Source organism: Accipiter gentilis, chromosome 12 (genome assembly GCF_929443795.1).
Source record: "Accipiter gentilis chromosome 12, bAccGen1.1, whole genome shotgun sequence".
Classification (NCBI taxonomy): Eukaryota; Metazoa; Chordata; class Aves; order Accipitriformes; family Accipitridae; genus Astur; species Astur gentilis.
The window spans coordinates 84,017-152,314 of NC_064891.1; positions in this window are offsets into that span (position 1 = coordinate 84,017).

Genomic DNA, 68,298 nt, shown 5'->3' on the forward strand with positions numbered 1-68,298 from the left:
AGCAATTTCTTTCAGGGCTGGCACCTTCCTTGTGGGAGAAGGAGCCGTAAGTTTGCCTTTTCAGAAAAAAGCTTCTGCCGAGAAAGAGCACCGTGACAAGCTGAGTCTCTGGGAAAGCAGAGATCCCCAGTGCTGTTGTGCCTGTGGATAGGCTGCAGGGGGACGGTGAAGAGGAGCAATTTCTTTCAGAGCTGGCACCTTCCTTGTGGGAGAAGGAGCCCTAACTTTGCCTTTTCAGAAAAAAGCTTCTGCCGAGAAAGAGCACCGTGACATGCTGAGTCTCTGGGAAAGCAGAGATCCCCAGTGCTGTTGTGCCTGTGGATAGGCTGCAGAGGGATAGTGAAGACCTGCATTTGCTTTCAGGGCTGGCACCTTCCTTGTGGGAGAAGGAGCCGTAAGTTTGCCTTTTCAGAAAAAAGCTTCTGCCGAGAAAGAACACCGTGACATGCTGAGTCTCTGGGAAAGCAGAGATCCCCAGTGCTGTTGTGCCTGTGGATAGGCTGCAGGGGGACGGTGAAGAGTAGCAATTTCTTTCAGGGCTAGCACCTTCCTTGTGGGAGAAGGAGACTTAAGTTTGCCTTTTCAGAAAAAAGCTTCTGCCGAGAAAGAACACCGTGACATGCTGAGTCTCTGGGAAAGCAGAGATCCCCAGTGCTGTTGTGCCTGTGGATAGGCTGCAGAGGGATACTGAAGATCAGCAATTTCTTTCAGGGCTGGCACCTTCCTTGTGGGAGAAGGAGCCGTAAGTTTGCCTTTTCAGAAAAAAGCTTCTGCCGACAACGAGCACCGTGACATGCTGAGTCTCTGGGAAAGCAGAGATCCCCAGTGCTGTTGTGCCTGTGGATAGGCTGCAGAGGGATAGTGAAGACCTGCATTTTCTTTCAGGGCTGGCACCTTCCTTGTGGGAGAAGGAGCCGTAAGTTTGCCTTTTCAGAAAAAAGCTTCTGCCGAGAAAGAGCACCGTGACAAGCTGAGTCTCTGGGAAAGCAGAGATCCCCAGTGCTGTTGTGCCTGTGGATAGGCTGCAGGGGGACGGTGAAAACCAGCAATTTCTTTCAGGGCTGGCACCTTCCTTGTGGGAGAAGGAGCCGTAAGTTTGCCTTTTCAGAAAAAAGCTTCTGCCGAGAATGAGCACCGTGACAAGCTGAGCCTCTGGGAAAGCAGAGATCCCCAGTGCTGTTGTGCCTGTGGATAGGCTGCAGGGGGACGGTGAAAACCAGCAATTTCTTTCAGGGCTGGCAACTTCCTTGTGGGAGAAGGAGCCGTAAGTTTGCCTTTTCAGAAAAAGCTTCTGCCGAGAAAGAACACCGTGACATGCTGAGTCTCTGGGAAAGCAGAGATCCCCAGTGCTGTTGTGCCTGTGGATAGGCTGCAGGGGGACGGTGAAAACCAGCAAATTCTTTCAGGGCTGGCACCTTCCTTGTGGGAGAAGGAGCCCTAACTTTGCCTTTTCAGAAAAAAGCTTCTGCCGAGAACGAGCACCGTGACATGCTGAGTCTCTGGGAAAGCAGAGATCCCCAGTGCTGTTGTGCCTGTGGATAGGCTGCAGAGGGATACTGAAGACCTGCATTTTCTTTCAGGGCTGGCACCTTCCTTGTGGGAGAAGGAGCCGTAAGTTTGCCTTTTCAGAAAAAAGCTTCTGCCGAGAACGAGCACCGTGACATGCTGAGTCTCTGGGAAAGCAGAGATCCCCAGTGCTGTTGTGCCTGTGGATAGGCTGCAGAGGGATAGTGAAGATGTGCATTTGCTTTCAGGGCTGGCACCTTCCTTGTGGGAGAAGGAGCCAGGCGTTTCCCTTTTCAGAAAAAAGCTTCTGCTGAGAAAGAGCACCGTGACATGCTGAGTCTCTGGGAAAGCAGAGATCCCCAGTGCTGTTGTGCCTGTGGATAGGCTGCAGAGGGATACTGAAGATCAGCAATTTCTTTCAGGGCTGGCACCTTCCTTGTGGGAGAAGGAGCCGTAAGTTTGCCTTTTCAGAAAAAAGCTTCTGCCGAGAAAGAACACCGTGACATGCTGAGTCTCTGGGAAAGCAGAGATCCCCAGTGCTGTTGTGCCTGTGGATAGGCTGCAGAGGGATTCTGAAGATCAGCAATTTCTTTCAGGGCTGGCACCTTCCTTGTGGGAGAAGGAGCCGTAAGTTTGCCTTTTCAGAAAAAAGCTTCTGCCGAGAAAGAACACCGTGACATGCTGAGTCTCTGGGAAAGCAGAGATCCCCAGTGCTGTTGTGCCTGTGGATAGGCTGCAGAGGGATAGTGAAGACCTGCATTTGCTTTCAGGGCTGGCAGCTTCCTTGTGGGAGAAGGAGCCGTAAGTTTGCCTTTTCAGAAAAAAGCTTCTGCCGAGAAAGAGCACCGTGACATGCTGAGTCTCTGGGAAAGCAGAGATCCCCAGTGCTGTTGTGCCTGTGGATAGGCTGCAGGGGGATGGTGAAGAGTAGCAATTTCTTTCAGGGCTGGCACCTTCCTTGTGGGAGAAGGAGCCCTAACTTTGCCTTTTCAGAAAAAAGCTTCTGCCGAGAACGAGCACCGTGACATGCTGAGTCTCTGGGAAAGCAGAGATCCCCAGTGCTGTTGTGCCTGTGGATAGGCTGCAGGGGGACGGTGAAGAGTAGCAATTTCTTTCAGGGCTGGCACCTTCCTTGTGGGAGAAGGAGCCGTAAGTTTGCCTTTTCAGAAAAAAGCTTCTGCCGAGAAAGAGCACCGTGACATGCTGAGTCTCTGGGAAAGCAGAGATCCCCAGTGCTGTTGTGCCTGTGGATAGGCTGCAGAGGGATACTGAAGATCAGCAATTTCTTTCAGGGCTGGCACCTTCCTTGTGGGAGAAGGAGCCAGGTGTTTCCCTTTTCAGAAAAAAGCTTCTGCCGAGAACGAGCACCGTGACATGCTGAGTCTCTGGGAAAGCAGAGATCCCCAGTGCTGTTGTGCCTGTGGATAGGCTGCAGGGGGACGGTGAAGATGTGCATTTGCTTTCAGGGCTGGCACCTTCCTTGTGGGAGAAGGAGCCAGGCGTTTCCCTTTTCAGAAAAAAGCTTCTGCCGAGAAAGAGCACCGTGACATGCTGAGTCTCTGGGAAAGCAGAGATCCCCAGTGCTGTTGTGCCTGTGGATAGGCTGCAGAGGGATACTGAAGATCAGCAATTTCTTTCAGGGCTGGCACCTTCCTTGTGGGAGAAGGAGCCAGGCTTTTCCCTTTTGAGAAAAAAGCTTCTGCCGAGAAAGAGCACCGTGACATGCTGAGTCTCTGGGAAAGCAGAGATCCCCAGTGCTGTTGTGCCTGTGGATAGGCTGCAGAGGGATAGTGAATACCATCAATTTCTTTCAGGGCTGGCACCTTCCTTGTGGGAGAAGGAGCCGTAAGTTTGCCTTTTCAGAAAAAAGCTTCTGCCGAGAACGAGCACCGTGACATGCTGAGTCTCTGGGAAAGCAGAGATCCCCAGTGCTGTTGTGCCTGTGGATAGGCTGCAGAGGGATAGTGAAGACCTGCATTTGCTTTCAGGGCTGGCAGCTTCCTTGTGGGAGAAGGAGCCGTAAGTTTGCCTTTTCAGAAAAAAGCTTCTGCCGAGAAAGAACACCGTGACATGCTGAGTCTCTGGGAAAGCAGAGATCCCCAGTGCTGTTGTGCCTGTGGATAGGCTGCAGAGGGATTCTGAAGATCAGCAATTTCTTTCAGGGCTGGCACCTTCCTTGTGGGAGAAGGAGCCGTAAGTTTGCCTTTTCAGAAAAAAGCTTCTGCCGAGAAAGAGCACCGTGACATGCTGAGTCTCTGGGAAAGCAGAGATCCCCAGTGCTGTTGTGCCTGTGGATAGGCTGCAGGGGGATGGTGAAGAGTAGCAATTTCTTTCAGGGCTGGCACCTTCCTTGTGGGAGAAGGAGCCCTAACTTTGCCTTTTCAGAAAAAAGCTTCTGCCGAGAACGAGCACCGTGACATGCTGAGTCTCTGGGAAAGCAGAGATCCCCAGTGCTGTTGTGCCTGTGGATAGGCTGCAGGGGGACGGTGAAGAGTAGCAATTTCTTTCAGGGCTGGCACCTTCCTTGTGGGAGAAGGAGCCGTAAGTTTGCCTTTTCAGAAAAAAGCTTCTGCCGAGAAATAGCACCGTGACATGCTGAGTCTCTGGGAAAGCAGAGATCCCCAGTGCTGTTGTGCCTGTGGATAGGCTGCAGAGGGATACTGAAGACCTGCATTTGCTTTCAGGGCTGGCACCTTCCTTGTGGGAGAAGGAGCCAGGCGTTTCCCTTTTCAGAAAAAAGCTTCTGCCGAGAAAGAGCACCGTGACAAGCTGAGTCTCTGGGAAAGCAGAGATCCCCAGTGCTGTTGTGCCTGTGGATAGGCTGCAGAGGGATAGTGAAGACCTGCATTTGCTTTCAGGGCTGGCACCTTCCTTCTGGGAGAAGGAGCCGTAAGTTTGCCTTTTCAGAAAAAAGCTTCTGCCGAGAAAGAACACCGTGACATGCTGAGTCTCTGGGAAAGCAGAGATCCCCAGTGCTGTTGTGCCTGTGGATAGGCTGCAGAGGGATAGTGAAGACCTGCATTTGCTTTCAGGGCTGGCAGCTTCCTTGTGGGAGAAGGAGCCGTAAGTTTGCCTTTTCAGAAAAAAGCTTCTGCCGAGAAAGAGCACCGTGACATGCTGAGTCTCTGGGAAAGCAGAGATCCCCAGTGCTGTTGTGCCTGTGGATAGGCTGCAGGGGGACGGTGAAGAGTAGCAATTTCTTTCAGGGCTGGCACCTTCCTTGTGGGAGAAGGAGCCGTAAGTTTGCCTTTTCAGAAAAAAGCTTCTGCCGAGAATGAGCACCGTGACAAGCTGAGTCTCTGGGAAAGCAGAGATCCCCAGTGCTGTTGTGCCTGTGGATAGGCTGCATAGGGATAGTGAAGACCTGCATTTTCTTTCAGGGCTGGCACCTTCCTTGTGGGAGAAGGAGCCGTAAGTTTGCCTTTTCAGAAAAAAGCTTCTGCCGAGAAAGAGCACCGTGACAAGCTGAGTCTCTGGGAAAGCAGAGATCCCCAGTGCTGTTGTGCCTGTGGATAGGCTGCAGGGGGACGGTGAAAACCAGCAATTTCTTTCAGGGCTGGCACCTTCCTTGTGGGAGAAGGAGCCGTAAGTTTGCCTTTTCAGAAAAAAGCTTCTGCCGAGAATGAGCACCGTGACAAGCTGAGCCTCTGGGAAAGCAGAGATCCCCAGTGCTGTTGTGCCTGTGGATAGGCTGCAGGGGGACGGTGAAAACCAGCAATTTCTTTCAGGGCTGGCACCTTCCTTGTGGGAGAAGGAGCCGTAAGTTTGCCTTTTCAGAAAAAGCTTCTGCCGAGAAAGAACACCGTGACATGCTGAGTCTCTGGGAAAGCAGAGATCCCCAGTGCTGTTGTGCCTGTGGATAGGCTGCAGGGGGACGGTGAAGAGTAGCAATTTCTTTCAGGGCTGGCACCTTCCTTGTGGGAGAAGGAGCCGTAAGTTTTCCTTTTCAGAAAAAAGCTTCTGCCGAGAAAGAACACCGTGACATGCTGAGTCTCTGGGAAAGCAGAGATCCCCAGTGCTGTTGTGCTTGTGGATAGGCTGCAGAGGGATACTGAAGATCAGCAATTTCTTTCAGGGCTGGCACCTTCCTTGTGGGAGAAGGAGCCAGGCGTTTCCCTTTTCAGAAAAAAACTTCTGCCGAGAAAGAGCACCGTGACATGCTGAGTCTCTGGGAAAGCAGAGATCCCCAGTGCTGTTGTGCCTGTGGATAGGCTGCAGAGGGATACTGAAGATCAGCAATTTCTTTCAGGGCTGGCACCTTCCTTGTGGGAGAAGGAGCCGTAAGTTTGCCTTTTCAGAAAAAAGCTTCTGCCGACAACGAGCACCGTGACATGCTGAGTCTCTGGGAAAGCAGAGATCCCCAGTGCTGTTGTGCCTGTGGATAGGCTGCATAGGGATAGTGAAGACCTGCATTTTCTTTCAGGGCTGGCACCTTCCTTGTGGGAGAAGGAGCCGTAAGTTTGCCTTTTCAGAAAAAAGCTTCTGCCGAGAAAGAGCACCGTGACAAGCTGAGTCTCTGGGAAAGCAGAGATCCCCAGTGCTGTTGTGCCTGTGGATAGGCTGCAGGGGGACGGTTAAAACCAGCAATTTCTTTCAGGGCTGGCACCTTCCTTGTGGGAGAAGGAGCCGTAAGTTTGCCTTTTCAGAAAAAAGCTTCTGCCGAGAATGAGCACCGTGACAAGCTGAGCCTCTGGGAAAGCAGAGATCCCCAGTGCTGTTGTGCCTGTGGATAGGCTGCAGGGGGACGGTGAAAACCAGCAATTTCTTTCAGGGCTGGCACCTTCCTTGTGGGAGAAGGAGCCATAAGTTTGCCTTTTCAGAAAAAGCTTCTGCCGAGAAAGAACACCGTGACATGCTGAGTCTCTGGGAAAGCAGAGATCCCCAGTGCTGTTGTGCCTGTGGATAGGCTGCAGGGGGACGGTGAAGAGTAGCAATTTCTTTCAGGGCTGGCACCTTCCTTGTGGGAGAAGGAGCCGTAAGTTTTCCTTTTCAGAAAAAAGCTTCTGCCGAGAAAGAACACCGTGACATGCTGAGTCTCTGGGAAAGCAGAGATCCCCAGTGCTGTTGTGCTTGTGGATAGGCTGCAGAGGGATACTGAAGATCAGCAATTTCTTTCAGGGCTGGCACCTTCCTTGTGGGAGAAGGAGCCAGGCGTTTCCCTTTTCAGAAAAAAACTTCTGCCGAGAAAGAGCACCGTGACATGCTGAGTCTCTGGGAAAGCAGAGATCCCCAGTGCTGTTGTGCCTGTGGATAGGCTGCAGAGGGATACTGAAGATCAGCAATTTCTTTCAGGGCTGGCACCTTCCTTGTGGGAGAAGGAGCCGTAAGTTTGCCTTTTCAGAAAAAAGCTTCTGCCGAGAACGAGCACCGTGACATGCTGAGTCTCTGGGAAAGCAGAGATCCCCAGTGCTGTTGTGCCTGTGGATAGGCTGCAGAGGGATAGTGAATATCAGCAAGATCTTTCAGGGCTGGCACCTTCCTTGTGGGAGAAGGAGCCGTAAGTTTGCCTTTTCAGAAAAAAGCTTCTGCCGAGAAAGAACACCGTGACATGCTGAGTCTCTGGGAAAGCAGAGATCCCCAGTGCTGTTGTGCCTGTGGATAGGCTGCAGAGGGATACTGAAGATCAGCAATTTCTTTCAGGGCTGGCAGCTTCCTTGTGGGAGAAGGAGCCCTAACTTTGCCTTTTCAGAAAAAAGCTTCTGCCGAGAACGAGCACCGTGACATGCTGAGTCTCTGGGAAAGCAGAGATCCCCAGTGCTGCTGTGCCTGTGGATAGGCTGCAGAGGGATAGTGAATACCAGCAAGATCTTTCAGGGCTGGCCCCTTCCTTGTGGGAGAAGGAGCCGTAAGTTTGCCTTTTCAGAAAAAGCTTCTGCCGAGAGTGAGCACCGTGACATGCTGAGTCTCTGGGAAAGCAGAGATCCCCAGTGCTGTTGTGCCTGTGGATAGGCTGCAGAGGGATAGTGAATACCAGCAAGATCTTTCAGGGCTGGCTCCTTCCTTGTGGGAGAAGGAGCCGTAAGTTTTCCTTTTCAGATAAAGCTTCTGCCGAGAGTGAGCACCGTGACATGCTGAGTCTCTGGGAAAGCAGAGATCCCCAGTGCTGTTGTGCCTGTGGATAGGCTGCAGAGGGATAGTGAAGACCTGCAAAAGCTTTCAGGGCTGGCAGCTTCCTTGTGGGAGAAGGAGCCAGAGGATTGCCTTTTCAGAAAAAGCTTCTGCCGAGAGTGAGCACCGTGACATGCTGAGTCTCTGGGAAAGCAGAGATCCCCAGTGCTGTTGTGCCTGTGGATAGGCTGCAGAGGGATACTGAAGATCAGCAATTTCTTTCAGGGCTGGCACCTTCCTTGTGGGAGAAGGAGCCATAAGTTTGCCTTTTCAGAAAAAGCTTCTGCCGAGAGTGAGCACCGTGACATGCTGAGTCTCTGGGAAAGCAGAGATCCCCAGTGCTGTTGTGCCTGTGGATAGGCTGCAGAGGGATAGTGAATACCATCAATTTCTTTCAGGGCTGGAACCTTCCTTGTGGGAGAAGGAGCCATAAGTTTGCCTTTTCTGAAAAAGCTTCTGCCGAGAAAGAGCACCGTGACATGCTGTATCTCTGGGAAAGCAGAGATCCCCAGTGCTGTTGTGCCTGTGGATAGACTGCAGAGGGATAGTGAATACCAGCAAGATATTTCAGGGCTGGCTCCTTCCTTGTGGGAGAAGGAGCCATAAGTTTGCCTTTTCAGAAAAAGCTTCTGCCGAGAGTGAGCACCGTGACATGCTGAGTCTGTGGGAAAGCAGAGATCCCCAGGGCTGTTGTGCCTGTGCATAGGCTGGAGGGGGCGGTGAAGACCACAAAATCCTCAGGGCTGGCACTTTCCTTTCGGGAGAAGGAGCCAGACGTTTGCCTTTTCAGAAATAGTTTCTGCCTAGAAAGAGCACCGTGACATGCTGAGTCTCTGGGAAAGCAGAGATCCCCAGTGCTGTTGTGCCTGTGGATAGGCTGCCGAGGGATACTGAAGATCAGCAATTTCTTTCAGGGCTGGCACCTTCCTTGTGGGAGAAGGAGCCATAAGTTTGCCAATTCAGAAAAGGCTTCTGCCGAGAGTGAGCACCGTGAGATGCTGAGTCTCTGGGAAAGCAGAGATCCCCAGTGCTGTTGTGCCTGTGGATAGGCTGCAGAGGGATAGTGAAGACCTGCAAAAGCTTTCAGGGCTGGCACCTTCCTTGTGGGAGAAGGAGCCATAAGTTTGCCTTTTCAGAAAAAGATTCTGCCGAGAGTGAGCACCGTGACATGCTGAGTCTCTGGGAAAGCAGAGATCCCCAGTGCTGTTGTGCCTGTGGATAGGCTGCAGAGGGATAGTGAATACCAGCAATTTCTTTCAGGGCTGGCACATTCCTTGTGGGAGAAGGAGCCATAAGTTTGCCTTTTCTGAAAAAGCTTCTGCCGAGAACGAGCACCGTGACATGCTGAGTCTCTGGGAAAGCAGAGATCCCCAGTGCTGTTGTGCCTGTGGATAGGCTGCAGAGGGATAGTGAATACCAGCAAGATCTTTCAGGGCTGGCCCCTTCCTTGTGGGAGAAGGAGCCGTAAGTTTTCCTTTTCAGAAAAAGCTTCTGCCGAGAACGAGCACCGTGACAAGCTGAGTCTCTGGGAAAGCAGAGATCCCCAGTGCTCTTGTGCCTGTGGATAGGCTGCAGGGGGACGGTGAAAACCAGCAATTTCTTTCAGGGCTGGCACCTTCCTTGTGGGAGAAGGAGCCGTAAGTTTGCCTTTTCAGAAAAAAGCTTCTGCCGAGAAAGAGCACCGTGACAAGCTGAGTCTCTGGGAAAGCAGAGATCCCCAGTGCTGTTGTGCCTGTGGATAGGCTGCAGGGGGACGGTGAAGAGGAGCAATTTCTTTCAGAGCTGGCACCTTCCTTGTGGGAGAAGGAGACTTAAGTTTGCCTTTTCTGAAAAAGCTTCTGCCGAGAAAGAGCACCGTGACATGCTGAGTCTCTGGGAAAGCAGAGATCCCCAGTGCTCTTGTGCCTGTGGATAGGCTGCAGAGGGATAGTGAAGACCTGCATTTGCTTTCAGGGCTGGCACCTTCCTTGTGGGAGAAGGAGCCGTAAGTTTGCCTTTTCAGAAAAAAGCTTCTGCCGAGAAAGAACACCGTGACATGCTGAGTCTCTGGGAAAGCAGAGATCCCCAGTGCTGTTGTGCCTGTGGATAGGCTGCAGGGGGACGGTGAAGAGTAGCAATTTCTTTCAGGGCTGGCACCTTCCTTGTGGGAGAAGGAGACTTAAGTTTGCCTTTTCAGAAAAAAGCTTCTGCCGAGAAAGAACACCGTGACATGCTGAGTCTCTGGGAAAGCAGAGATCCCCAGTGCTGTTGTGCCTGTGGATAGGCTGCAGAGGGATAGTGAAGACCTGCATTTGCTTTCAGGGCTGGCAGCTTCCTTGTGGGAGAAGGAGCCGTAAGTTTGCCTTTTCAGAAAAAAGCTTCTGCCGAGAAAGAACACCGTGACATGCTGAGTCTCTGGGAAAGCAGAGATCCCCAGTGCTGTTGTGCCTGTGGATAGGCTGCAGAGGGATACTGAAGATCAGCAATTTCTTTCAGGGCTGGCACCTTCCTTGTGGGAGAAGGAGCCGTAAGTTTGCCTTTTCAGAAAAAAGCTTCTGCCGACAACGAGCACCGTGACATGCTGAGTCTCTGGGAAAGCAGAGATCCCCAGTGCTGTTGTGCCTGTGGATAGGCTGCAGAGGGATAGTGAAGACCTGCATTTTCTTTCAGGGCTGGCACCTTCCTTGTGGGAGAAGGAGCCGTAAGTTTGCCTTTTCAGAAAAAAGCTTCTGCCGAGAAAGAGCACCGTGACAAGCTGAGTCTCTGGGAAAGCAGAGATCCCCAGTGCTGTTGTGCCTGTGGATAGGCTGCAGGGGGACGGTGAAAACCAGCAATTTCTTTCAGGGCTGGCACCTTCCTTGTGGGAGAAGGAGCCGTAAGTTTGCCTTTTCAGAAAAAAGCTTCTGCCGAGAATGAGCACCGTGACAAGCTGAGCCTCTGGGAAAGCAGAGATCCCCAGTGCTGTTGTGCCTGTGGATAGGCTGCAGGGGGACGGTGAAAACCAGCAATTTCTTTCAGGGCTGGCAACTTCCTTGTGGGAGAAGGAGCCCTAAGTTTGCCTTTTCAGAAAAAGCTTCTGCCGAGAAAGAACACCGTGACATGCTGAGTCTCTGGGAAAGCAGAGATCCCCAGTGCTGTTGTGCCTGTGGATAGGCTGCAGGGGGACGGTGAAAACCAGCAAATTCTTTCAGGGCTGGCACCTTCCTTGTGGGAGAAGGAGCCGTAAGTTTGCCTTTTCAGAAAAAAGCTTCTGCCGAGAACGAGCACCGTGACATGCTGAGTCTCTGGGAAAGCAGAGATCCCCAGTGCTGTTGTGCCTGTGGATAGGCTGCAGAGGGATACTGAAGACCTGCATTTTCTTTCAGGGCTGGCACCTTCCTTGTGGGAGAAGGAGCCGTAAGTTTGCCTTTTCAGAAAAAAGCTTCTGCCGAGAACGAGCACCGTGACATGCTGAGTCTCTGGGAAAGCAGAGATCCCCACTGCTGTTGTGCCTGTGGATAGGCTGCAGAGGGATAGTGAAGATGTGCATTTGCTTTCAGGGCTGGCACCTTCCTTGTGGGAGAAGGAGCCAGGCGTTTCCCTTTTCAGAAAAAAGCTTCTGCCGAGAAAGAGCACCGTGACATGCTGAGTCTCTGGGAAAGCAGAGATCCCCAGTGCTGTTGTGCCTGTGGATAGGCTGCAGAGGGATACTGAAGATCAGCAATTTCTTTCAGGGCTGGCACCTTCCTTGTGGGAGAAGGAGCCGTAAGTTTGCCTTTTCAGAAAAAAGCTTCTGCCGAGAAAGAACACCGTGACATGCTGAGTCTCTGGGAAAGCAGAGATCCCCAGTGCTGTTGTGCCTGTGGACAGGCTGCAGAGGGATTCTGAAGATCAGCAATTTCTTTCAGGGCTGGCCCCTTCCTTGTGGGAGAAGGAGCCGTAAGTTTGCCTTTTCAGAAAAAAGCTTCTGCCGAGAAAGAACACCGTGACATGCTGAGTCTCTGGGAAAGCAGAGATCCCCAGTGCTGTTGTGCCTGTGGATAGGCTGCAGAGGGATAGTGAAGACCTGCATTTGCTTTCAGGGCTGGCAGCTTCCTTGTGGGAGAAGGAGCCGTAAGTTTGCCTTTTCAGAAAAAAGCTTCTGCCGAGAAAGAGCACCGTGACATGCTGAGTCTCTGGGAAAGCAGAGATCCCCAGTGCTGTTGTGCCTGTGGATAGGCTGCAGGGGGATGGTGAAGAGTAGCAATTTCTTTCAGGGCTGGCACCTTCCTTGTGGGAGAAGGAGCCCTAACTTTGCCTTTTCAGAAAAAAGCTTCTGCCGAGAACGAGCACCGTGACATGCTGAGTCTCTGGGAAAGCAGAGATCCCCAGTGCTGTTGTGCCTGTGGATAGGCTGCAGGGGGACGGTGAAGAGTAGCAATTTCTTTCAGGGCTGGCACCTTCCTTGTGGGAGAAGGAGCCGTAAGTTTGCCTTTTCAGAAAAAAGCTTCTGCCGAGAAAGAGCACCGTGACATGCTGAGTCTCTGGGAAAGCAGAGATCCCCAGTGCTGTTGTGCCTGTGGATAGGCTGCAGAGGGATACTGAAGATCAGCAATTTCTTTCAGGGCTGGCACCTTCCTTGTGGGAGAAGGAGCCAGGTGTTTCCCTTTTCAGAAAAAAGCTTCTGCCGAGAAAGAGCACCGTGACATGCTGAGTCTCTGGGAAAGCAGAGATCCCCAGTGCTGTTGTGCCTGTGGATAGGCTGCAGGGGGACGGTGAAGATGTGCATTTGCTTTCAGGGCTGGCACCTTCCTTGTGGGAGAAGGAGCCGTAAGTTTGCCTTTTCAGAAAAAAGCTTCTGCCGAGAAAGAGCACCGTGACATGCTGAGTCTCTGGGAAAGCAGAGATCCCCAGTGCTGTTGTGCCTGTGGATAGGCTGCAGAGGGATACTGAAGATCAGCAATTTCTTTCAGGGCTGGCACCTTCCTTGTGGGAGAAGGAGCCGTAAGTTTGCCTTTTCAGAAAAAAGCTTCTGCCGAGAAAGAACACCGTGACATGCTGAGTCTCTGGGAAAGCAGAGATCCCCAGTGCTGTTGTGCCTGTGGATAGGCTGCAGAGGGATACTGAAGATCAGCAATTTCTTTCAGGGCTGGCACCTTCCTTGTGGGAGAAGGAGCCAGGCTTTTCCCTTTTGAGAAAAAAGCTTCTGCCGAGAAAGAGCACCGTGACATGCTGAGTCTCTGGGAAAGCAGAGATCCCCAGTGCTGTTGTGCCTGTGGATAGGCTGCAGAGGGATACTGAAGATCAGCAATTTCTTTCAGGGCTGGCACCTTCCTTGTGGGAGAAGGAGCCGTAAGTTTGCCTTTTCAGAAAAAAGCTTCTGCCGAGAATGAGCACCGTGACATGCTGAGTCTCTGGGAAAGCAGAGATCCCCAGTGCTGTTGTGCCTGTGGATAGGCTGCAGAGGGATACTGAAGACCTGCATTTGCTTTCAGGGCTGGCACCTTCCTTGTGGGAGAAGGAGCCGTAAGTTTGCCTTTTCAGAAAAAAGCTTCTGCCGAGAAAGAACACCGTGACATGCTGAGTCTCTGGGAAAGCAGAGATCCCCAGTGCTGTTGTGCCTGTGGATAGGCTGCAGAGGGATTCTGAAGATCAGCAATTTCTTTCAGGGCTGGCACCTTCCTTGTGGGAGAAGGAGCCCTAACTTTGCCTTTTCAGAAAAAAGCTTCTGCCGAGAAAGAACATCGTGACATGCTGAGTCTCTGGGAAAGCAGAGATCCCCAGTGCTGTTGTGCCTGTGGATAGGCTGCAGAGGGATAGTGAAGACCTGCATTTGCTTTCAGGGCTGGCACCTTCCTTGTGGGAGAAGGAGCCGTAAGTTTGCCTTTTCAGAAAAAAGCTTCTGCCGAGAACGAGCACCGTGACATGCTGAGTCTCTGGGAAAGCAGAGATCCCCAGTGCTGTTGTGCCTGTGGATAGGCTGCAGGGGGATGGTGAAGAGTAGCAATTTCTTTCAGGGCTGGCACCTTCCTTGTGGGAGAAGGAGCCCTAACTTTGCCTTTTCAGAAAAAAGCTTCTGCCGAGAACGAGCACCGTGACATGCTGAGTCTCTGGGAAAGCAGAGATCCCCAGTGCTGTTGTGCCTGTGGATAGGCTGCAGGGGGACGGTGAAGAGTAGCAATTTCTTTCAGGGCTGGCACCTTCCTTGTGGGAGAAGGAGCCGTAAGTTTGCCTTTTCAGAAAAAAGCTTCTGCCGAGAAAGAGCACCGTGACAAGCTGAGTCTCTGGGAAAGCAGAGATCCCCAGTGCTGTTGTGCCTGTGGATAGGCTGCAGAGGGATAGTGAAGACCTGCATTTGCTTTCAGGGCTGGCACCTTCCTTCTGGGAGAAGGAGCCGTAAGTTTGCCTTTTCAGAAAAAAGCTTCTGCCGAGAAAGAACACCGTGACATGCTGAGTCTCTGGGAAAGCAGAGATCCCCAGTGCTGTTGTGCCTGTGGATAGGCTGCAGAGGGATAGTGAAGACCTGCATTTTCTTTCAGGGCTGGCAGCTTCCTTGTGGGAGAAGGAGCCGTAAGTTTGCCTTTTCAGAAAAAAGCTTCTGCCGAGAAAGAACACCGTGACATGCTGAGTCTCTGGGAAAGCAGAGATCCCCAGTGCTGTTGTGCCTGTGGATAGGCTGCAGGGGGACGGTGAAGAGTAGCAATTTCTTTCAGGGCTGGCACCTTCCTTGTGGGAGAAGGAGCCGTAAGTTTGCCTTTTCAGAAAAAAGCTTCTGCCGAGAAAGAGCACCGTGACAAGCTGAGTCTCTGGGAAAGCAGAGATCCCCAGTGCTGTTGTGCCTGTGGATAGGCTGCAGGGGGACGGTGAAAACCAGCAATTTCTTTCAGGGCTGGCACCTTCCTTGTGGGAGAAGGAGCCGTAAGTTTGCCTTTTCAGAAAAAAGCTTCTGCCGAGAAAGAGCACCGTGACAAGCTGAGTCTCTGGGAAAGCAGAGATCCCCAGTGCTGTTGTGCCTGTGGATAGGCTGCAGGGGGACGGTGAAGAGGAGCAATTTCTTTCAGAGCTGGCACCTTCCTTGTGGGAGAAGGAGACTTAAGTTTGCCTTTTCAGAAAAAGCTTCTGCCGAGAAAGAGCACCGTGACATGCTGAGTCTCTGGGAAAGCAGAGATCCCCAGTGCTCTTGTGCCTGTGGATAGGCTGCAGAGGGATAGTGAAGACCTGCATTTGCTTTCAGGGCTGGCACCTTCCTTGTGGGAGAAGGAGCCCTAACTTTGCCTTTTCAGAAAAAAGCTTCTGCCGGGAACGAGCACCGTGACATGCTGAGTCTCTGGGAAAGCAGAGATCCCCAGTGCTGTTGTGCCTGTGGATAGGCTGCAGAGGGATAGTGAAGACCTGCATTTGCTTTCAGGGCTGGCACCTTCCTTGTGGGAGAAGGAGCCGTAAGTTTGCCTTTTCAGAAAAAAGCTTCTGCCGAGAATGAACACCGTGACATGCTGAGTCTCTGGGAAAGCAGAGATCCCCAGTGCTGTTGTGCCTGTGGATAGGCTGCAGGGGGACGGTGAAGAGTAGCAATTTCTTTCAGGGCTGGCACCTTCCTTGTGGGAGAAGGAGCCGTAAGTTTGCCTTTTCAGAAAAAAGCTTCTGCCGAGAAAGAACACCGTGACATGCTGAGTCTCTGGGAAAGCAGAGATCCCCAGTGCTGTTGTGCCTGTGGATAGGCTGCAGAGGGATAGTGAAGACCTGCATTTGCTTTCAGGGCTGGCAGCTTCCTTGTGGGAGAAGGAGCCGTAAGTTTGCCTTTTCAGAAAAAAGCTTCTGCCGAGAAAGAACACCGTGACATGCTGAGTCTCTGGGAAAGCAGAGATCCCCAGTGCTGTTGTGCCTGTGGATAGGCTGCAGAGGGATACTGAAGATCAGCAATTTCTTTCAGGGCTGGCACCTTCCTTGTGGGAGAAGGAGCCGTAAGTTTGCCTTTTCAGAAAAAAGCTTCTGCCGACAACGAGCACCGTGACATGCTGAGTCTCTGGGAAAGCAGAGATCCCCAGTGCTGTTGTGCCTGTGGATAGGCTGCATAGGGATAGTGAAGACCTGCATTTTCTTTCAGGGCTGGCACCTTCCTTGTGGGAGAAGGAGCCGTAAGTTTGCCTTTTCAGAAAAAAGCTTCTGCCGAGAAAGAGCACCGTGACAAGCTGAGTCTCTGGGAAAGCAGAGATCCCCAGTGCTGTTGTGCCTGTGGATAGGCTGCAGGGGGACGGTGAAAACCAGCAATTTCTTTCAGGGCTGGCACCTTCCTTGTGGGAGAAGGAGCCGTAAGTTTGCCTTTTCAGAAAAAAGCTTCTGCCGAGAATGAGCACCGTGACAAGCTGAGCCTCTGGGAAAGCAGAGATCCCCAGTGCTGTTGTGCCTGTGGATAGGCTGCAGGGGGACGGTGAAAACCAGCAATTTCTTTCAGGGCTGGCACCTTCCTTGTGGGAGAAGGAGCCGTAAGTTTGCCTTTTCAGAAAAAGCTTCTGCCGAGAAAGAACACCGTGACATGCTGAGTCTCTGGGAAAGCAGAGATCCCCAGTGCTGTTGTGCCTGTGGATAGGCTGCAGGGGGACGGTGAAGAGTAGCAATTTCTTTCAGGGCTGGCACCTTCCTTGTGGGAGAAGGAGCCGTAAGTTTGCCTTTTCAGAAAAAAGCTTCTGCCGAGAATGAGCACCGTGACATGCTGAGTCTCTGGGAAAGCAGAGATCCCCAGTGCTGTTGTGCCTGTGGATAGGCTGCAGGGGGACGGTGAAAACCAGCAAATTCTTTCAGGGCTGGCACCTTCCTTGTGGGAGAAGGAGCCGTAAGTTTGCCTTTTCAGAAAAAAGCTTCTGCCGAGAACGAGCACCGTGACATGCTGAGTCTCTGGGAAAGCAGAGATCCCCAGTGCTGTTGTGCCTGTGGATAGGCTGCAGAGGGATAGTGAAGATGTGCATTTGCTTTCAGGGCTGGCACCTTCCTTGTGGGAGAAGGAGCCAGGCGTTTCCCTTTTCAGAAAAAAGCTTCTGCCGAGAAAGAGCACCGTGACATGCTGAGTCTCTGGGAAAGCAGAGATCCCCAGTGCTGTTGTGCCTGTGGATAGGCTGCAGAGGGATACTGAAGATCAGCAATTTCTTTCAGGGCTGGCACCTTCCTTGTGGGAGAAGGAGCCGTAAGTTTGCCTTTTCAGAAAAAAGCTTCTGCCGAGAAAGAACACCGTGACATGCTGAGTCTCTGGGAAAGCAGAGATCCCCAGTGCTGTTGTGCTTGTGGATAGGCTGCAGAGGGATACTGAAGATCAGCAATTTCTTTCAGGGCTGGCACCTTCCTTGTGGGAGAAGGAGCCAGGCGTTTCCCTTTTCAGAAAAAAAGCTTCTGCCGAGAAAGAGCACCGTGACATGCTGAGTCTCTGGGAAAGCAGAGATCCCCAGTGCTGTTGTGCCTGTGGATAGGCTGCAGAGGGATAGTGAAGACCTGCATTTGCTTTCAGGGCTGGCACCTTCCTTGTGGGAGAAGGAGCCGTAAGTTTGCCTTTTCAGAAAAAAGCTTCTGCCGAGAAAGAACACCGTGACATGCTGAGTCTCTGGGAAAGCAGAGATCCCCAGTGCTGTTGTGCCTGTGGATAGGCTGCAGGGGGACGGTGAAGAGTAGCAATTTCTTTCAGGGCTGGCACCTTCCTTGTGGGAGAAGGAGCCGTAAGTTTGCCTTTTCAGAAAAAAGCTTCTGCCGAGAATGAGCACCGTGACAAGCTGAGTCTCTGGGAAAGCAGAGATCCCCAGTGCTGTTGTGCCTGTGGATAGGCTGCAGGGGGACGGTGAAAACCAGCAATTTCTTTCAGGGCTGGCACCTTCCTTGTGGGAGAAGGAGCCGTAAGTTTGCCTTTTCAGAAAAAGCTTCTGCCGAGAAAGAGCACCGTGACATGCTGAGTCTCTGGGAAAGCAGAGATCCCCAGTGCTCTTGTGCCTGTGGATAGGCTGCAGAGGGATAGTGAAGACCTGCATTTGCTTTCAGGGCTGGCACCTTCCTTGTGGGAGAAGGAGCCGTAAGTTTGCCTTTTCAGAAAAAAGCTTCTGCCGGGAACGAGCACCGTGACATGCTGAGTCTCTGGGAAAGCAGAGATCCCCAGTGCTGTTGTGCCTGTGGATAGGCTGCAGAGGGATAGTGAAGACCTGCATTTGCTTTCAGGGCTGGCACCTTCCTTGTGGGAGAAGGAGCCGTAAGTTTGCCTTTTCAGAAAAAAGCTTCTGCCGAGAATGAGCACCGTGACATGCTGAGTCTCTGGGAAAGCAGAGATCCCCAGTGCTGTTGTGCCTGTGGATAGGCTGCAGAGGGATACTGAAGATCAGCAATTTCTTTCAGGGCTGGCACCTTCCTTGTGGGAGAAGGAGCCGTAAGTTTGCCTTTTCAGAAAAAAGCTTCTGCCGAGAAAGAACACCGTGACATGCTGAGTCTCTGGGAAAGCAGAGATCCCCAGTGCTGTTGTGCTTGTGGATAGGCTGCAGAGGGATACTGAAGATCAGCAATTTCTTTCAGGGCTGGCACCTTCCTTGTGGGAGAAGGAGCCAGGCGTTTCCCTTTTCAGAAAAAAACTTCTGCCGAGAAAGAGCACCGTGACATGCTGAGTCTCTGGGAAAGCAGAGATCCCCAGTGCTGTTGTGCCTGTGGATAGGCTGCAGGGGGACGGTGAAGAGTAGCAATTTCTTTCAGGGCTGGCACCTTCCTTGTGGGAGAAGGAGCCGTAAGTTTGCCTTTTCAGAAAAAAGCTTCTGCCGAGAATGAGCACCGTGACAAGCTGAGTCTCTGGGAAAGCAGAGATCCCCAGTGCTGTTGTGCCTGTGGATAGGCTGCAGGGGGACGGTGAAAACCAGCAATTTCTTTCAGGGCTGGCACCTTCCTTGTGGGAGAAGGAGCCGTAAGTTTGCCTTTTCAGAAAAAAGCTTCTGCCGGGAACGAGCACCGTGACATGCTGAGTCTCTGGGAAAGCAGAGATCCCCAGTGCTGTTGTGCCTGTGGATAGGCTGCAGGGGGACGGTGAAGAGTAGCAATTTCTTTCAGGGCTGGCACCTTCCTTGTGGGAGAAGGAGCCGTAAGTTTGCCTTTTCAGAAAAAAGCTTCTGCCGAGAAAGAACACCGTGACATGCTGAGTCTCTGGGAAAGCAGAGATCCCCAGTGCTGTTGTGCCTGTGGATAGGCTGCAGAGGGATAGTGAAGACCTGCATTTGCTTTCAGGGCTGGCACCTTCCTTGTGGGAGAAGGAGCCGTAAGTTTGCCTTTTCAGAAAAAAGCTTCTGCCGACAACGAGCACCGTGACATGCTGAGTCTCTGGGAAAGCAGAGATCCCCAGTGCTGTTGTGCCTGTGGATAGGCTGCAGAGGGATACTGAAGACCTGCATTTGCTTTCAGGGCTGGCACCTTCCTTGTGGGAGAAGGAGCCAGGCGTTTCCCTTTTCAGAAAAAAGCTTCTGCCGACAACGAGCACCGTGACATGCTGAGTCTCTGGGAAAGCAGAGATCCCCAGTGCTGTTGTGCCTGTGGATAGGCTGCAGAGGGATAGTGAAGACCTGCATTTTCTTTCAGGGCTGGCACCTTCCTTGTGGGAGAAGGAGCCGTAAGTTTGCCTTTTCAGAAAAAAGCTTCTGCCGAGAATGAGCACCGTGACAAGCTGAGCCTCTGGGAAAGCAGAGATCCCCAGTGCTGTTGTGCCTGTGGATAGGCTGCAGGGGGACGGTGAAAACCAGCAATTTCTTTCAGGGCTGGCACCTTCCTTGTGGGAGAAGGAGCCGTAAGTTTGCCTTTTCAGAAAAAGCTTCTGCCGAGAAAGAACACCGTGACATGCTGAGTCTCTGGGAAAGCAGAGATCCCCAGTGCTGTTGTGCCTGTGGATAGGCTGCAGGGGGACGGTGAAGAGTAGCAATTTCTTTCAGGGCTGGCACCTTCCTTGTGGGAGAAGGAGCCCTAAGTTTGCCTTTTCAGAAAAAAGCTTCTGCCGAGAATGAGCACCGTGACATGCTGAGTCTCTGGGAAAGCAGAGATCCCCAGTGCTGTTGTGCCTGTGGATAGGCTGCAGGGGGACGGTGAAAACCAGCAAATTCTTTCAGGGCTGGCACCTTCCTTGTGGGAGAAGGAGCCGTAAGTTTGCCTTTTCAGAAAAAAGCTTCTGCCGAGAACGAGCACCGTGACATGCTGAGTCTCTGGGAAAGCAGAGATCCCCAGTGCTGTTGTGCCTGTGGATAGGCTGCAGAGGGATAGTGAAGACCTGCATTTGCTTTCAGGGCTGGCACCTTCCTTGTGGGAGAAGGAGCCGTAAGTTTGCCTTTTCAGAAAAAAGCTTCTGCCGAGAAAGAACACCGTGACATGCTGAGTCTCTGGGAAAGCAGAGATCCCCAGTGCTGTTGTGCCTGTGGATAGGCTGCAGAGGGATACTGAAGATCAGCAATTTCTTTCAGGGCTGGCAGCTTCCTTGTGGGAGAAGGAGCCCTAACTTTGCCTTTTCAGAAAAAAGCTTCTGCCGAGAACGAGCACCGTGACATGCTGAGTCTCTGGGAAAGCAGAGATCCCCAGTGCTGCTGTGCCTGTGGATAGGCTGCAGAGGGATAGTGAATACCAGCAAGATCTTTCAGGGCTGGCCCCTTCCTTGTGGGAGAAGGAGCCGTAAGTTTGCCTTTTCAGAAAAAGCTTCTGCCGAGAGTGAGCACCGTGACATGCTGAGTCTCTGGGAAAGCAGAGATCCCCAGTGCTGTTGTGCCTGTGGATAGGCTGCAGAGGGATAGTGAATACCAGCAAGATCTTTCAGGGCTGGCTCCTTCCTTGTGGGAGAAGGAGCCGTAAGTTTTCCTTTTCAGAAAAAGCTTCTGCCGAGAGTGAGCACCGTGACATGCTGAGTCTCTGGGAAAGCAGAGATCCCCAGTGCTGTTGTGCCTGTGGATAGGCTGCAGAGGGATAGTGAAGACCTGCAAAAGCTTTCAGGGCTGGCAGCTTCCTTGTGGGAGAAGGAGCCAGAGGATTGCCTTTTCAGAAAAAGCTTCTGCCGAGAGTGAGCACCGTGACATGCTGAGTCTCTGGGAAAGCAGAGATCCCCAGTGCTGTTGTGCCTGTGGATAGGCTGCAGAGGGATACTGAAGATCAGCAATTTCTTTCAGGGCTGGCACCTTCCTTGTGGGAGAAGGAGCCGTAAGTTTGCCTTTTCAGAAAAAGCTTCTGCCGAGAGTGAGCACCGTGACATGCTGAGTCTCTGGGAAAGCAGAGATCCCCAGTGCTGTTGTGCCTGTGGATAGGCTGCAGAGGGATAGTGAATACCATCAATTTCTTTCAGGGCTGGCACCTTCCTTGTGGGAGAAGGAGCCATAAGTTTGCCTTTTCTGAAAAAGCTTCTGCCGAGAAAGAGCACCGTGACATGCTGTATCTCTGGGAAAGCAGAGATCCCCAGTGCTGTTGTGCCTGTGGATAGACTGCAGAGGGATACTGAAGATCAGCAATTTCTTTCAGGGCTGGCACCTTCCTTGTGGGAGAAGGAGCCCTAACTTTGCCTTTTCAGAAAAAAGCTTCTGCCGAGAACGAGCACCGTGACATGCTGAGTCTCTGGGAAAGCAGAGATCCCCAGTGCTGCTGTGCCTGTGGATAGGCTGCAGAGGGATAGTGAATACCAGCAAGATCTTTCAGGGCTGGCCCCTTCCTTGTGGGAGAAGGAGCCGTAAGTTTGCCTTTTCAGAAAAAGCTTCTGCCGAGAGTGAGCACTGTGACATGCTGAGTCTCTGGGAAAGCAGAGATCCCCAGTGCTGTTGTGCCTGTGGATAGGCTGCAGAGGGATAGTGAATACCAGCAAGATCTTTCAGGGCTGGCTCCTTCCTTGTGGGAGAAGGAGCCGTAAGTTTTCCTTTTCAGAAAAAGCTTCTGCCGAGAGTGAGCACCGTGACATGCTGAGTCTCTGGGAAAGCAGAGATCCCCAGTGCTGTTGTGCCTGTGGATAGGCTGCAGAGGGATAGTGAAGACCTGCAAAAGCTTTCAGGGCTGGCAGCTTCCTTGTGGGAGAAGGAGCCAGAGGATTGCCTTTTCAGAAAAAGCTTCTGCCGAGAGTGAGCACCGTGACATGCTGAGTCTCTGGGAAAGCAGAGATCCCCAGTGCTGTTGTGCCTGTGGATAGGCTGCAGAGGGATACTGAAGATCAGCAATTTCTTTCAGGGCTGGCACCTTCCTTGTGGGAGAAGGAGCCATAAGTTTGCCTTTTCAGAAAAAGCTTCTGCCGAGAGTGAGCACCGTGACATGCTGAGTCTCTGGGAAAGCAGAGATCCCCAGTGCTGTTGTGCCTGTGGATAGGCTGCAGAGGGATAGTGAATACCATCAATTTCTTTCAGGGCTGGAACCTTCCTTGTGGGAGAAGGAGCCATAAGTTTGCCTTTTCTGAAAAAGCTTCTGCCGAGAAAGAGCACCGTGACATGCTGTATCTCTGGGAAAGCAGAGATCCCCAGTGCTGTTGTGCCTGTGGATAGACTGTAGAGGGATAGTGAATACCAGCAAGATATTTCAGGGCTGGCTCCTTCCTTGTGGGAGAAGGAGCCAGAGGATTGCCTTTTCAGAAAAAGCTTCTGCCGAGAGTGAGCACCGTGACATGCTGAGTCTCTGGGAAAGCAGAGATCCCCAGGGCTGTTGTGCCTGTGCATAGGCTGGAGGGGGCGGTGAAGACCACAAAATCTTTCAGGGCTGGCACTTTCCTTTCGGGAGAAGGAGCCAGACGTTTGCCTTTTCAGAAATAGTTTCTGCCTAGAAAGAGCACCGTGACATGCTGAGTCTCTGGGAAAGCAGAGATCCCCAGTGCTGTTTTGCCTGTGGATAGGCTGCCGAGGGATACTGAAGATCAGCAATTTCTTTCAGGGCTGGCACCTTCCTTGTGGGAGAAGGAGCCATAAGTTTGCCAATTCAGAAAAGGCTTCTGCCGAGAGTGAGCACCGTGAGATGCTGAGTCTCTGGGAAAGCAGAGATCCCCAGTGCTGTTGTGCCTGTGGATAGGCTGCAGAGGGATAGTGAAGACCTGCAAAAGCTTTCAGGGCTGGCAGCTTCCTTGTGGGAGAAGGAGCCATAAGTTTGCCTTTTCAGAAAAAGATTCTACCGAGATTGAGCACCGTGACATGCTGAGTCTCTGGGAAAGCAGAGATCCCCAGTGCTGTTGTGCCTGTGGATAGGCTGCAGAGGGATACTGAAGATCAGCAATTTCTTTCAGGGCTGGCACATTCCTTGTGGGAGAAGGAGCCATAAGTTTGCCTTTTCTGAAAAAGCTTCTGCCGAGAACGAGCACCGTGACATGCTGAGTCTCTGGGAAAGCAGAGATCCCCAGTGCTGTTGTGCCTGTGGATAGGCTGCAGAGGGATAGTGAATACCAGCAAGATCTTTCAGGGCTGGCCCCTTCCTTGTGGGAGAAGGAGCCGTAAGTTTTCCTTTTCAGAAAAAGCTTCTGCCGAGAACGAGCACCGTGACATGCTGAGTCTCTGGGAAAGCAGAGATCCCCAGTGCTGTTGTGCCTGTGGATAGGCTGCAGAGGGATAGTGAATACCAGCAAGATCTTTCAGGGCTGGCCCCTTCCTTGTGGGAGAAGGAGCCGTAAGTTTTCCTTTTCAGAAAAAGCTTCTGCCGAGAGTGAGCACCGTGACATGCTAGTCTCTGGGAAAGCAGAGATCCCCAGTGCTGTTGTGCCTGTGGATAGGCTGCAGAGGGATAGTGAATACCAGCAAGATCTTTCAGGGCTGGCACCTTCCTTGTGGGAGAAGGAGCCGTAAGTTTGCCTTTTCAGAAAAAAGCTTCTGCCGAGAACGAGCACCGTGACATGCTGAGTCTCTGGGAAAGCAGAGATCCCCAGTGCTGTTGTGCCTGTGGATAGGCTGCAGAGGGATACTGAAGATCAGCAATTTCTTTCAGGGCTGGCACCTTCCTTGTGGGAGAAGGAGCCGTAAGTTTGCCTTTTCAGAAAAAAGCTTCTGCCGAGAAAGAGCACCGTGACAAGCTGAGTCTCTGGGAAAGCAGAGATCCCCAAAGCTGTTTTGCCTGTGGATAGGCTGCAGGGGGACGGTGAAAACCAGCAATTTCATTCAGGGCTGGCACCTTCCTTGTGGGAGAAGGAGCCCTAACTTTGCCTTTTCAGAAAAAAGCTTCTGCCGAGAACGAGCACCGTGACATGCTGAGTCTCTGGGAAAGCAGAGATCCCCAGTGCTGTTGTGCCTGTGGATAGGCTGCAGAGGGATAGTGAAGACCTGCATTTGCTTTCAGGGCTGGCACCTTCCTTGTGGGAGAAGGAGCCGTAAGTTTGCCTTTTCAGAAAAAAGCTTCTGCCGAGAACGAGCACCGTGACATGCTGAGTCTCTGGGAAAGCAGAGATCCCCAGTGCTGTTGTGCCTGTGGATAGGCTGCAGAGGGATACTGAAGATCAGCAATTTCTTTCAGGGCTGGCACCTTCCTTGTGGGAGAAGGAGCCGTAAGTTTGCCTTTTCAGAAAAAAGCTTCTGCCGAGAAAGAACACCGTGACATGCTGAGTCTCTGGGAAAGCAGAGATCCCCAGTGCTGTTGTGCCTGTGGATAGGCTGCAGAGGGATAGTGAATACCAGCAATTTCTTTCAGGGCTGGCACCTTCCTTGTGGGAGAAGGAGCCAGGCGTTTCCCTTTTCAGAAAAAAACTTCTGCCGAGAAAGAGCACCGTGACATGCTGAGTCTCTGGGAAAGCAGAGATCCCCAGTGCTGTTGTGCCTGTGGATAGGCTGCAGGGGGACGGTGAAGAGTAGCAATTCCTTTCAGGGCTGGCACCTTCCTTGTGGGAGAAGGAGCCGTAAGTTTGCCTTTTCAGAAAAAAGCTTCTGCCGAGAACGAGCACCGTGACATGCTGAGTCTCTGGGAAAGCAGAGATCCCCAGTGCTGTTGTGCCTGTGGATAGGCTGCAGAGGGATAGTGAATACCAGCAAGATCTTTCAGGGCTGGCACCTTCCTGGTGGGAGAAGGAGCTGTAAGTTTGCCTTTTCAGAAAAAAGCTTCTGCCGAGAAAGAACACCGTGACATGCTGAGTCTCTGGGAAAGCAGAGATCCCCAGTGCTGTTGTGCCTGTGGATAGGCTGCAGAGGGATACTGAAGATCAGCAATTTCTTTCAGGGCTGGCAGCTTCCTTGTGGGAGAAGGAGCCCTAACTTTGCCTTTTCAGAAAAAAGCTTCTGCCGAGAAAGAGCACCGTGACATGCTGAGTCTCTGGGAAAGCAGAGATCCCCAGTGCTGCTGTGCCTGTGGATAGGCTGCAGGGGGACGGTGAAGAGTAGCAATTTCTTTCAGGGCTGGCACCTTCCTTGTGGGAGAAGGAGCCCTAACTTTGCCTTTTCAGAAAAAGCTTCTGCCGAGAACGAGCACCGTGACATGCTGAGTCTCTGGGAAAGCAGAGATCCCCAGTGCTGTTGTGCCTGTGGATAGGCTGCAGAGGGATACTGAAGATCAGCAATTTCTTTCAGGGCTGGCACCTTCCTTGTGGGAGAAGGAGCCAGGCGTTTCCCTTTTCAGAAAAAAACTTCTGCCGAGAAAGAGCACCGTGACATGCTGAGTCTCTGGGAAAGCAGAGATCCCCAGTGCTGTTGTGCCTGTGGATAGGCTGCAGGGGGACGGTGAAGAGTAGCAATTCCTTTCAGGGCTGGCACCTTCCTTGTGGGAGAAGGAGCCGTAAGTTTGCCTTTTCAGAAAAAAGCTTCTGCCGAGAACGAGCACCGTGACATGCTGAGTCTCTGGGAAAGCAGAGATCCCCAGTGCTGTTGTGCCTGTGGATAGGCTGCAGAGGGATAGTGAATACCAGCAAGATCTTTCAGGGCTGGCACCTTCCTTGTGGGAGAAGGAGCTGTAAGTTTGCCTTTTCAGAAAAAAGCTTCTGCCGAGAAAGAACACCGTGACATGCTGAGTCTCTGGGAAAGCAGAGATCCCCAGTGCTGTTGTGCCTGTGGATAGGCTGCAGAGGGATACTGAAGATCAGCAATTTCTTTCAGGGCTGGCAGCTTCCTTGTGGGAGAAGGAGCCCTAACTTTGCCTTTTCAGAAAAAAGCTTCTGCCGAGAAAGAGCACCGTGACATGCTGAGTCTCTGGGAAAGCAGAGATCCCCAGTGCTGCTGTGCCTGTGGATAGGCTGCAGGGGGACGGTGAAGAGTAGCAATTTCTTTCAGGGCTGGCACCTTCCTTGTGGGAGAAGGAGCCCTAACTTTGCCTTTTCAGAAAAAGCTTCTGCCGAGAACGAGCACCGTGACATGCTGAGTCTCTGGGAAAGCAGAGATCCCCAGTGCTGTTGTGCCTGTGGATAGGCTGCAGAGGGATAGTGAATACCAGCAAGATCTTTCAGGGCTGGCCCCTTCCTTGTGGGAGAAGGAGCCGTAAGTTTTCCTTTTCAGAAAAAGCTTCTGCCGAGAGTGAGCACCGTGACATGCTAGTCTCTGGGAAAGCAGAGATCCCCAGTGCTGTTGTGCCTGTGGATAGGCTGCAGAGGGATAGTGAATACCAGCAAGATCTTTCAGGGCTGGCACCTTCCTTGTGGGAGAAGGAGCCAGAGGATTGCCTTTTCAGAAAAAGCTTCTGCCGAGAGTGAGCACCGTGAGATGCTGAGTCTCTGGGAAAGCAGAGATCCCCAGTGCTGTTGTGCCTGTGGATAGGCTGCAGAGGGATAGTGAAGACCTGCAAAAGCTTTCAGGGCTGGCAGCTTCCTTGTGGGAGAAGGAGCCATAAGTTTGCCTTTTCAGAAAAAGATTCTGCCGAGAGTGAGCACCGTGACATGCTGAGTCTCTGGGAAAGCAGAGATCCCCAGGGCTGTTGTGCCTGTGCATAGGCTGGAGGGGGCGGTGAACACCACAAAATCTTTCAGGGCTGGCACTTTCCTTTCGGGAGAAGGAGCCAGACGTTTGCCTTTTCAGAAATAGTTTCTGCCTAGAAAGAGCACCGTGACATGCTGAGTCTCTGGGAAAGCAGAGATCCCCAGTGCTGTTGTGCCTGTGGATAGGCTGCCGAGGGATACTGAAGATCAGCAATTTCTTTCAGGGCTGGCACCTTCCTTGTGGGAGAAGGAGCCATAAGTTTGCCAATTCAGAAAAGGCTTCTGCCGAGAGTGAGCACCGTGAGATGCTGAGTCTCTGGGAAAGCAGAGATCCCCAGTGCTGTTGTGCCTGTGGATAGGCTGCAGGGGGACGGTGAAGACCTGCAAAAGCTTTCAGGGCTGGCAGCTTCCTTGTGGGAGAAGGAGCCATAAGTTTGCCTTTTCAGAAAAAGATTCTGCCGAGAGTGAGCACCGTGACATGCTGAGTCTCTGGGAAAGCAGAGATCCCCAGTGCTGTTGTGCCTGTGGATAGGCTGCAGAGGGATAGTGAATACCAGCAATTTCTTTCAGGGCTGGCACATTCCTTGTGGGAGAAGGAGCCGTAAGTTTGCCTTTTCTGAAAAAGCTTCTGCCGAGAACGAGCACCGTGACATGCTGAGTCTCTGGGAAAGCAGAGATCCCCAGTGCTGTTGTGCCTGTGGATAGGCTGCAGAGGGATAGTGAATACCAGCAAGATCTTACAGGGCTGGCCCCTTCCTTGTGGGAGAAGGAGCCGTAAGTTTTCCTTTTCAGAAAAGCTTCTGCCGAGAACGAGCACCGTGACATGCTGAGTCTCTGGGAAAGCAGAGATCCCCAGTGCTGTTGTGCCTGTGGATAGGCTGCAGAGGGATAGTGAATACCAGCAAGATCTTTCAGGGCTGGAACCTTCCTTGTGGGAGAAGGAGCCATAAGTTTGCCTTTTCAGAAAAAAGCTTCTGCCGAGAGTGAGCACCGTGACATGCTGAGTCTCTGGGAAAGCAGAGATCCCCAGTGCTGTTGTGCCTGTGGATAGGCTGCAGGGGGACGGTGAAGAGTAGCAATTTCTTTCAGGGCTGGCACCTTCCTTGTGGGAGAAGGAGCCGTAAGTTTGCCTTTTCAGAAAAAAGCTTCTGCCGAGAACGAGCACCGTGACATGCTGAGTCTCTGGGAAAGCAGAGATCCCCAGTGCTGTTGTGCCTGTGGATAGGCTGCAGAGGGATACTGAAGATCAGACATTTCTTTCAGGGCTGGCACCTTCCTTGTGGGAGAAGGAGCCGTAAGTTTGCCTTTTCAGAAAAAAGCTTCTGCCGAGAACGAGCACCGTGACATGCTGAGTCTCTGGGAAAGCAGAGATCCCCAGTGCTGTTGTGCCTGTGGATAGGCTGCAGAGGGATACTGAAGATCAGCAGTTTCTTTCAGGGCTGGCACCTTCCTTGTGGGAGAAGGAGCCCTAACTTTGCCTTTTCAGAAAAAAGCTTCTGCCGAGAACGAGCACCGTGACATGCTGAGTCTCTGGGAAAGCAGAGATCCCCAGTGCTGTTGTGCCTGTGGATAGGCTGCAGAGGGATAGTGAAGACCTGCATTTTCTTTCAGGGCTGGCACCTTCCTTGTGGGAGAAGGAGCCGTAAGTTTGCCTTTTCAGAAAAAAGCTTCTGCCGAGAAAGAGCACCGTGACAAGCTGAGTCTCTGGGAAAGCAGAGATCCCCAGTGCTGTTGTGCCTGTGGATAGGCTGCAGGGGGTCGGTGAAGAGTAGCAATTTCTTTCAGGGCTGGCACCTTCCTTGTGGGAGAAGGAGCCGTATGTTTGCCTTTTCAGAAAAAAGCTTCTGCCGAGAAAGAACACCGTGACATGCTGAGTCTCTGGGAAAGCAGAGATCCCCAGTGCTGTTGTGCCTGTGGACAGGCTGCAGAGGGATAGTGAAGACCTGCATTTGCTTTCAGGGCTGGCACCTTCCTTGTGGGAGAAGGAGCCAGGCGTTTCCCTTTTCAGAAAAAAGCTTCTGCCGAGAAAGAGCACCGTGACAAGCTGAGTCTCTGGGAAAGCAGAGATCCCCAGTGCTGTTGTGCCTGTGGATAGGCTGCAGGGGGACGGTGAAAACCAGCAATTTCTTTCAGGGCTGGCACCTTCCTTGTGGGAGAAGGAGACTTAAGTTTGCCTTTTCAGAAAAAGCTTCTGCCGAGAAAGAGCACCGTGACATGCTGAGTCTCTGGGAAAGCAGAGATCCCCAGTGCTGTTGTGCCTGTGGATAGGCTGCAGAGGGATAGTGAAGACCTGCATTTGCTTTCAGGGCTGGCACCTTCCTTGTGGGAGAAGGAGCCGTAAGTTTGCCTTTTCAGAAAAAAGCTTCTGCCGAGAACGAGCACCGTGACATGCTGAGTCTCTGGGAAAGCAGAGATCCCCAGTGCTGTTGTGCCTGTGGATAGGCTGCAGGGGGACGGTGAAGAGTAGCAATTTCTTTCAGGGCTGGCACCTTCCTTGTGGGAGAAGGAGCCCTAACTTTGCCTTTTCAGAAAAAAGCTTCTGCCGAGAACGAGCACCGTGACATGCTGAGTCTCTGGGAAAGCAGAGATCCCCAGTGCTGTTGTGCCTGTGGATAGGCTGCAGAGGGATACTGAAGATCAGCAATTTCTTTCAGGGCTGGCACCTTCCTTGTGGGAGAAGGAGCCGTAAGTTTGCCTTTTCAGAAAAAAGCTTCTGCCGAGAAAGAACACCGTGACATGCTGAGTCTCTGGGAAAGCAGAGATCCCCAGTGCTGTTGTGCCTGTGGATAGGCTGCAGAGGGATACTGAAGATCAGCAATTTCTTTCAGGGCTGGCACCTTCCTTGTGGGAGAAGGAGCCGTAAGTTTGCCTTTTCAGAAAAAAGCTTCTGCCGACAACGAGCACCGTGACATGCTGAGTCTCTGGGAAAGCAGAGATCCCCAGTGCTGTTGTGCCTGTGGATAGGCTGCAGAGGGATACTGAAGACCTGCATTTGCTTTCAGGGCTGGCACCTTCCTTGTGGGAGAAGGAGCCAGGCGTTTCCCTTTTCAGAAAAAAGCTTCTGCCGAGAAAGAGCACCGTGACAAGCTGAGTTTCTGGGAAAGCAGAGATCCCCAGTGCTGTTGTGCCTGTGGATAGGCTGCAGGGGGACGGTGAAAACCAGCAAATTCTTTCAGGGCTGGCACCTTCCTTGTGGGAGAAGGAGACTTAAGTTTGCCTTTTCAGAAAAAGCTTCTGCCGAGAAAGAGCACCGTGACATGCTGAGTCTCTGGGAAAGCAGAGATCCCCAGTGCTGTTGTGCCTGTGGATAGGCTGCAGAGGGATAGTGAAGACCTGCATTTGCTTTCAGGGCTGGCACCTTCCTTGTGGGAGAAGGAGCCGTAAGTTTGCCTTTTCAGAAAAAAGCTTCTGCCGAGAACGAGCACCGTGACATGCTGAGTCTCTGGGAAAGCAGAGATCCCCAGTGCTGTTGTGCCTGTGGATAGGCTGCAGAGGGATAGTGAAGATGTGCATTTGCTTTCAGGGCTGGCACCTTCCTTGTGGGAGAAGGAGCCAGGCGTTTCCCTTTTCAGAAAAAAGCTTCTGCCGAGAAAGAGCACCGTGACATGCTGAGTCTCTGGGAAAGCAGAGATCCCCAGTGCTGTTGTGCCTGTGGATAGGCTGCAGAGGGATACTGAAGATCAGCAATTTCTTTCAGGGCTGGCACCTTCCTTGTGGGAGAAGGAGCCATAAGTTTGCCAATTCAGAAAAGGCTTCTGCCGAGAGTGAGCACCGTGACATGCTGAGTCTCTGGGAAAGCAGAGATCCCCAGTGCTGTTGTGCCTGTGGATAGGCTGCAGGGGGACGGTGAAGAGTAGCAATTTCTTTCAGGGCTGGCACCTTCCTTGTGGGAGAAGGAGCCGTAAGTTTGCCTTTTCAGAAAAAAGCTTCTGCCGAGAACGAGCACCGTGACATGCTGAGTCTCTGGGAAAGCAGAGATCCCCAGTGCTGTTGTGCCTGTGGATAGGCTGCAGAGGGATACTGAAGATCAGCAATTTCTTTCAGGGCTGGCACCTTCCTTGTGGGAGAAGGAGCCGTAAGTTTGCCTTTTCAGAAAAAAGCTTCTGCCGAGAAAGAGCACCGTGACATGCTGAGTCTCTGGGAAAGCAGAGATCCCCAGTGCTGTTGTGCCTGTGGATAGGCTGCAGAGGGATACTGAAGATCAGCAATTTCTTTCAGGGCTGGCACCTTCCTTGTGGGAGAAGGAGCCGTAAGTTTGCCTTTTCAGAAAAAAGCTTCTGCCGAGAAAGAGCACCGTGACAAGCTGAGTCTCTGGGAAAGCAGAGATCCCCAAAGCTGTTGTGCCTGTGGATAGGCTGCAGGGGGACGGTGAAAACCAGCAATTTCATTCAGGGCTGGCACCTTCCTTGTGGGAGAAGGAGCCCTAACTTTGCCTTTTCAGAAAAAAGCTTCTGCCGAGAACGAGCACCGTGACATGCTGAGTCTCTGGGAAAGCAGAGATCCCCAGTGCTGTTGTGCCTGTGGATAGGCTGCAGAGGGATAGTGAAGACCTGCATTTGCTTTCAGGGCTGGCACCTTCCTTGTGGGAGAAGGAGCCGTAAGTTTGCCTTTTCAGAAAAAAGCTTCTGCCGAGAACGAGCACCGTGACATGCTGAGTCTCTGGGAAAGCAGAGATCCCCAGTGCTGTTGTGCCTGTGGATAGGCTGCAGAGGGATACTGAAGATCAGCAATTTCTTTCAGGGCTGGCACCTTCCTTGTGGGAGAAGGAGCCGTAAGTTTGCCTTTTCAGAAAAAAGCTTCTGCCGAGAACGAGCACCGTGACATGCTGAGTCTCTGGGAAAGCAGAGATCCCCAGTGCTGTTGTGCCTGTGGATAGGCTGCAGAGGGATAGTGAAGATGTGCATTTGCTTTCAGGGCTGGCACCTTCCTTGTGGGAGAAGGAGCCAGGCGTTTCCCTTTTCAGAAAAAAGCTTCTGCCGAGAAAGAGCACCGTGACATGCTGAGTCTCTGGGAAAGCAGAGATCCCCAGTGCTGTTGTGCCTGTGGATAGGCTGCAGAGGGATACTGAAGATCAGCAATTTCTTTCAGGGCTGGCACCTTCCTTGTGGGAGAAGGAGCCGTAAGTTTGCCTTTTCAGAAAAAAGCTTCTGCCGAGAAAGAACACCGTGACATGCTGAGTCTCTGGGAAAGCAGAGATCCCCAGTGCTGTTGTGCCTGTGGATAGGCTGCAGAGGGATACTGAAGATCAGCAATTTCTTTCAGGGCTGGCACCTTCCTTGTGGGAGAAGGAGCCAGGCGTTTCCCTTTTCAGAAAAAAACTTCTGCCGAGAAAGAGCACCGTGACATGCTGAGTCTCTGGGAAAGCAGAGATCCCCAGTGCTGTTGTGCCTGTGGATAGGCTGCAGAGGGATAGTGAATACCAGCAAGATCTTTCAGGGCTGGCACCTTCCTTGTGGGAGAAGGAGCTGTAAGTTTGCCTTTTCAGAAAAAAGCTTCTGCCGAGAAAGAACACCGTGACATGCTGAGTCTCTGGGAAAGCAGAGATCCCCAGTGCTGTTGTGCCTGTGGATAGGCTGCAGAGGGATACTGAAGATCAGCAATTTCTTTCAGGGCTGGCAGCTTCCTTGTGGGAGAAGGAGCCCTAACTTTGCCTTTTCAGAAAAAAGCTTCTGCCGAGAAAGAGCACCGTGACATGCTGAGTCTCTGGGAAAGCAGAGATCCCCAGTGCTGCTGTGCCTGTGGATAGGCTGCAGGGGGACGGTGAAGAGTAGCAATTTCTTTCAGGGCTGGCACCTTCCTTGTGGGAGAAGGAGCCCTAACTTTGCCTTTTCAGAAAAAGCTTCTGCCGAGAACGAGCACCGTGACATGCTGAGTCTCTGGGAAAGCAGAGATCCCCAGTGCTGTTGTGCCTGTGGATAGGCTGCAGAGGGATAGTGAATACCAGCAAGATCTTTCAGGGCTGGCCCCTTCCTTGTGGGAGAAGGAGCCGTAAGTTTTCCTTTTCAGAAAAAGCTTCTGCCGAGAGTGAGCACCGTGACATGCTAGTCTCTGGGAAAGCAGAGATCCCCAGTGCTGTTGTGCCTGTGGATAGGCTGCAGAGGGATAGTGAATACCAGCAAGATCTTTCAGGGCTGGCACCTTCCTTGTGGGAGAAGGAGCCAGAGGATTGCCTTTTCAGAAAAAGCTTCTGCCGAGAGTGAGCACCGTGAGATGCTGAGTCTCTGGGAAAGCAGAGATCCCCAGTGCTGTTGTGCCTGTGGATAGGCTGCAGAGGGATAGTGAAGACCTGCAAAAGCTTTCAGGGCTGGCAGCTTCCTTGTGGGAGAAGGAGCCATAAGTTTGCCTTTTCAGAAAAAGATTCTGCCGAGAGTGAGCACCGTGACATGCTGAGTCTCTGGGAAAGCAGAGATCCCCAGGGCTGTTGTGCCTGTGCATAGGCTGGAGGGGGCGGTGAACACCACAAAATCTTTCAGGGCTGGCACTTTCCTTTCGGGAGAAGGAGCCAGACGTTTGCCTTTTCAGAAATAGTTTCTGCCTAGAAAGAGCACCGTGACATGCTGAGTCTCTGGGAAAGCAGAGATCCCCAGTGCTGTTGTGCCTGTGGATAGGCTGCCGAGGGATACTGAAGATCAGCAATTTCTTTCAGGGCTGGCACCTTCCTTGTGGGAGAAGGAGCCATAAGTTTGCCAATTCAGAAAAGGCTTCTGCCGAGAGTGAGCACCGTGAGATGCTGAGTCTCTGGGAAAGCAGAGATCCCCAGTGCTGTTGTGCCTGTGGATAGGCTGCAGAGGGATAGTGAAGACCTGCAAAAGCTTTCAGGGCTGGCAGCTTCCTTGTGGGAGAAGGAGCCATAAGTTTGCCTTTTCAGAAAAAGATTCTGCCGAGAGTGAGCACCGTGACATGCTGAGTCTCTGGGAAAGCAGAGATCCCCAGTGCTGTTGTGCCTGTGGATAGGCTGCAGAGGGATAGTGAATACCAGCAATTTCTTTCAGGGCTGGCACATTCCTTGTGGGAGAAGGAGCCGTAAGTTTGCCTTTTCTGAAAAAGCTTCTGCCGAGAACGAGCACCGTGACATGCTGAGTCTCTGGGAAAGCAGAGATCCCCAGTGCTGTTGTGCCTGTGGATAGGCTGCAGAGGGATAGTGAATACCAGCAAGATCTTTCAGGGCTGGCCCCTTCCTTGTGGGAGAAGGAGCCGTAAGTTTTCCTTTTCAGAAAAGCTTCTGCCGAGAACGAGCACCGTGACATGCTGAGTCTCTGGGAAAGCAGAGATCCCCAGTGCTGTTGTGCCTGTGGATAGGCTGCAGAGGGATAGTGAATACCAGCAAGATCTTTCAGGGCTGGAACCTTCCTTGTGGGAGAAGGAGCCATAAGTTTGCCTTTTCAGAAAAAAGCTTCTGCCGAGAACGAGCACCGTGACATGCTGAGTCTCTGGGAAAGCAGAGATCCCCAGTGCTGTTGTGCCTGTGGATAGGCTGCAGGGGGACGGTGAAGAGTAGCAATTTCTTTCAGGGCTGGCACCTTCCTTGTGGGAGAAGGAGCCGTAAGTTTGCCTTTTCAGAAAAAAGCTTCTGCCGAGAACGAGCACCGTGACATGCTGAGTCTCTGGGAAAGCAGAGATCCCCAGTGCTGTTGTGCCTGTGGATAGGCTGCAGAGGGATACTGAAGATCAGCAGTTTCTTTCAGGGCTGGCACCTTCCTTGTGGGAGAAGGAGCCCTAACTTTGCCTTTTCAGAAAAAAGCTTCTGCCGAGAACGAGCACCGTGACATGCTGAGTCTCTGGGAAAGCAGAGATCCCCAGTGCTGTTGTGCCTGTGGATAGGCTGCAGAGGGATAGTGAAGACCTGCATTTTCTTTCAGGGCTGGCACCTTCCTTGTGGGAGAAGGAGCCGTAAGTTTGCCTTTTCAGAAAAAAGCTTCTGCCGAGAAAGAGCACCGTGACAAGCTGAGTCTCTGGGAAAGCAGAGATCCCCAGTGCTGTTGTGCCTGTGGATAGGCTGCAGGGGGTCGGTGAAGAGTAGCAATTTCTTTCAGGGCTGGCACCTTCCTTGTGGGAGAAGGAGCCGTATGTTTGCCTTTTCAGAAAAAAGCTTCTGCCGAGAAAAAACACCGTGACATGCTGAGTCTCTGGGAAAGCAGAGATCCCCAGTGCTGTTGTGCCTGTGGACAGGCTGCAGAGGGATAGTGAAGACCTGCATTTGCTTTCAGGGCTGGCACCTTCCTTGTGGGAGAAGGAGCCAGGCGTTTCCCTTTTCAGAAAAAAGCTTCTGCCGAGAAAGAGCACCGTGACAAGCTGAGTCTCTGGGAAAGCAGAGATCCCCAGTGCTGTTGTGCCTGTGGATAGGCTGCAGGGGGACGGTGAAAACCAGCAATTTCTTTCAGGGCTGGCACCTTCCTTGTGGGAGAAGGAGACTTAAGTTTGCCTTTTCAGAAAAAGCTTCTGCCGAGAAAGAGCACCGTGACATGCTGAGTCTCTGGGAAAGCAGAGATCCCCAGTGCTGTTGTGCCTGTGGATAGGCTGCAGAGGGATAGTGAAGACCTGCATTTGCTTTCAGGGCTGGCACCTTCCTTGTGGGAGAAGGAGCCGTAAGTTTGCCTTTTCAGAAAAAAGCTTCTGCCGAGAACGAGCACCGTGACATGCTGAGTCTCTGGGAAAGCAGAGATCCCCAGTGCTGTTGTGCCTGTGGATAGGCTGCAGGGGGACGGTGAAGAGTAGCAATTTCTTTCAGGGCTGGCACCTTCCTTGTGGGAGAAGGAGCCCTAACTTTGCCTTTTCAGAAAAAAGCTTCTGCCGAGAACGAGCACCGTGACATGCTGAGTCTCTGGGAAAGCAGAGATCCCCAGTGCTGTTGTGCCTGTGGATAGGCTGCAGAGGGATAGTGAAGATGTGCATTTGCTTTCAGGGCTGGCACCTTCCTTGTGGGAGAAGGAGCCAGGCGTTTCCCTTTTCAGAAAAAAGCTTCTGCCGAGAAAGAGCACCGTGACATGCTGAGTCTCTGGGAAAGCAGAGATCCCCAGTGCTGTTGTGCCTGTGGATAGGCTGCAGAGGGATACTGAAGATCAGCAATTTCTTTCAGGGCTGGCACCTTCCTTGTGGGAGAAGGAGCCGTAAGTTTGCCTTTTCAGAAAAAAGCTTCTGCCGACAACGAGCACCGTGACATGCTGAGTCTCTGGGAAAGCAGAGATCCCCAGTGCTGTTGTGCCTGTGGATAGGCTGCAGAGGGATACTGAAGACCTGCATTTGCTTTCAGGGCTGGCACCTTCCTTGTGGGAGAAGGAGCCAGGCGTTTCCCTTTTCAGAAAAAAGCTTCTGCCGAGAAAGAGCACCGTGACAAGCTGAGTTTCTGGGAAAGCAGAGATCCCCAGTGCTGTTGTGCCTGTGGATAGGCTGCAGGGGGACGGTGAAAACCAGCAAATTCTTTCAGGGCTGGCACCTTCCTTGTGGGAGAAGGAGACTTAAGTTTGCCTTTTCAGAAAAAGCTTCTGCCGAGAAAGAGCACCGTGACATGCTGAGTCTCTGGGAAAGCAGAGATCCCCAGTGCTGTTGTGCCTGTGGATAGGCTGCAGAGGGATAGTGAAGACCTGCATTTGCTTTCAGGGCTGGCACCTTCCTTGTGGGAGAAGGAGCCGTAAGTTTGCCTTTTCAGAAAAAAGCTTCTGCCGAGAACGAGCACCGTGACATGCTGAGTCTCTGGGAAAGCAGAGATCCCCAGTGCTGTTGTGCCTGTGGATAGGCTGCAGAGGGATAGTGAAGATGTGCATTTGCTTTCAGGGCTGGCACCTTCCTTGTGGGAGAAGGAGCCAGGCGTTTCCCTTTTCAGAAAAAAGCTTCTGCCGAGAAAGAGCACCGTGACATGCTGAGTCTCTGGGAAAGCAGAGATCCCCAGTGCTGTTGTGCCTGTGGATAGGCTGCAGAGGGATACTGAAGATCAGCAATTTCTTTCAGGGCTGGCACCTTCCTTGTGGGAGAAGGAGCCGTAAGTTTGCCTTTTCAGAAAAAAGCTTCTGCCGAGAAAGAACACCGTGACATGCTGAGTCTCTGGGAAAGCAGAGATCCCCAGTGCTGTTGTGCCTGTGGATAGGCTGCAGAGGGATACTGAAGATCAGCAATTTCTTTCAGGGCTGGCACCTTCCTTGTGGGAGAAGGAGCCAGGCGTTTCCCTTTTCAGAAAAAAACTTCTGCCGAGAAAGAGCACCGTGACATGCTGAGTCTCTGGGAAAGCAGAGATCCCCAGTGCTGTTGTGCCTGTGGATAGGCTGCAGGGGGACGGTGAAGAGTAGCAATTCCTTTCAGGGCTGGCACCTTCCTTGTGGGAGAAGGAGCCGTAAGTTTGCCTTTTCAGAAAAAAGCTTCTGCCGAGAAAGAACACCGTGACATGCTGAGTCTCTGGGAAAGCAGAGATCCCCAGTGCTGTTGTGCCTGTGGATAGGCTGCAGAGGGATACTGAAGATCAGCAATTTCTTTCAGGGCTGGCACCTTCCTTGTGGGAGAAGGAGCCCTAACTTTGCCTTTTCAGAAAAAAGCTTCTGCCGAGAACGAGCACCGTGACATGCTGAGTCTCTGGGAAAGCAGAGATCCCCAGTGCTGCTGTGCCTGTGGACAGGCTGCAGGGGGACGGTGAAGAGTAGCAATTTCTTTCAGGGCTGGCACCTTCCTTGTGGGAGAAGGAGCCCTAACTTTGCCTTTTCAGAAAAAGGTTCTGCCGAGAACGAGCACCGTGACATGCTGAGTCTCTGGGAAAGCAGAGATCCCCAGTGCTGTTGTGCCTGTGGATAGGCTGCAGAGGGATAGTGAATACCAGCAAGATCTTTCAGGGCTGGCCCCTTCCTTGTGGGAGAAGGAGCCGTAAGTTTGCCTTTTCAGAAAAAGCTTCTGCCGAGAGTGAGCACCGTGACATGCTAGTCTCTGGGAAAGCAGAGATCCCCAGTGCTGTTGTGCCTGTGGATAGGCTGCAGAGGGATAGTGAATACCAGCAAGATCTTTCAGGGCTGGCACCTTCCTTGTGGGAGAAGGAGCCAGAGGATTGCCTTTTCAGAAAAAGCTTCTGCCGAGAGTGAGCACCGTGACATGCTGAGTCTGTGGGAAAGCAGAGATCCCCAGGGCTGTTGTGCCTGTGCATAGGCTGGAGGGGGCGGTGAAGACCACAAAATCTTTCAGGGCTGGCACTTTCCTTTCGGGAGAAGGAGCCAGACGTTTGCCTTTTCAGAAATAGTTTCTGCCTAGAAAGAGCACCGTGACATGCTGAGTCTCTGGGAAAGCAGAAATCCCCAGTGCTGTTGTGCCTGTGGATAGGCTGCAGAGGGATAGTGAATACCAGCAATTTCTTTCAGGGCTGGAACCTTCCTTGTGGGAGAAGGAGCCGTAAGTTTTCCTTTTCAGAAAAAGCTTCTGCCGAGAGTGAGCACCGTAACATGCTCGTCTCTGGGAAAGCAGAGATCCCCAGTGCTGTTGTGCCTGTGGATAGGCTGCAGAGGGATAGTGAATACCAGCAAGATCTTTCAGGGCTGGCTCCTTCCTTGTGGGAGAAGGAGCCATAAGTTTGCCTTTTCAGAAAAAGCTTCTGCCGAGAACGAGCACCGTGACATGCTGAGTCTCTGGGAAAGCAGAGATCCCCAGTGCTGTTGTGCCTGTGGATAGGCTGCATAGGGATAGTGAAGACCTGCATTTTCTTTCAGGGCTGGCACCTTCCTTGTGGGAGAAGGAGCCGTAAGTTTGCCTTTTCAGAAAAAAGCTTCTGCCGAGAAAGAGCACCGTGACAAGCTGAGTCTCTGGGAAAGCAGAGATCCCCAGTGCTGTTGTGCCTGTGGATAGGCTGCAGGGGGTCGGTGAAGAGTAGCCATTTCTTTCAGGGCTGGCACCTTCCTTGTGGGAGAAGGAGCCGTAAGTTTGCCTTTTCAGAAAAAAGCTTCTGCCGAGAATGAGCACCGTGACAAGCTGAGTCTCTGGGAAAGCAGAGATCCCCAGTGCTGTTGTGCCTGTGGATAGGCTGCAGGGGGACGGTGAAAACCAGCAATTTCTTTCAGGGCTGGCACCTTCCTTGTGGGAGAAGGAGCCGTAAGTTTGCCTTTTCAGAAAAAGCTTCTGCCGAGAAAGAACACCGTGACATGCTGAGTCTCTGGGAAAGCAGAGATCCCCAGTGCTGTTTTGCCTGTGGATAGGCTGCAGGGGGACGGTGAAGAGTAGCAATTTCTTTCAGGGCTGGCACATTCCTTGTGGGAGAAGGAGCCGTAAGTTTGCCTTTTCTGAAAAAGCTTCTGCCGAGAAAGAACACCGTGACATGCTGAGTCTCTGGGAAAGCAGAGATCCCCAGTGCTGTTGTGCCTGTGGATAGGCTGCAGAGGGATAGTGAATACCAGCAAGATCTTTCAGGGCTGGCCCCTTCCTTGTGGGAGAAGGAGCCGTAAGTTTTCCTTTTCAGAAAAGCTTCTGCCGAGAACGAGCACCGTGACATGCTGAGTCTCTGGGAAAGCAGAGATCCCCAGTGCTGTTGTGCCTGTGGATAGGCTGCAGAGGGATAGTGAATACCAGCAAGATCTTTCAGGGCTGGAACCTTCCTTGTGGGAGAAGGAGCCATAAGTTTGCCTTTTCAGAAAAAAGCTTCTGCCGAGAGTGAGCACCGTGACATGCTGAGTCTCTGGGAAAGCAGAGATCCCCAGTGCTGTTGTGCCTGTGGATAGGCTGCAGGGGGACGGTGAAGAGTAGCAATTTCTTTCAGGGCTGGCACCTTCCTTGTGGGAGAAGGAGCCGTAAGTTTGCCTTTTCAGAAAAAAGCTTCTGCCGAGAACGAGCACCGTGACATGCTGAGTCTCTGGGAAAGCAGAGATCCCCAGTGCTGTTGTGCCTGTGGATAGGCTGCAGAGGGATACTGAAGATCAGACATTTCTTTCAGGGCTGGCACCTTCCTTGTGGGAGAAGGAGCCGTAAGTTTGCCTTTTCAGAAAAAAGCTTCTGCCGTGAGTGAGCACCGTGACATGCTGAGTCTCTGGGAAAGCAGAGATCCCCAGTGCTGTTGTGCCTGTGGACAGGCTGCAGAGGGATAGTGAAGACCTGCATTTGCTTTCAGGGCTGGCACCTTCCTTGTGGGAGAAGGAGCCAGGCGTTTCCCTTTTCAGAAAAAAGCTTCTGCCGAGAAAGAGCACCGTGACAAGCTGAGTCTCTGGGAAAGCAGAGATCCCCAGTGCTGTTGTGCCTGTGGATAGGCTGCAGAGGGATACTGAAGATCAGCAATTTCTTTCAGGGCTGGCACCTTCCTTGTGGGAGAAGGAGCCATAAGTTTGCCAATTCAGAAAAGGCTTCTGCCGAGAGTGAGCACCGTGACATGCTGAGTCTCTGGGAAAGCAGAGATCCCCAGTGCTGTTGTGCCTGTGGATAGGCTGCAGGGGGACGGTGAAGAGTAGCAATTTCTTTCAGGGCTGGCACCTTCCTTGTGGGAGAAGGAGCCGTAAGTTTGCCTTTTCAGAAAAAAGCTTCTGTCGAGAACGAGCACCGTGACATGCTGAGTCTCTGGGAAAGCAGAGATCCCCAGTGCTGTTGTGCCTGTGGATAGGCTGCAGAGGGATACTGAAGATCAGCAATTTCTTTCAGGGCTGGCACCTTCCTTGTGGGAGAAGGAGCCGTAAGTTTGCCTTTTCAGAAAAAAGCTTCTGCCGAGAAAGAGCACCGTGACATGCTGAGTCTCTGGGAAAGCAGAGATCCCCAGTGCTGTTGTGCCTGTGGATAGGCTGCAGAGGGATACTGAAGATCAGCAATTTCTTTCAGGGCTGGCACCTTCCTTGTGGGAGAAGGAGCCGTAAGTTTGCCTTTTCAGAAAAAAGCTTCTGCCGAGAAAGAGCACCGTGACAAGCTGAGTCTCTGGGAAAGCAGAGATCTCCAAAGCTGTTGTGCCTGTGGATAGGCTGCAGGGGGACGGTGAAAACCAGCAATTTCATTCAGGGCTGGCACCTTCCTTGTGGGAGAAGGAGCCCTAACTTTGCCTTTTCAGAAAAAAGCTTCTGCCGAGAACGAGCACCGTGACATGCTGAGTCTCTGGGAAAGCAGAGATCCCCAGTGCTGTTGTGCCTGTGGATAGGCTGCAGAGGGATAGTGAAGACCTGCATTTGCTTTCAGGGCTGGCACCTTCCTTGTGGGAGAAGGAGCCGTAAGTTTGCCTTTTCAGAAAAAAGCTTCTGCCGAGAACGAGCACCGTGACATGCTGAGTCTCTGGGAAAGCAGAGATCCCCAGTGCTGTTGTGCCTGTGGATAGGCTGCAGAGGGATACTGAAGATCAGCAATTTCTTTCAGGGCTGGCACCTTCCTTGTGGGAGAAGGAGCCGTAAGTTTGCCTTTTCAGAAAAAAGCTTCTGCCGAGAACGAGCACCGTGACATGCTGAGTCTCTGGGAAAGCAGAGATCCCCAGTGCTGTTGTGCCTGTGGATAGGCTGCAGAGGGATAGTGAAGATGTGCATTTGCTTTCAGGGCTGGCACCTTCCTTGTGGGAGAAGGAGCCAGGCGTTTCCCTTTTCAGAAAAAAGCTTCTGCCGAGAAAGAGCACCGTGACATGCTGAGTCTCTGGGAAAGCAGAGATCCCCAGTGCTGTTGTGCCTGTGGATAGGCTGCAGAGGGATACTGAAGATCAGCAATTTCTTTCAGGGCTGGCACCTTCCTTGTGGGAGAAGGAGCCGTAAGTTTGCCTTTTCAGAAAAAAGCTTCTGCCGAGAAAGAACACCGTGACATGCTGAGTCTCTGGGAAAGCAGAGATCCCCAGTGCTGTTGTGCCTGTGGATAGGCTGCAGAGGGATACTGAAGATCAGCAATTTCTTTCAGGGCTGGCACCTTCCTTGTGGGAGAAGGAGCCAGGCGTTTCCCTTTTCAGAAAAAAACTTCTGCCGAGAAAGAGCACCGTGACATGCTGAGTCTCTGGGAAAGCAGAGATCCCCAGTGCTGTTGTGCCTGTGGATAGGCTGCAGGGGGACGGTGAAGAGTAGCAATTCCTTTCAGGGCTGGCACCTTCCTTGTGGGAGAAGGAGCCGTAAGTTTGCCTTTTCAGAAAAAAGCTTCTGCCGAGAACGAGCACCGTGACATGCTGAGTCTCTGGGAAAGCAGAGATCCCCAGTGCTGTTGTGCCTGTGGATAGGCTGCAGAGGGATAGTGAATACCAGCAAGATCTTTCAGGGCTGGCACCTTCCTTGTGGGAGAAGGAGCTGTAAGTTTGCCTTTTCAGAAAAAAGCTTCTGCCGAGAAAGAACACCGTGACATGCTGAGTCTCTGGGAAAGCAGAGATCCCCAGTGCTGTTGTGCCTGTGGATAGGCTGCAGAGGGATACTGAAGATCAGCAATTTCTTTCAGGGCTGGCAGCTTCCTTGTGGGAGAAGGAGCCCTAACTTTGCCTTTTCAGAAAAAAGCTTCTGCCGAGAAAGAGCACCGTGACATGCTGAGTCTCTGGGAAAGCAGAGATCCCCAGTGCTGCTGTGCCTGTGGATAGGCTGCAGGGGGACGGTGAAGAGTAGCAATTTCTTTCAGGGCTGGCACCTTCCTTGTGGGAGAAGGAGCCCTAACTTTGCCTTTTCAGAAAAAGCTTCTGCCGAGAACGAGCACCGTGACATGCTGAGTCTCTGGGAAAGCAGAGATCCCCAGTGCTGTTGTGCCTGTGGATAGGCTGCAGAGGGATAGTGAATACCAGCAAGATCTTTCAGGGCTGGCACCTTCCTTGTGGGAGAAGGAGCCAGAGGATTGCCTTTTCAGAAAAAGCTTCTGCCGAGAGTGAGCACCGTGAGATGCTGAGTCTCTGGGAAAGCAGAGATCCCCAGTGCTGTTGTGCCTGTGGATAGGCTGCAGAGGGATAGTGAAGACCTGCAAAAGCTTTCAGGGCTGGCAGCTTCCTTGTGGGAGAAGGAGCCATAAGTTTGCCTTTTCAGAAAAAGATTCTGCCGAGAGTGAGCACCGTGACATGCTGAGTCTCTGGGAAAGCAGAGATCCCCAGGGCTGTTGTGCCTGTGCATAGGCTGGAGGGGGCGGTGAACACCACAAAATCTTTCAGGGCTGGCACTTTCCTTTCGGGAGAAGGAGCCAGACGTTTGCCTTTTCAGAAATAGTTTCTGCCTAGAAAGAGCACCGTGACATGCTGAGTCTCTGGGAAAGCAGAGATCCCCAGTGCTGTTGTGCCTGTGGATAGGCTGCCGAGGGATACTGAAGATCAGCAATTTCTTTCAGGGCTGGCACCTTCCTTGTGGGAGAAGGAGCCATAAGTTTGCCAATTCAGAAAAGGCTTCTGCCGAGAGTGAGCACCGTGAGATGCTGAGTCTCTGGGAAAGCAGAGATCCCCAGTGCTGTTGTGCCTGTGGATAGGCTGCAGAGGGATAGTGAAGACCTGCAAAAGCTTTCAGGGCTGGCAGCTTCCTTGTGGGAGAAGGAGCCATAAGTTTGCATTTTCAGAAAAAGATTCTGCCGAGAGTGAGCACCGTGACATGCTGAGTCTCTGGGAAAGCAGAGATCCCCAGTGCTGTTGTGCCTGTGGATAGGCTGCAGAGGGATAGTGAATACCAGCAATTTCTTTCAGGGCTGGCACATTCCTTGTGGGAGAAGGAGCCGTAAGTTTGCCTTTTCTGAAAAAGCTTCTGCCGAGAACGAGCACCGTGACATGCTGAGTCTCTGGGAAAGCAGAGATCCCCAGTGCTGTTGTGCCTGTGGATAGGCTGCAGAGGGATAGTGAATACCAGCAAGATCTTTCAGGGCTGGCCCCTTCCTTGTGGGAGAAGGAGCCGTAAGTTTTCCTTTTCTGAAAAGCTTCTGCCGAGAACGAGCACCGTGACATGCTGAGTCTCTGGGAAAGCAGAGATCCCCAGTGCTGTTGTGCCTGTGGATAGGCTGCAGAGGGATAGTGAATACCAGCAAGATCTTTCAGGGCTGGAACCTTCCTTGTGGGAGAAGGAGCCATAAGTTTGCCTTTTCAGAAAAAAGCTTCTGCCGAGAGTGAGCACCGTGACATGCTGAGTCTCTGGGAAAGCAGAGATCCCCAGTGCTGTTGTGCCTGTGGATAGGCTGCAGGGGGACGGTGAAGAGTAGCAATTTCTTTCAGGGCTGGCACCTTCCTTGTGGGAGAAGGAGCCGTAAGTTTGCCTTTTCAGAAAAAAGCTTCTGCCGAGAACGAGCACCGTGACATGCTGAGTCTCTGGGAAAGCAGAGATCCCCAGTGCTGTTGTGCCTGTGGATAGGCTGCAGAGGGATACTGAAGATCAGACATTTCTTTCAGGGCTGGCACCTTCCTTGTGGGAGAAGGAGCCGTAAGTTTGCCTTTTCAGAAAAAAGCTTCTGCCGAGAACGAGCACCGTGACATGCTGAGTCTCTGGGAAAGCAGAGATCCCCAGTGCTGTTGTGCCTGTGGATAGGCTGCAGAGGGATACTGAAGATCAGCAGTTTCTTTCAGGGCTGGCACCTTCCTTGTGGGAGAAGGAGCCCTAACTTTGCCTTTTCAGAAAAAAGCTTCTGCCGAGAACGAGCACCGTGACATGCTGAGTCTCTGGGAAAGCAGAGATCCCCAGTGCTGTTGTGCCTGTGGATAGGCTGCAGAGGGATAGTGAAGACCTGCATTTTCTTTCAGGGCTGGCACCTTCCTTGTGGGAGAAGGAGCCCTAACTTTGCCTTTTCAGAAAAAAGCTTCTGCCGAGAAAGAGCACCGTGACAAGCTGAGTCTCTGGGAAAGCAGAGATCCCCAGTGCTGTTGTGCCTGTGGATAGGCTGCAGGGGGTCGGTGAAGAGTAGCAATTTCTTTCAGGGCTGGCACCTTCCTTGTGGGAGAAGGAGCCGTATGTTTGCCTTTTCAGAAAAAAGCTTCTGCCGAGAAAAAACACCGTGACATGCTGAGTCTCTGGGAAAGCAGAGATCCCCAGTGCTGTTGTGCCTGTGGACAGGCTGCAGAGGGATAGTGAAGACCTGCATTTGCTTTCAGGGCTGGCACCTTCCTTGTGGGAGAAGGAGCCAGGCGTTTCCCTTTTCAGAAAAAAGCTTCTGCCGAGAAAGAGCACCGTGACAAGCTGAGTCTCTGGGAAAGCAGAGATCCCCAGTGCTGTTGTGCCTGTGGATAGGCTGCAGGGGGACGGTGAAAACCAGCAATTTCTTTCAGGGCTGGCACCTTCCTTGTGGGAGAAGGAGACTTAAGTTTGCCTTTTCAGAAAAAGCTTCTGCCGAGAAAGAGCACCGTGACATGCTGAGTCTCTGGGAAAGCAGAGATCCCCAGTGCTGTTGTGCCTGTGGATAGGCTGCAGAGGGATAGTGAAGACCTGCATTTGCTTTCAGGGCTGGCACCTTCCTTGTGGGAGAAGGAGCCGTAAGTTTGCCTTTTCAGAAAAAAGCTTCTGCCGAGAACGAGCACCGTGACATGCTGAGTCTCTGGGAAAGCAGAGATCCCCAGTGCTGTTGTGCCTGTGGATAGGCTGCAGGGGGACGGTGAAGAGTAGCAATTTCTTTCAGGGCTGGCACCTTCCTTGTGGGAGAAGGAGCCCTAACTTTGCCTTTTCAGAAAAAAGCTTCTGCCGAGAACGAGCACCGTGACATGCTGAGTCTCTGGGAAAGCAGAGATCCCCAGTGCTGTTGTGCCTGTGGATAGGCTGCAGAGGGATACTGAAGATCAGCAATTTCTTTCAGGGCTGGCACCTTCCTTGTGGGAGAAGGAGCCGTAAGTTTGCCTTTTCAGAAAAAAGCTTCTGCCGAGAAAGAGCACCGTGACATGCTGAGTCTCTGGGAAAGCAGAGATCCCCAGTGCTGTTGTGCCTGTGGATAGGCTGCAGAGGGATAGTGAAGATGTGCATTTGCTTTCAGGGCTGGCACCTTCCTTCTGGGAGAAGGAGCCGTAAGTTTGCCTTTTCAGAAAAAAGCTTCTGCCGACAACGAGCACCGTGACATGCTGAGTCTCTGGGAAAGCAGAGATCCCCAGTGCTGTTGTGCCTGTGGATAGGCTGCAGAGGGATACTGAAGACCTGCATTTGCTTTCAGGGCTGGCACCTTCCTTGTGGGAGAAGGAGCCAGGCGTTTCCCTTTTCAGAAAAAAGCTTCTGCCGAGAAAGAGCACCGTGACAAGCTGAGTTTCTGGGAAAGCAGAGATCCCCAGTGCTGTTGTGCCTGTGGATAGGCTGCAGGGGGACGGTGAAAACCAGCAAATTCTTTCAGGGCTGGCACCTTCCTTGTGGGAGAAGGAGACTTAAGTTTGCCTTTTCAGAAAAAGCTTCTGCCGAGAAAGAGCACCGTGACATGCTGAGTCTCTGGGAAAGCAGAGATCCCCAGTGCTGTTGTGCCTGTGGATAGGCTGCAGAGGGATAGTGAAGACCTGCATTTGCTTTCAGGGCTGGCACCTTCCTTGTGGGAGAAGGAGCCGTAAGTTTGCCTTTTCAGAAAAAAGCTTCTGCCGAGAACGAGCACCGTGACATGCTGAGTCTCTGGGAAAGCAGAGATCCCCAGTGCTGTTGTGCCTGTGGATAGGCTGCAGAGGGATAGTGAAGATGTGCATTTGCTTTCAGGGCTGGCACCTTCCTTGTGGGAGAAGGAGCCAGGCGTTTCCCTTTTCAGAAAAAAGCTTCTGCCGAGAAAGAGCACCGTGACATGCTGAGTCTCTGGGAAAGCAGAGATCCCCAGTGCTGTTGTGCCTGTGGATAGGCTGCAGAGGGATACTGAAGATCAGCAATTTCTTTCAGGGCTGGCACCTTCCTTGTGGGAGAAGGAGCCGTAAGTTTGCCTTTTCAGAAAAAAGCTTCTGCCGAGAAAGAACACCGTGACATGCTGAGTCTCTGGGAAAGCAGAGATCCCCAGTGCTGTTGTGCCTGTGGATAGGCTGCAGAGGGATACTGAAGATCAGCAATTTCTTTCAGGGCTGGCACCTTCCTTGTGGGAGAAGGAGCCAGGCGTTTCCCTTTTCAGAAAAAAACTTCTGCCGAGAAAGAGCACCGTGACATGCTGAGTCTCTGGGAAAGCAGAGATCCCCAGTGCTGTTGTGCCTGTGGATAGGCTGCAGGGGGACGGTGAAGAGTAGCAATTCCTTTCAGGGCTGGCACCTTCCTTGTGGGAGAAGGAGCCGTAAGTTTGCCTTTTCAGAAAAAAGCTTCTGCCGAGAAAGAACACCGTGACATGCTGAGTCTCTGGGAAAGCAGAGATCCCCAGTGCTGTTGTGCCTGTGGATAGGCTGCAGAGGGATACTGAAGATCAGCAATTTCTTTCAGGGCTGGCACCTTCCTTGTGGGAGAAGGAGCCCTAACTTTGCCTTTTCAGAAAAAAGCTTCTGCCGAGAACGAGCACCGTGACATGCTGAGTCTCTGGGAAAGCAGAGATCCCCAGTGCTGCTGTGCCTGTGGATAGGCTGCAGGGGGACGGTGAAGAGTAGCAATTTCTTTCAGGGCTGGCACCTTCCTTGTGGGAGAAGGAGCCCTAACTTTGCCTTTTCAGAAAAAGGTTCTGCCGAGAACGAGCACCGTGACATGCTGAGTCTCTGGGAAAGCAGAGATCCCCAGTGCTGTTGTGCCTGTGGATAGGCTGCAGAGGGATAGTGAATACCAGCAAGATCTTTCAGGGCTGGCCCCTTCCTTGTGGGAGAAGGAGCCGTAAGTTTGCCTTTTCAGAAAAAGCTTCTGCCGAGAGTGAGCACCGTGACATGCTAGTCTCTGGGAAAGCAGAGATCCCCAGTGCTGTTGTGCCTGTGGATAGGCTGCAGAGGGATAGTGAATACCAGCAAGATCTTTCAGGGCTGGCTCCTTCCTTGTGGGAGAAGGAGCCATAAGTTTGCCGTTTCAGAAAAAGCTTCTGCCGTGAGTGAGCACCGTGACATGCTGAGTCTCTGGGAAAGCAGAGATCCCCAGTGCTGTTGTGCCTGTGGATAGGCTGCAGAGGGATAGTGAATACCAGCAAGATCTTTCAGGGCTGGCACCTTCCTTGTGGGAGAAGGAGCCAGAGGATTGCCTTTTCAGAAAAAGCTTCTGCCGAGAGTGAGCACCGTGACATGCTGAGTCTGTGGGAAAGCAGAGATCCCCAGGGCTGTTGTGCCTGTGCATAGGCTGGAGGGGGCGGTGAAGACCACAAAATCTTTCAGGGCTGGCACTTTCCTTTCGGGAGAAGGAGCCAGACGTTTGCCTTTTCAGAAATAGTTTCTGCCTAGAAAGAGCACCGTGACATGCTGAGTCTCTGGGAAAGCAGAAATCCCCAGTGCTGTTGTGCCTGTGGATAGGCTGCAGAGGGATAGTGAATACCAGCAATTTCTTTCAGGGCTGGAACCTTCCTTGTGGGAGAAGGAGCCGTAAGTTTTCCTTTTCAGAAAAAGCTTCTGCCGAGAGTGAGCACCGTAACATGCTAGTCTCTGGGAAAGCAGAGATCCCCAGTGCTGTTGTGCCTGTGGATAGGCTGCAGAGGGATAGTGAATACCAGCAAGATCTTTCAGGGCTGGCTCCTTCCTTGTGGGAGAAGGAGCCATAAGTTTGCCTTTTCAGAAAAAGCTTCTGCCGAGAACGAGCACCGTGACATGCTGAGTCTCTGGGAAAGCAGAGATCCCCAGTGCTGTTGTGCCTGTGGATAGGCTGCAGAGGGATAGTGAATACCAGCAAGATCTTTCAGGGCTGGCCCCTTCCTTGTGGGACAAGGAGCCGTAAGTTTTCCTTTTCAGAAAAAGCTTCTGCCGAGAGTGAGCACCGTGACATGCTAGTCTCTGGGAAAGCAGAGATCCCCAGTGCTGTTGTGCCTGTGGATAGGCTGCAGAGGGATAGTGAATACCAGCAAGATCTTTCAGGGCTGGAACCTTCCTTGTGGGAGAAGGAGCCATAAGTTTGCCTTTTCAGAAAAAAGCTTCTGCCGAGAACGAGCACCGTGACATGCTGAGTCTCTGGGAAAGCAGAGATCCCCAGTGCTGTTGTGCCTGTGGATAGGCTGCAGAGGGATACTGAAGATCAGCAGTTTCTTTCAGGGCTGGCACCTTCCTTGTGGGAGAAGGAGCCCTAACTTTGCCTTTTCAGAAAAAAGCTTCTGCCGAGAACGAGCACCGTGACATGCTGAGTCTCTGGGAAAGCAGAGATCCCCAGTGCTGTTGTGCCTGTGGATAGGCTGCATAGGGATAGTGAAGACCTGCATTTTCTTTCAGGGCTGGCACCTTCCTTGTGGGAGAAGGAGCCGTAAGTTTGCCTTTTCAGAAAAAAGCTTCTGCCGAGAAAGAGCACCGTGACAAGCTGAGTCTCTGGGAAAGCAGAGATCCCCAGTGCTGTTGTGCCTGTGGATAGGCTGCAGGGGGTCGGTGAAGAGTAGCCATTTCTTTCAGGGCTGGCACCTTCCTTGTGGGAGAAGGAGCCGTAAGTTTGCCTTTTCAGAAAAAAGCTTCTGCCGAGAATGAGCACCGTGACAAGCTGAGTCTCTGGGAAAGCAGAGATCCCCAGTGCTGTTGTGCCTGTGGATAGGCTGCAGGGGGACGGTGAAAACCAGCAATTTCTTTCAGGGCTGGCACCTTCCTTGTGGGAGAAGGAGCCGTAAGTTTGCCTTTTCAGAAAAAGCTTCTGCCGAGAAAGAACACCGTGACATGCTGAGTCTCTGGGAAAGCAGAGATCCCCAGTGCTGTTTTGCCTGTGGATAGGCTGCAGGGGGACGGTGAAGAGTAGCAATTTCTTTCAGGGCTGGCACCTTCCTTGTGGGAGAAGGAGCCGTAAGATTTCCTTTTCAGAAAAAGCTTCTGCCGAGAGTGAGCACCGTGACATGCTAGTCTCTGGGAAAGCAGAGATCCCCAGTGCTGTTGTGCCTGTGGATAGGCTGCAGAGGGATAGTGAATACCAGCAATTTCTTTCAGGGCTGGCACCTTCCTTGTGGGAGAAGGAGCCGTAAGTTTGCCTTTTCAGAAAAAAGCTTCTGCCGAGAACGAGCACCGTGACATGCTGAGTCTCTGGGAAAGCAGAGATCCCCAGTGCTGTTGTGCCTGTGGATAGGTTGCAGAGGGATACTGAAGATCAGCAGTTTCTTTCAGGGCTGGCACCTTCCTTGTGGGAGAAGGAGCCCTAACTTTGCCTTTTCAGAAAAAAGCTTCTGCCGAGAACGAGCACCGTGACATGCTGAGTCTCTGCGAAAGCAGAGATCCCCAGTGCTGTTGTGCCTGTGGATAGGCTGCAGAGGGATAGTGAAGACCTGCATTTGCTTTCAGGGCTGGCACCTTCCTTGTGGGAGAAGGAGCCCTAACTTTGCCTTTTCAGAAAAAAGCTTCTGCCGAGAAAGAGCACCGTGACATGCTGAGTCTCTGGGAAAGCAGAGATCCCCAGTGCTGTTGTGCCTGTGGATAGGCTGCAGAGGGATAGTGAAGACCTGCATTTGCTTTCAGGGCTGGCACCTTCCTTGTGGGAGAAGGAGCCGTAAGTTTGCCTTTTCAGAAAAAAGCTTCTGCCGAGAAAGAACACCGTGACATGCTGAGTCTCTGGGAAAGCAGAGATCCCCAGTGCTGTTGTGCCTGTGGATAGGCTGCAGAGGGATACTGAAGATCAGCAATTTCTTTCAGGGCTGGCACCTTCCTTGTGGGAGAAGGAGCCGTAAGTTTGCCTTTTCAGAAAAAAGCTTCTGCCGAGAAAGAACACCGTGACATGCTGAGTCTCTGGGAAAGCAGAGATCCCCAGTGCTGTTGTGCCTGTGGATAGGCTGCAGAGGGATAGTGAAGACCTGCATTTGCTTTCAGGGCTGGCAGCTTCCTTGTGGGAGAAGGAGCCGTAAGTTTGCCTTTTCAGAAAAAAGCTTCTGCCGAGAACGAGCACCGTGACATGCTGAGTCTCTGGGAAAGCAGAGATCCCCAGTGCTGTTGTGCCTGTGGATAGGCTGCAGGGGGATGGTGAAGAGTAGCAATTTCTTTCAGGGCTGGCACCTTCCTTGTGGGAGAAGGAGCCCTAACTTTGCCTTTTCAGAAAAAAGCTTCTGCCGAGAACGAGCACCGTGACATGCTGAGTCTCTGGGAAAGCAGAGATCCCCAGTGCTGTTGTGCCTGTGGATAGGCTGCAGGGGGACGGAGAAGAGTAGCAATTTCTTTCAGGGCTGGCACCTTCCTTGTGGGAGAAGGAGCCGTAAGTTTGCCTTTTCAGAAAAAAGCTTCTGCCGAGAAAGAGCACCGTGACATGCTGAGTCTCTGGGAAAGCAGAGATCCCCAGTGCTGTTGTGCCTGTGGATAGGCTGCAGGGGGACGGTGAAGAGTAGCAATTCCTTTCAGGGCTGGCACCTTCCTTGTGGGAGAAGGAGACTTAAGTTTGCCTTTTCAGAAAAAGCTTCTGCCGAGAAAGAGCACCGTGACATGCTGAGTCTCTGGGAAAGCAGAGATCCCCAGTGCTGTTGTGCCTGTGGATAGGCTGCAGAGGGATAGTGAATACCAGCAAGATCTTTCAGGGCTGGCACCTTCCTTGTGGGAGAAGGAGCCGTAAGTTTGCCTTTTCAGAAAAAAGCTTCTGCCGAGAACGAGCACCGTGACATGCTGAGTCTCTGGGAAAGCAGAGATCCCCAGTGCTGTTGTGCCTGTGGATAGGCTGCAGGGGGACGGTGAAAACCAGCAATTTCTTTCAGGGCTGGCACCTTCCTTGTGGGAGAAGGAGCCCTAACTTTGCCTTTTCAGAAAAAAGCTTCTGCCGAGAACGAGCACCGTGACATGCTGAGTCTCTGGGAAAGCAGAGATCCCCAGTGCTGTTGTGCCTGTGGATAGGCTGCAGAGGGATACTGAAGACCTGCATTGGCTTTCAGGGCTGGCACCTTCCTTGTGGGAGAAGGAGCCGTAAGTTTGCCTTTTCAGAAAAAAGCTTCTGCCGAGAACGAGCACCGTGACATGCTGAGTCTCTGGGAAAGCAGAGATCCCCAGTGCTGTTGTGCCTGTGGATAGGCTGCAGAGGGATAGTGAAGATGTGCATTTGCTTTCAGGGCTGGCACCTTCCTTGTGGGAGAAGGAGCCAGGCGTTTCCCTTTTCAGAAAAAAGCTTCTGCCGAGAAAGAGCACCGTGACATGCTGAGTCTCTGGGAAAGCAGAGATCCCCAGTGCTGTTGTGCCTGTGGATAGGCTGCAGAGGGATACTGAAGATCAGCAATTTCTTTCAGGGCTGGCACCTTCCTTGTGGGAGAAGGAGCCGTAAGTTTGCCTTTTCAGAAAAAAGCTTCTGCCGAGAAAGAACACCGTGACATGCTGAGTCTCTGGGAAAGCAGAGATCCCCAGTGCTGTTGTGCCTGTGGATAGGCTGCAGAGGGATACTGAAGATCAGCAATTTCTTTCAGGGCTGGCAGCTTCCTTGTGGGAGAAGGAGCCCTAACTTTGCCTTTTCAGAAAAAAGCTTCTGCCGAGAACGAGCACCGTGACATGCTGAGTCTCTGGGAAAGCAGAGATCCCCAGTGCTGCTGTGCCTGTGAATAGGCTGCAGGGGGACGGTGAAGAGTAGCAATTTCTTTCAGGGCTGGCACCTTCCTTGTGGGAGAAGGAGCCCTAACTTTGCCTTTTCAGAAAAAGCTTCTGCCGAGAACGAGCACCGTGACATGCTGAGTCTCTGGGAAAGCAGAGATCCCCAGTGCTCTTGTGCCTGTGGATAGGCTGCAGAGGGATAGTGAATACCAGCAAGATCTTTCAGGGCTGGCCCCTTCCTTGTGGGAGAAGGAGCCGTAAGTTTTCCTTTTCAGAAAAAGCTTCTGCCGAGAGTGAGCACCGTGACATGCTAGTCTCTGGGAAAGCAGAGATCCCCAGTGCTGTTGTGCCTGTGGATAGGCTGCAGAGGGATAGTGAATACCAGCAAGATCTTTCAGGGCTGGCTCCTTCCTTGTGGGAGAAGGAGCCATAAGTTTGCCGTTTCAGAAAAAGCTTCTGCCGTGAGTGAGCACCGTGACATGCTGAGTCTCTGGGAAAGCAGAGATCCCCAGTGCTGTTGTGCCTGTGGATAGGCTGCAGAGGGATAGTGAATACCAGCAAGATCTTTCAGGGCTGGCACCTTCCTTGTGGGAGAAGGAGCCAGAGGATTGCCTTTTCAGAAAAAGCTTCTGCCGAGAGTGAGCACCGTGACATGCTGAGTCTGTGGGAAAGCAGAGATCCCCAGGGCTGTTGTGCCTGTGCATAGGCTGGAGGGGGCGGTGAAGACCACAAAATCTTTCAGGGCTGACACTTTCCTTTCGGGAGAAGGAGCCAGACGTTTGCCTTTTCAGAAATAGTTTCTGCCTAGAAAGAGCACCGTGACATGCTGAGTCTCTGGGAAAGCAGAGATCCCCAGTGCTGTTGTGCTGGTGGATAGGCTGCCGAGGGATACTGAAGATCAGCAATTTCTTTCAGGGCTGGCACCTTCCTTGTGGGAGAAGGAGACTTAAGTTTGCCTTTTCAGAAAAAGCTTCTGCCGAGAGTGAGCACCGTGAGATGCTGAGTCTCTGGGAAAGCAGAGATCCCCAGTGCTGTTGTGCCTGTGGATAGGCTGCAGAGGGATAGTGAAGACCTGCAAAAGCTTTCAGGGCTGGCAGCTTCCTTGTGGGAGAAGGAGCCATAAGTTTGCATTTTCAGAAAAAGATTCTGCCGAGAGTCAGCACTGTGACATGCTGAGTCTCTGGGAAAGCAGAGATCCCCAGTGCTGTTGTGCCTGTGTATAGGCTGCAGAGGGATAGTGAAGACCTGCAAAAGCTTTCAGGGCTGGCAGCTTCCTTTCGGGAGAAGGAGCCAGACGTTTGCCTTTTCAGAAATAGTTTCTGCCTAGAAAGAGCACCGTGACATGCTGAGTCTCTGGGAAAGCAGAAATCCCCAGTGCTGTTGTGCCTGTGGATAGGCTGCAGAGGGATAGTGAATACCAGCAATTTCTTTCAGGGCTGGAACCTTCCTTGTGGGAGAAGGAGCCGTAAGTTTTCCTTTTCAGAAAAAGCTTCTGCCGAGAGTGAGCACCGTAACATGCTAGTCTCTGGGAAAGCAGAGATCCCCAGTGCTGTTGTGCCTGTGGATAGGCTGCAGAGGGATAGTGAATACCAGCAAGATCTTTCAGGGCTGGCTCCTTCCTTGTGGGAGAAGGAGCCATAAGTTTGCCTTTTCAGAAAAAGCTTCTGCCGAGAACGAGTACCGTGACATGCTAGTCTCTGGGAAAGCAGAGATCCCCAGTGCTGTTGTGCCTGTGGATAGGCTGCAGAGGGATAGTGAATACCAGCAAGATCTTTCAGGGCTGGCCCCTTCCTTGTGGGAGAAGGAGCCGTAAGTTTTCCTTTTCAGAAAAAGCTTCTGCCGAGAGTGAGCACCGTGACATGCTAGTCTCTGGGAAAGCAGAGATCCCCAGTGCTGTTGTGCCTGTGGATAGGCTGCAGGGGGACGGTGAAGACCAGCATTTGCTTTCAGGGCTGGCAGCTTCCTTGTGGGAGAAGGAGCCCTAACTTTGCCTTTTCAGAAAAAAGCTTCTGCCGAGAATGAGCACCGTGACAAGCTGAGTCTCTGGGAAAGCAGAGATCCCCAGTGCTGTTGTGCCTGTGGATAGGCTGCAGGGGGACGGTGAAAACCAGCAATTTCTTTCAGGGCTGGCACCTTCCTTGTGGGAGAAGGAGCCGTATGTTTGCCTTTTCAGAAAAAAGCTTCTGCCGAGAAAGAACACCGTGACATGCTGAGTCTCTGGGAAAGCAGAGATCCCCAGTGCTGTTGTGCCTGTGGACAGGCTGCAGGGGGACGGTGAAGAGTAGCAATTTCTTTCAGGGCTGGCACCTTCCTTGTGGGAGAAGGAGCCGTAAGTTTGCCTTTTCAGAAAAAAGCTTCTGCCGAGAAAGAGCACCGTGACATGCTGAGTCTCTGGGAAAGCAGAGATCCCCAGTGCTGTTGTGCCTGTGGATAGGCTGCAGAGGGATACTGAAGATCAGCAATTTCTTTCAGGGCTGGCACCTTCCTTGTGGGAGAAGGAGCCGTAAGTTTGCCTTTTCAGAAAAAAGCTTCTGCCGAGAACGAGCACCGTGACATGCTGAGTCTCTGGGAAAGCAGAGATCCCCAGTGCTGTTGTGCCTGTGGATAGGCTGCAGAGGGATACTGAAGACCTGCATTTTCTTTCAGGGCTGGCAGCTTCCTTGTGGGAGAAGGAGCCCTAACTTTGCCTTTTCAGAAAAAAGCTTCTGCCGAGAACGAGCACCGTGACATGCTGAGTCTCTGGGAAAGCAGAGATCCCCAGTGCTGTTGTGCCTGTGGATAGGCTGCAGAGGGATAGTGAAGACCTGCATTTGCTTTCAGGGCTGGCACCTTCCTTGTGGGAGAAGGAGCCGTAAGTTTGCCTTTTCAGAAAAAAGCTTCTGCCGAGAAAGAGCACCGTGACAAGCTGAGTCTCTGGGAAAGCAGAGATCCCCAGTGCTGTTGTGCCTGTGGATAGGCTGCAGGGGGACGGTGAAAACCAGCAATTTCTTTCAGGGCTGGCACCTTCCTTGTGGGAGAAGGAGACTTAAGTTTGCCTTTTCAGAAAAAAGCTTCTGCTGAGAAAGAGCACCGTGACATGCTGAGTCTCTGGGAAAGCAGAGATCCCCAGTGCTGTTGTGCCTGTGGATAGGCTGCAGAGGGATAGTGAAGACCTGCATTTGCTTTCAGGGCTGGCAACTTCCTTGTGGGAGAAGGAGCCGTAAGTTTGCCTTTTCAGAAAAAAGCTTCTGCCGAGAAAGAACACCGTGACATGCTGAGTCTCTGGGAAAGCAGAGATCCCCAGTGCTGCTGTGCCTGTGGATAGGCTGCAGGGGGACGGTGAAGAGTAGCAATTTCTTTCAGGGCTGGCACCTTCCTTGTGGGAGAAGGAGCCGTAAGTTTGCCTTTTCAGAAAAAAGCTTCTGCCGAGAAAGAGCACCGTGACATGCTGAGTCTCTGGGAAAGCAGAGATCCCCAGTGCTGTTGTGCCTGTGGATAGGCTGCAGAGGGATACTGAAGATCAGCAATTTCTTTCAGGGCTGGCACCTTCCTTGTGGGAGAAGGAGCCGTAAGTTTGCCTTTTCAGAAAAAAGCTTCTGCCGAGAACGAGCACCGTGACATGCTGAGTCTCTGGGAAAGCAGAGATCCCCAGTGCTGTTGTGCCTGTGGATAGGCTGCAGAGGGATAGTGAAGACCTGCATTTGCTTTCAGGGCTGGCAGCTTCCTTGTGGGAGAAGGAGCCGTAAGTTTGCCTTTTCAGAAAAAAGCTTCTGCCGAGAACGAGCACCGTGACATGCTGAGTCTCTGGGAAAGCAGAGATCCCCAGTGCTGTTGTGCCTGTGGATAGGCTGCAGAGGGATAGTGAAGACCTGCATTTGCTTTCAGGGCTGGCACCTTCCTTGTGGGAGAAGGAGCCGTAAGTTTGCCTTTTCAGAAAAAAGCTTCTGCCGAGAAAGAGCACCGTGACATGCTGAGTCTCTGGGAAAGCAGAGATCCCCAGTGCTGTTGTGCCTGTGGATAGGCTGCAGAGGGATAGTGAAGACCTGCATTTGCTTTCAGGGCTGGCAGCTTCCTTGTGGGAGAAGGAGCCGTAAGTTTGCCTTTTCAGAAAAAAGCTTCTGCCGAGAACGAGCACCGTGACATGCTGAGTCTCTGGGAAAGCAGAGATCCCCAGTGCTGCTGTGCCTGTGGATAGGCTGCAGGGGGACGGTGAAGAGTAGCAATTTCTTTCAGGGCTGGCACCTTCCTTGTGGGAGAAGGAGCCGTAAGTTTGCCTTTTCAGAAAAAAGCTTCTGCCGAGAAAGAGCACCGTGACATGCTGAGTCTCTGGGAAAGCAGAGATCCCCAGTGCTGTTGTGCCTGTGGATAGGCTGCAGGGGGACGGTGAAGAGTAGCAATTCCTTTCAGGGCTGGCACCTTCCTTGTGGGAGAAGGAGACTTAAGTTTGCCTTTTCAGAAAAAGCTTCTGCCGAGAAAGAGCACCGTGACATGCTGAGTCTCTGGGAAAGCAGAGATCCCCAGTGCTGTTGTGCCTGTGGATAGGCTGCAGAGGGATAGTGAATACCAGCAAGATCTTTCAGGGCTGGCACCTTCCTTGTGGGAGAAGGAGCCGTAAGTTTGCCTTTTCAGAAAAAAGCTTCTGCCGAGAACGAGCACCGTGACATGCTGAGTCTCTGGGAAAGCAGAGATCCCCAGTGCTGTTGTGCCTGTGGATAGGCTGCAGAGGGATTCTGAAGATCAGCAATTTCTTTCAGGGCTGGCACCTTCCTTGTGGGAGAAGGAGCCCTAACTTTGCCTTTTCAGAAAAAAGCTTCTGCCGAGAACGAGCACCGTGACATGCTGAGTCTCTGGGAAAGCAGAGATCCCCAGTGCTGTTGTGCCTGTGGATAGGCTGCAGAGGGATACTGAAGACCTGCATTGGCTTTCAGGGCTGGCACCTTCCTTGTGGGAGAAGGAGCCGTAAGTTTGCCTTTTCAGAAAAAAGCTTCTGCCGAGAACGAGCACCGTGACATGCTGAGTCTCTGGGAAAGCAGAGATCCCCAGTGCTGTTGTGCCTGTGGATAGGCTGCAGAGGGATAGTGAAGATGTGCATTTGCTTTCAGGGCTGGCACCTTCCTTGTGGGAGAAGGAGCCAGGCGTTTCCCTTTTCAGAAAAAAGCTTCTGCCGAGAAAGAGCACCGTGACATGCTGAGTCTCTGGGAAAGCAGAGATCCCCAGTGCTGTTGTGCCTGTGGATAGGCTGCAGAGGGATACTGAAGATCAGCAATTTCTTTCAGGGCTGGCACCTTCCTTGTGGGAGAAGGAGCCGTAAGTTTGCCTTTTCAGAAAAAAGCTTCTGCCGAGAAAGAACACCGTGACATGCTGAGTCTCTGGGAAAGCAGAGATCCCCAGTGCTGTTGTGCCTGTGGATAGGCTGCAGAGGGATACTGAAGATCAGCAATTTCTTTCAGGGCTGGCAGCTTCCTTGTGGGAGAAGGAGCCCTAACTTTGCCTTTTCAGAAAAAAGCTTCTGCCGAGAACGAGCACCGTGACATGCTGAGTCTCTGGGAAAGCAGAGATCCCCAGTGCTGCTGTGCCTGTGAATAGGCTGCAGGGGGACGGTGAAGAGTAGCAATTTCTTTCAGGGCTGGCACCTTCCTTGTGGGAGAAGGAGCCCTAACTTTGCCTTTTCAGAAAAAGCTTCTGCCGAGAACGAGCACCGTGACATGCTGAGTCTCTGGGAAAGCAGAGATCCCCAGTGCTCTTGTGCCTGTGGATAGGCTGCAGAGGGATAGTGAATACCAGCAAGATCTTTCAGGGCTGGCCCCTTCCTTGTGGGAGAAGGAGCCGTAAGTTTTCCTTTTCAGAAAAAGCTTCTGCCGAGAGTGAGCACCGTGACATGCTAGTCTCTGGGAAAGCAGAGATCCCCAGTGCTGTTGTGCCTGTGGATAGGCTGCAGAGGGATAGTGAATACCAGCAAGATCTTTCAGGGCTGGCTCCTTCCTTGTGGGAGAAGGAGCCATAAGTTTGCCGTTTCAGAAAAAGCTTCTGCCGTGAGTGAGCACCGTGACATGCTGAGTCTCTGGGAAAGCAGAGATCCCCAGTGCTGTTGTGCCTGTGGATAGGCTGCAGAGGGATAGTGAATACCAGCAAGATCTTTCAGGGCTGGCACCTTCCTTGTGGGAGAAGGAGCCAGAGGATTGCCTTTTCAGAAAAAGCTTCTGCCGAGAGTGAGCACCGTGACATGCTGAGTCTGTGGGAAAGCAGAGATCCCCAGGGCTGTTGTGCCTGTGCATAGGCTGGAGGGGGCGGTGAAGACCACAAAATCTTTCAGGGCTGACACTTTCCTTTCGGGAGAAGGAGCCAGACGTTTGCCTTTTCAGAAATAGTTTCTGCCTAGAAAGAGCACCGTGACATGCTGAGTCTCTGGGAAAGCAGAGATCCCCAGTGCTGTTGTGCTGGTGGATAGGCTGCCGAGGGATACTGAAGATCAGCAATTTCTTTCAGGGCTGGCACCTTCCTTGTGGGAGAAGGAGACTTAAGTTTGCCTTTTCAGAAAAAGCTTCTGCCGAGAGTGAGCACCGTGAGATGCTGAGTCTCTGGGAAAGCAGAGATCCCCAGTGCTGTTGTGCCTGTGGATAGGCTGCAGAGGGATAGTGAAGACCTGCAAAAGCTTTCAGGGCTGGCAGCTTCCTTGTGGGAGAAGGAGCCATAAGTTTGCATTTTCAGAAAAAGATTCTGCCGAGAGTCAGCACTGTGACATGCTGAGTCTCTGGGAAAGCAGAGATCCCCAGTGCTGTTGTGCCTGTGGATAGGCTGCAGAGGGATAGTGAAGACCTGCAAAAGCTTTCAGGGCTGGCAGCTTCCTTTCGGGAGAAGGAGCCAGACGTCTGCCTTTTCAGAAATAGTTTCTGCCTAGAAAGAGCACCGTGACATGCTGAGTCTCTGGGAAAGCAGAAATCCCCAGTGCTGTTGTGCCTGTGGATAGGCTGCAGAGGGATAGTGAATACCAGCAATTTCTTTCAGGGCTGGAACCTTCCTTGTGGGAGAAGGAGCCGTAAGTTTTCCTTTTCAGAAAAAGCTTCTGCCGAGAGTGAGCACCGTAACATGCTAGTCTCTGGGAAAGCAGAGATCCCCAGTGCTGTTGTGCCTGTGGATAGGCTGCAGAGGGATAGTGAATACCAGCAAGATCTTTCAGGGCTGGCTCCTTCCTTGTGGGAGAAGGAGCCATAAGTTTGCCTTTTCAGAAAAAGCTTCTGCCGAGAACGAGTACCGTGACATGCTAGTCTCTGGGAAAGCAGAGATCCCCAGTGCTGTTGTGCCTGTGGATAGGCTGCAGAGGGATAGTGAATACCAGCAAGATCTTTCAGGGCTGGCCCCTTCCTTGTGGGAGAAGGAGCCGTAAGTTTTCCTTTTCAGAAAAAGCTTCTGCCGAGAGTGAGCACCATGACATGCTAGTCTCTGGGAAAGCAGAGATCCCCAGTGCTGTTGTGCCTGTGGATAGGCTGCAGGGGGACGGTGAAGACCAGCATTTGCTTTCAGGGCTGGCAGCTTCCTTGTGGGAGAAGGAGCCCTAACTTTGCCTTTTCAGAAAAAAGCTTCTGCCGAGAATGAGCACCGTGACAAGCTGAGTCTCTGGGAAAGCAGAGATCCCCAGTGCTGTTGTGCCTGTGGATAGGCTGCAGGGGGACGGTGAAAACCAGCAATTTCTTTCAGGGCTGGCACCTTCCTTGTGGGAGAAGGAGCCGTATGTTTGCCTTTTCAGAAAAAAGCTTCTGCCGAGAAAGAACACCGTGACATGCTGAGTCTCTGGGAAAGCAGAGATCCCCAGTGCTGTTGTGCCTGTGGACAGGCTGCAGGGGGACGGTGAAGAGTAGCAATTTCTTTCAGGGCTGGCACCTTCCTTGTGGGAGAAGGAGCCGTAAGTTTGCCTTTTCAGAAAAAAGCTTCTGCCGAGAAAGAGCACCGTGACATGCTGAGTCTCTGGGAAAGCAGAGATCCCCAGTGCTGTTGTGCCTGTGGATAGGCTGCAGAGGGATACTGAAGATCAGCAATTTCTTTCAGGGCTGGCACCTTCCTTGTGGGAGAAGGAGCCGTAAGTTTGCCTTTTCAGAAAAAAGCTTCTGCCGAGAACGAGCACCGTGACATGCTGAGTCTCTGGGAAAGCAGAGATCCCCAGTGCTGTTGTGCCTGTGGATAGGCTGCAGAGGGATACTGAAGACCTGCATTTTCTTTCAGGGCTGGCAGCTTCCTTGTGGGAGAAGGAGCCCTAACTTTGCCTTTTCAGAAAAAAGCTTCTGCCGAGAACGAGCACCGTGACATGCTGAGTCTCTGGGAAAGCAGAGATCCCCAGTGCTGTTGTGCCTGTGGATAGGCTGCAGAGGGATAGTGAAGACCTGCATTTGCTTTCAGGGCTGGCACCTTCCTTGTGGGAGAAGGAGCCGTAAGTTTGCCTTTTCAGAAAAAAGCTTCTGCCGAGAAAGAGCACCGTGACAAGCTGAGTCTCTGGGAAAGCAGAGATCCCCAGTGCTGTTGTGCCTGTGGATAGGCTGCAGGGGGACGGTGAAAACCAGCAATTTCTTTCAGGGCTGGCACCTTCCTTGTGGGAGAAGGAGACTTAAGTTTGCCTTTTCAGAAAAAAGCTTCTGCTGAGAAAGAGCACCGTGACATGCTGAGTCTCTGGGAAAGCAGAGATCCCCAGTGCTGTTGTGCCTGTGGATAGGCTGCAGAGGGATAGTGAAGACCTGCATTTGCTTTCAGGGCTGGCAACTTCCTTGTGGGAGAAGGAGCCGTAAGTTTGCCTTTTCAGAAAAAAGCTTCTGCCGAGAAAGAACACCGTGACATGCTGAGTCTCTGGGAAAGCAGAGATCCCCAGTGCTGCTGTGCCTGTGGATAGGCTGCAGGGGGACGGTGAAGAGTAGCAATTTCTTTCAGGGCTGGCACCTTCCTTGTGGGAGAAGGAGCCGTAAGTTTGCCTTTTCAGAAAAAAGCTTCTGCCGAGAAAGAGCACCGTGACATGCTGAGTCTCTGGGAAAGCAGAGATCCCCAGTGCTGTTGTGCCTGTGGATAGGCTGCAGAGGGATACTGAAGATCAGCAATTTCTTTCAGGGCTGGCACCTTCCTTGTGGGAGAAGGAGCCGTAAGTTTGCCTTTTCAGAAAAAAGCTTCTGCCGAGAACGAGCACCGTGACATGCTGAGTCTCTGGGAAAGCAGAGATCCCCAGTGCTGTTGTGCCTGTGGATAGGCTGCAGAGGGATAGTGAAGACCTGCATTTGCTTTCAGGGCTGGCAGCTTCCTTGTGGGAGAAGGAGCCGTAAGTTTGCCTTTTCAGAAAAAAGCTTCTGCCGAGAACGAGCACCGTGACATGCTGAGTCTCTGGGAAAGCAGAGATCCCCAGTGCTGTTGTGCCTGTGGATAGGCTGCAGAGGGATAGTGAAGACCTGCATTTGCTTTCAGGGCTGGCACCTTCCTTGTGGGAGAAGGAGCCGTAAGTTTGCCTTTTCAGAAAAAAGCTTCTGCCGAGAAAGAGCACTGTGACATGCTGAGTCTCTGGGAAAGCAGAGATCCCCAGTGCTGTTGTGCCTGTGGATAGGCTGCAGAGGGATAGTGAAGACCTGCATTTGCTTTCAGGGCTGGCACCTTCCTTGTGGGAGAAGGAGCCGTAAGTTTGCCTTTTCAGAAAAAAGCTTCTGCCGAGAAAGAGCACCGTGACATGCTGAGTCTCTGGGAAAGCAGAGATCCCCAGTGCTGTTGTGCCTGTGGATAGGCTGCAGGGGGACGGTGAAGAGTAGCAATTTCTTTCAGGGCTGGCACCTTCCTTGTGGGAGAAGGAGCCCTAACTTTGCCTTTTCAGAAAAAAGCTTCTGCCGAGAACGAGCACCGTGACATGCTGAGTCTCTGGGAAAGCAGAGATCCCCAGTGCTGTTGTGCCTGTGGATAGGCTGCAGGGGGACGGTGAAGAGTAGCAATTTCTTTCAGGGCTGGCAGCTTCCTTGTGGGAGAAGGAGCCGTAAGTTTGCCTTTTCAGAAAAAAGCTTCTGCCGAGAAAGAGCACCGTGACATGCTGAGTCTCTGGGAAAGCAGAGATCCCCAGTGCTGTTGTGCCTGTGGATAGGCTGCAGAGGGATACTGAAGATCAGCAACTTCTTTCAGGGCTGGCACCTTCCTTGTGGGAGAAGGAGCCGTAAGTTTGCCTTTTCAGAAAAAAGCTTCTGCCGAGAACGAGCACAGTGACATGCTGAGTCTCTGGGAAAGCAGAGATCCCCAGTGCTGTTGTGCCTGTGGATAGGCTGCAGAGGGATACTGAAGACCTGCATTTGCTTTCAGGGCTGGCACCTTCCTTGTGGGAGAAGGAGCCCTAACTTTGCCTTTTCAGAAAAAAGCTTCTGCCGAGAAAGAGCACCGTGACATGCTGAGTCTCTGGGAAAGCAGAGATCCCCAGTGCTGTTGTGCCTGTGGATAGGCTGCAGAGGGATACTGAAGACCTGCATTTGCTTTCAGGGCTGGCACCTTCCTTGTGGGAGAAGGAGCCGTAAGTTTGCCTTTTCAGAAAAAAGCTTCTGCCGAGAACGAGCACCGTGACATGCTGAGTCTCTGGGAAAGCAGAGATCCCCAGTGCTGTTGTGCCTGTGGATAGGCTGCAGAGGGATAGTGAAGATGTGCATTTGCTTTCAGGGCTGGCACCTTCCTTGTGGGAGAAGGAGCCAGGCGTTTCCCTTTTCAGAAAAAAGCTTCTGCCGAGAAAGAGCACCGTGACATGCTGAGTCTCTGGGAAAGCAGAGATCCCCAGTGCTGTTGTGCCTGTGGATAGGCTGCAGGGGGACGGTGAAAACCAGCAAATTCTTTCAGGGCTGGCACCTTCCTTGTGGGAGAAGGAGCCCTAACTTTGCCTTTTCAGAAAAAAGCTTCTGCCGAGAACGAGCACCGTGACATGCTGAGTCTCTGGGAAAGCAGAGATCCCCAGTGCTGTTGTGCCTGTGGATAGGCTGCAGAGGGATACTGAAGAGTAGCAATTTCTTTCAGGGCTGGCACCTTCCTTGTGGGAGAAGGAGCCGTAAGTTTGCCTTTTCAGAAAAAGCTTCTGCCGAGAAAGAACACCGTGACATGCTGAGTCTCTGGGAAAGCAGAGATCCCCAGTGCTGTTGTGCCTGTGGATAGGCTGCAGAGGGATACTGAAGACCTGCATTTGCTTTCAGGGCTGGCAGCTTCCTTGTGGGAGAAGGAGCCCTAACTTTGCCTTTTCAGAAAAAAGCTTCTGCCGAGAAAGAGCACCGTGACATGCTGAGTCTCTGGGAAAGCAGAGATCCCCAGTGCTGTTGTGCCTGTGGATAGGCTGCAGAGGGATAGTGAAGACCTGCATTTGCTTTCAGGGCTGGCACCTTCCTTGTGGGAGAAGGAGCCAGGCGTTATCCTTTTCAGAAAAAAGCTTCTGCCGAGAAAGAGCACCGTGACAAGCTGAGTCTCTGGGAAAGCAGAGATCCCCAGTGTTGTTGTGCCTGTGGATAGGCTGCAGGGGGACGGTGAAAACCAGCAATTTCTTTCAGGGCTGGCAGCTTCCTTGTGGGAGAAGGAGACTTAAGTTTGCCTTTTCAGAAAAAGCTTCTGCCGAGAAAGAGCACCGTGACATGCTGAGTCTCTGGGAAAGCAGAGATCCCCAGTGCTGTTGTGCCTGTGGATAGGCTGCAGAGGGATAGTGAAGACCTGCATTTGCTTTCAGGGCTGGCACCTTCCTTGTGGGAGAAGAAGCCGTAAGTTTGCCTTTTCAGAAAAAAGCTTCTGCCGAGAAAGAACACCGTGACATGCTGAGTCTCTGGGAAAGCAGAGATCCCCAGTGCTGTTGTGCCTGTGGATAGGCTGCAGAGGGATAGTGAAGACCTGCATTTGCTTTCAGGGCTGGCAGCTTCCTTGTGGGAGAAGGAGCCGTAAGTTTGCCTTTTCAGAAAAAAGCTTCTGCCGAGAAAGAACACCGTGACATGCTGAGTCTCTGGGAAAGCAGAGATCCCCAGTGCTGTTGTGCCTGTGGACAGGCTGCAGAGGGATACTGAAGACCTGCATTTGCTTTCAGGGCTGGCAGCTTCCTTGTGGGAGAAGGAGCCCTAACTTTGCCTTTTCAGAAAAAAGCTTCTGCCGAGAACGAGCACCGTGACATGCTGAGTCTCTGGGAAAGCAGAGATCCCCAGTGCTGTTGTGCCTGTGGATAGGCTGCAGAGGGATAGTGAAGACCTGCATTTGCTTTCAGGGCTGGCACCTTCCTTGTGGGAGAAGGAGCCAGGCGTTATCCTTTTCAGAAAAAAGCTTCTGCCGAGAAAGAGCACCGTGACAAGCTGAGTCTCTGGGAAAGCAGAGATCCCCAGTGTTGTTGTGCCTGTGGATAGGCTGCAGGGGGACGGTGAAAACCAGCAATTTCTTTCAGGGCTGGCAGCTTCCTTGTGGGAGAAGGAGACTTAAGTTTGCCTTTTCAGAAAAAGCTTCTGCCGAGAAAGAGCACCGTGACATGCTGAGTCTCTGGGAAAGCAGAGATCCCCAGTGCTGTTGTGCCTGTGGATAGGCTGCAGAGGGATAGTGAAGACCTGCATTTGCTTTCAGGGCTGGCACCTTCCTTGTGGGAGAAGGAGCCGTAAGTTTGCCTTTTCAGAAAAAAGCTTCTGCCGAGAAAGAACACCGTGACATGCTGAGTCTCTGGGAAAGCAGAGATCCCCAGTGCTGTTGTGCCTGTGCATAGGCTGCAGGGGGACGGTGAAGAGTAGCAATTTCTTTCAGGGCTGGCACCTTCCTTGTGGGAGAAGGAGCCGTAAGTTTGCCTTTTCAGAAAAAAGCTTCTGCCGAGAAAGAACACCGTGACATGCTGAGTCTCTGGGAAAGCAGAGATCCCCAGTGCTGTTGTGCCTGTGGATAGGCTGCAGAGGGATACTGAAGATCAGCAATTTCTTTCAGGGCTGGCACCTTCCTTGTGGGAGAAGGAGCCGTAAGTTTGCCTTTTCAGAAAAAAGCTTCTGCCGACAACGAGCACCGTGACAAGCTGAGTCTCTGGGAAAGCAGAGATCCCCAGTGCTGTTGTGCCTGTGGATAGGCTGCAGAGGGATAGTGAAGACCTGCATTTTCTTTCAGGGCTGGCACCTTCCTTGTGGGAGAAGGAGCCGTAAGTTTGCCTTTTCAGAAAAAAGCTTCTGCCGAGAAAGAGCACCGTGACAAGCTGAGTCTCTGGGAAAGCAGAGATCCCCAGTGCTGTTGTGCCTGTGGATAGGCTGCAGGGGGACGGTGAAAACCAGCAAATTCTTTCAGGGCTGGCACCTTCCTTGTGGGAGAAGGAGCCCTAACTTTGCCTTTTCAGAAAAAAGCTTCTGCCGAGAACGAGCACCGTGACATGCTGAGTCTCTGGGAAAGCAGAGATCCCCAGTGCTGTTGTGCCTGTGGATAGGCTGCAGGGGGATAGTGAAGACCTGCATTTGCTTCAGGGCTGGCACCTTCCTTGTGGGAGAAGGAGCCAGGTGTTTCCCTTTTCAGAAAAAAGCTTCTGCCGAGAAAGAGCACCGTGACAAGCTGAGTCTCTGGGAAAGCAGAGATCCCCAGTGCTGTTGTGCCTGTGGATAGGCTGCAGGGGGACGGTGAAAACCAGCAATTTCTTTCAGGGCTGGCACCTTCCTTGTGGGAGAAGGAGCCGTAAGTTTGCCTTTTCAGAAAAAAGCTTCTGCCGAGAAAGAGCACCGTGACAAGCTGAGTCTCTGGGAAAGCAGAGATCCCCAGTGCTGTTGTGCCTGTGGATAGGCTGCAGGGGGACGGTGAAGAGGAGCAATTTCTTTCAGAGCTGGCACCTTCCTTGTGGGAGAAGGAGACTTAAGTTTGCCTTTTCAGAAAAAGCTTCTGCCGAGAAAGAGCACCGTGACATGCTGAGTCTCTGGGAAAGCAGAGATCCCCAGTGCTCTTGTGCCTGTGGATAGGCTGCAGAGGGATAGTGAAGACCTGCATTTGCTTTCAGGGCTGGCACCTTCCTTGTGGGAGAAGGAGCCGTAAGTTTGCCTTTTCAGAAAAAAGCTTCTGCCGGGAACGAGCACCGTGACATGCTGAGTCTCTGGGAAAGCAGAGATCCCCAGTGCTGTTGTGCCTGTGGATAGGCTGCAGGGGGACGGTGAAGAGTAGCAATTTCTTTCAGGGCTGGCACCTTCCTTGTGGGAGAAGGAGCCGTAAGTTTGCCTTTTCAGAAAAAAGCTTCTGCCGAGAAAGAACACCGTGACATGCTGAGTCTCTGGGAAAGCAGAGATCCCCAGTGCTGTTGTGCCTGTGGATAGGCTGCAGAGGGATAGTGAAGACCTGCATTTGCTTTCAGGGCTGGCAGCTTCCTTGTGGGAGAAGGAGCCGTAAGTTTGCCTTTTCAGAAAAAAGCTTCTGCCGAGAAAGAACACCGTGACATGCTGAGTCTCTGGGAAAGCAGAGATCCCCAGTGCTGTTGTGCCTGTGGATAGGCTGCAGAGGGATACTGAAGATCAGCAATTTCTTTCAGGGCTGGCACCTTCCTTGTGGGAGAAGGAGCCGTAAGTTTGCCTTTTCAGAAAAAAGCTTCTGCCGACAACGAGCACCGTGACAAGCTGAGTCTCTGGGAAAGCAGAGATCCCCAGTGCTGTTGTGCCTGTGGATAGTCTGCAGAGGGATAGTGAAGACCTGCATTTTCTTTCAGGGCTGGCACCTTCCTTGTGGGAGAAGGAGCCGTAAGTTTGCCTTTTCAGAAAAAAGCTTCTGCCGAGAAAGAGCACCGTGACAAGCTGAGTCTCTGGGAAAGCAGAGATCCCCAGTGCTGTTGTGCCTGTGGATAGGCTGCAGGGGGACGGTGAAAACCAGCAATTTCTTTCAGGGCTGGCACCTTCCTTGTGGGAGAAGGAGCCGTAAGTTTGCCTTTTCAGAAAAAAGCTTCTGCCGAGAATGAGCACCGTGACAAGCTGAGCCTCTGGGAAAGCAGAGATCCCCAGTGCTCTTGTGCCTGTGGATAGGCTGCAGGGGGACGGTGAAAACCAGCAATTTCTTTCAGGGCTGGCAGCTTCCTTGTGGGAGAAGGAGCCGTAAGTTTGCCTTTTCAGAAAAAGCTTGTGCCGAGAAAGAACACCGTGACATGCTGAGTCTCTGGGAAAGCAGAGATCCCCAGTGCTGTTGTGCCTGTGGATAGGCTGCAGGGGGACGGTGAAAACCAGCAAATTCTTTCAGGGCTGGCACCTTCCTTGTGGGAGAAGGAGCCCTAACTTTGCCTTTTCAGAAAAAAGCTTCTGCCGAGAACGAGCACCGTGACATGCTGAGTCTCTGGGAAAGCAGAGATCCCCAGTGCTGTTGTGCCTGTGGATAGGCTGCAGGGGGATAGTGAAGACCTGCATTTGCTTCAGGGCTGGCACCTTCCTTGTGGGAGAAGGAGCCAGGTGTTTCCCTTTTCAGAAAAAAGCTTCTGCCGAGAAAGAGCACCGTGACAAGCTGAGTCTCTGGGAAAGCAGAGATCCCCAGTGCTGTTGTGCCTGTGGATAGGCTGCAGGGGGACGGTGAAAACCAGCAATTTCTTTCAGGGCTGGCACCTTCCTTGTGGGAGAAGGAGCCGTAAGTTTGCCTTTTCAGAAAAAAGCTTCTGCCGAGAAAGAGCACCGTGACAAGCTGAGTCTCTGGGAAAGCAGAGATCCCCAGTGCTGTTGTGCCTGTGGATAGGCTGCAGGGGGACGGTGAAGAGGAGCAATTTCTTTCAGAGCTGGCACCTTCCTTGTGGGAGAAGGAGACTTAAGTTTGCCTTTTCAGAAAAAGCTTCTGCCGAGAAAGAGCACCGTGACATGCTGAGTCTCTGGGAAAGCAGAGATCCCCAGTGCTCTTGTGCCTGTGGATAGGCTGCAGAGGGATAGTGAAGACCTGCATTTGCTTTCAGGGCTGGCACCTTCCTTGTGGGAGAAGGACCCCTAACTTTGCCTTTTCAGAAAAAAGCTTCTGCCGGGAACGAGCACCGTGACATGCTGAGTCTCTGGGAAAGCAGAGATCCCCAGTGCTGTTGTGCCTGTGGATAGGCTGCAGAGGGATAGTGAAGACCTGCATTTGCTTTCAGGGCTGGCACCTTCCTTGTGGGAGAAGGAGCCGTAAGTTTGCCTTTTCAGAAAAAAGCTTCTGCCGAGAAAGAACACCGTGACATGCTGAGTCTCTGGGAAAGCAGAGATCCCCAGTGCTGTTGTGCCTGTGGATAGGCTGCAGAGGGATACTGAAGATCAGCAATTTCTTTCAGGGCTGGCACCTTCCTTGTGGGAGAAGGAGCCGTAAGTTTGCCTTTTCAGAAAAAAGCTTCTGCCGACAACGAGCACCGTGACAAGCTGAGTCTCTGGGAAAGCAGAGATCCCCAGTGCTGTTGTGCCTGTGGATAGGCTGCAGAGGGATAGTAAAGACCTGCATTTTCTTTCAGGGCTGGCACCTTCCTTGTGGGAGAAGGAGCCGTAAGTTTGCCTTTTCAGAAAAAAGCTTCTGCCGAGAACGAGCACCGTGACAAGCTGAGTCTCTGGGAAAGCAGAGATCCCCAGTGCTGTTGTGCCTGTGGATAGGCTGCAGGGGGACGGTGAAAACCAGCAATTTCTTTCAGGGCTGGCACCTTCCTTGTGGGAGAAGGAGCCGTAAGTTTGCCTTTTCAGAAAAAAGCTTCTGC